Below are 72,089 nucleotides of genomic sequence, written 5' to 3'. Positions count from 1 at the left end.
GATGTCTTAGTATTTTTTTGTTCCTTTCTTTCTGATTTACTGTTTGTCTTCTGTACTTGTTGGATACTTGGCTTGTAGATAGACATTTTTAGTTCTCTTCATTGTTGGCATTATAATTTTACTAGTGGGTTTTGATTTTTCTTGAGTTTTTGTGGCAATGGTAGTTATTTTTCATGTACCAAACCCAGTTCTCCCTTGAGAATTTCTTGTAAGGGTGGTTGTGTAGTAGTGAAATCCCACAGTTTTTGTTTATCTGAAAAATGTATTATTTGCCCTTTATTTTAGTAGGATAGCCTTGTGGGGTAGAGTATTCTTGGGTGGCAATCTCTGTCTTTTAGTATTTTGAATATACCATCCCATTCCTTTCTGGCTTTTAGATTTTGTGATGAAAAGTCTGATGTTAGTCTGGTTGGGCTCCCGTATAGGTGACTGGATGCTTCTCTCTTTCAGCTTTTAAGATTCCCTGTTTGTGTTTGAGTTTTGCTAATTTGGCTGTGACATGTCTTGGAGAAGACCTTTTTGGGTTTAATACTTTTGGGGATCTTTGACTTTCCTGAATCTGAAGATCTGTGTCTTATTCCATACCTGGGAGGTTTTCTGCCACTATTTTTTTGAATATGTTTTCAATGCAATCTCCTTTTTCCTCTCCTTTTGGAATACCCACGACTCAGATATTTGATCACTTAAGGTTGTATGTTATCTCCCTTAGATTTTCTTCAATTTTTTAAATTCTTTTTTCCTTTCTTTTCTTTTCTTTTTTCTTTTTTTTTTTTTTTTTTTTTTTTTTTTTTTTGTCTGTCCGTGTTATTTCAAACAGCCCATCTTCATGGTCAGAAGTTATCTCTTCTGCTTTGGCAAGCCTGCTGGTTAAACTCTGTGTTGTGTTTTTTTATTTCCTTGAATGAATTCTTCAGCTCGGCAAACTCTGCTACATTCTTTTTCAGGGCATTTATTTCCTTGTACATTTCTTCTTTCAGATCCTGTATACTTTTCCTCATTTTATCATGTTGTCTAGCTGAGTTTTCTTGTATCTGGTTTTGTTCCCTTGGAATTATCACTCAAAATTCCTTGTCAGACATTTCAAGGGCTTCTTGTTCTTTAGGACCTAGAGCTTGAAATTTATTACTTTTTGGTGGTGTACTTTCTTGATTTTTCATATTTCTGGTATCTTTCCTTTGATGTTTAGTCATTGTGGCAAGGGATTTCATGGTCCACTGTTTTGACAATATTGTCTGGCTAGGATCCTGCCAGGGCTGCCAATTTGGCATGGCTGCCTCAGTACCTTCTTGGTTGCTTGATGGTGCCATGGGGCGTGTAGTTGCTGAGTGTCTTGGGCCTCTCTAGGATGTGCCTTTCTGGTCAGTGTGCACTTGACCAGCTTGGGATGAGGTCCAGTTGCAGCCAGGCCTATCTGCTCAGTCACACGCTGGTGCCTGTGGGCACCCAGTCTCCGTGGGTCTGAGGCCTCTCCAAGGGGACATCTCTCTGCTCAGTTTGCACTCCGCCAGGCTGGGGATGGGGTTTAGCAGTGGCGAGGCCTACCTGCCTCATTGAATATGTTTTTCAATGCCATTTATTTTTTCCTCCTCTTCAGGAATACCCATGATTCAGATATTTGAGCTCTTAAGGTTGTCCGATATCTCTCTCAGATTTTCTTCAATGCCTTTGATGAGTTATTTTTTATATAGCCTTCGGTAGTTTCCTCACATGCATGTGCTGGTTAATACTTCAAAGACTTCCTGTTATATAGTATCTAGAACTTGAGAGTTATTATTTTCCTTTTTGATGGTGTACTTTCTTGGTTTTTCATATTTCTGGTATCCTTCCTTTGGTGTTTAGTCATTGTGGCAGGGACTTTCACTGTCCACTCCTTCCATCCTGGTGCCTGGTCTGGATCATGCAGGGACTGGCAATTTGGCATGGCCGCCTCAGGGCTTGTGGGTCTGGTGGCTCTCAGGCCTCTCTGTGCAGCAGAGATTCACCTGGGCTGAGGGTACTGTGGTGCAGTCATATGTAAGTCTTTTACAATTAATTATTCATCAGAAATATTTTGGCATATTTCATAAGCCTGAAGTTGTTTTTTCCTACAGCAGCTTTCAAATTTGCCCAACCAGTGGGCACCATACACGTCAACTCCAGATCATTTATTTCATAGAGGGAGTATTTAAAAACATATGCAAAATTTTAGGTTTTTAAAATGAATATAAAAACTTCAAACTAAAATTTTTGTAAAATCAGTTTGCATGTCTTTCCTATTCTTTTACTCCTGTCTCCTAAACACTTTCTATATATTTACTTATTTTATGCTTCCTTTTATTTCACAATATTGCACATGTGCTTCCATAGCCTCTCCAATTAAGTCAACTTCAAAGGAAAGAAAGGATTTTGCCATTGTTTTCAGCCAATATGTATTAAAAAGAGCATGTTTACTTAAATATAATGGTTTATACAATCTTTGTTTTTTTCTTCTCAGTGATTGGTCTATTCTTTATTTCTTTATTCTTGTTAGGATATTTGGAGTCTGTGGCAATTGTGAACTCCTGTGGTTTTTTTTTAATTAGGACATAGTTAATTGTACATATCTGTGGAGTACAGTATTAAATATCAATACCTATGTGCAATAATGTGATTTTCAAATCAAGATAGTTAGTAATCTTCAAAATTCTTAAGAAAGTCCAACCTTCATTTTACTGAAGACTGAGCTTTTTATTTGCAGGAGTGAACCTAGCATAATTCATAAATTGAAAAAATCCTCTGCCCAGAAGCAGGCAAGAGAGTATACCTGGGGTCCTAAGCAAGGATTCAAGGGCTGCAGCCCCCTCTGCCTGGAAGCAGGAAAGACAGCACTCCCAGGGTCCTAGGCAAGTGGTTGAGTGCAGTACCTCCCAACCAAAAGCAGACAAGAGAGCATGTCAAAAACACCACTTCTGCATGGGTTGCCCACAACAGGCACTGCCACAGCCATGGATGCTGGAAAGGAAGCTCAATGACACAGCAGCAGCCACAGCCACCGTGCAGGTGTCCCACCAGACACTTGACTGCATTGACACAAAGAGAATCACCAGCGGAGTCCAGAAAAAGAAAAAGACATCTTTCTCCTCAAAGCCCACCCCAGAATAATAGAAGAACTAACTGACCTGCCAGATGATCAGACATCAATGTAGAGATAATGGGAATACAAAAATCCAAGAAAACATAACACCACCAAAAGAATGCAGTAATTCTGAAATACCAGACTCTATAAAGCAGGAAACCCTTGAAATGACTGAAAGGAATTATGAGCAAAGATCTCAAGGAAAATCACTGAGATGTGAGAAGACACAGGTAGACAACATAATGAAATGAGAATAAAATCCAGGTTATGAAGTAGAAAATTTACAAAAAGATTAATATCTTAGGAATGTAGCAGAATTCATCAAACTGAAAGATTCACTCAATGAAATAAAAAACACAACTGATGGCTTAAGCAGCAGGCTAGAAAAAGCAGATGAGGGAATTTCTGATCTTGAAGATAGTTATTTTGAAATAACCCAGATGGACAAAAAAAAAAAGGAAAAAAGAATTTTTAAAAAAGAAGAAAATCTAAGAGAGCTGGCAGACAACCTTAGGAGTGCAAACATTCAAATCATGGGTGTTCCAGAAGGGGAGGAGAAAGGGAAAGCCATTGAAAACTATTCAATGAAACAATAAAGGAAAACTTCCCATGTATAGGGACAAAAACCTTCAGATCCAGGAGGCTTGAAGATCCCCAGATTCAACCCACAAAGATCCTCTCCAAGACACATTATAGTCAAATTGGCAAAGCTCAAAGACAAAAAGAAAAATCTTTTAAAAAGCAAGAAAAAAGTGGCAAGTTACCTATAAGGGAGCCCCTATAATCCTAACAGCAGACTTCTCAACAGAGACCCTACAGGCCAGAAAAAATGGGATGATATATTCAAAATTCTAAAAAAAAAAAAAAAAAAAAAAAAAAACCAATAAACTGCCAGCAAGGCTATCCTTTAAAGATGAATGAGAAATAGTGTATTTTCTAGACAAAAAAAAAAAAGCTGTGGGAGTTCACCACCACACAACTAACCCTACAAGAAATCCTCAAGGATGACCTACGTCTGAAATCCAAAAATGATAATCACTACCATGAATACAAAAGAAAGGATAAAACCCACTGGTAGAACAAAAATGCAAATGAGAAAGAGAAAAAAACTAAATCTTAACACCACAAAAAGCCATAGTGACAATGTAATGATCCCCCTAATTAATTTTTTTTTCATTTTTTTTTTGAAGCATAATTGATTATACATATTTCTGGGGTATAACATTGACTATCATCACCACTCTGCAGCATAAGTTGATCAAATCAACATTATTAGTATATTCATTATTACAAATCATAGTTATTTTTTATGCTCCTTATCCAATCTCTCCCCTTCTCCCTCTCCCTCTCTCTTCACTTCTAATAACCATAGATTTGTTCTCTCCTGCTGAAAGATTATGAATTATTGTACACACTCTCTCTCTCTCTCTCTCTCTCTCTTCCTGTCCCTCTCTTTTAGCCCCACTTATGAGCAAGGACATGTAGTATTTCTCTTCGTCTGGCTTATTTCACTTAATGCAATTTTCTCCAAGCTCATCCATGTTGCTGCAAATGGCAGAATTTCATTCTTTTTTATGGCTAAGTAGTATTCCATTCTGTATACATGCCACAATTTTCTTATCCAGTCATCTGTTGATGGACATGTAGGTTGGTTCCATATTATGCCTATTGTAAATGAAGCTGCAATGAACATGGGAGTGCAGGTATCCCTTCGGCATGATGATTTCCATTCCTTTGGGTATATATCCAGAAGTGGGATTGCTGGATCACATGGTAGTTACATGTGTAGTTGTTTGAGGAACCTCCATACTATTTTCCCTAATAGCAGTACTATTTGGCAGTCCCACCAACACTGTAAAAGATTTCTCCTTTCTCCAAATCCTTGCCAACATTTGTTATTTTTTTGTTTTTTTTAATAATGGTCAGTCTAACTGGAGTGAGATATTTCAATTTGGTTTTGATTTGCATTTTCCTGATGATTAGTGATGTTGAGCATTTTTTTTATGAACCTTTTGGCCATTTGTATGTATTCCTTTGAAAAATGTCTGTTCATCTACTTTGGCAGGTTTTTAATTGGATTATTTGATTTTTTATTATGAAGTTGTTTGGGTTCCTTATAATATTCTAGATATCAATCCCTTTCAGATGTATAGTTTGTGAATATTTTCTTCCGTTTGTGTAGACTGCCTTTCTTTCTTTTTTTTTTTTTTTTTTTTTTTTTGTCTTTTTCGTGACCAGCACTCAGCCAGTGAGTGCACCCACCATTCCTATATAGGATCCGAACCCGTGGCGGAAGCGTCGCTGCGCTCCCAGCACCGCACTCTCCCGAGTGCGCCACTGGCTCAGCCCTAGACTGTCTTTCTGCTCTGTTGATTATTTCCTTTGCTGTGCAGAAGCTTTTTAGTTTGATATAATCTCATTCGTTTATATTTGTTTATATTTTCTTTTGTTACCCGTGCTTTTGGGGTCTTATTAGTGAAGTCTGTGCCCAGTCCTACTTCCTGAAGTGTTTCCCCTATGTGTTCTTTTAGTAACTTTATAGCTTCAGGTCTTATACGTAAGTCTTTAATCCATTTACAGTTGATTTTGGTGTATGGCTAGAGGTACAGATTTGGTTCATTCTTCTGCATATAGATGTCCAATTTTTCCAGCACTATTTATTTCTGATTATATTAATTTTGGTCTTTTCTCTTTTTTCTTGGTCAGTCTAAATAAAGGTTTGTAAATTTTGTTGACCTTTTTAAAGAATCAACTATTGGTTTTGTTAATTTTCTCTATTGTTTTTCAATTCAAAATTTCATATATTTCTGTTGTAATCTTTGTTATTTCCCACTTATATTTGCTGTTGGTTTAGTTTGATCTTCTTTTTCTATTTTATGAATTTAGAAGTTTACATTACTGATTTGAAATGGTTCTTATTTTAATATAGGTGCTTGCAATTATAAATTTTCCTCTAAGCACTGCATGAGCCCTACATCCTATAAATTTTGATATGTTGTGCTTTAATGTTTATCTAAAGTCCCCTCTAATATTTCTGTGATTTTTCTGTTTACCAATTGTTTATTTAGAAGACTGTTGTTTAATTTCCACACATTTGTGGTTTTTCTAAATTTCCTTCTGTTATTGTGGTCAGAGAACCTATTTTCTATGATCTTAGTCTTCTTTAAACAAAAAGGAAAAATATAAACAAAACAAAAAGTTCATGGAAAGATTTCCATTATCTTTCAGTTCTATATTTCCATGAAATTTTTAAAGTGCCCTTGTGTTTATATTGTTTTATTGACTTTTTATGCAACTTACTTTGCCAAATTTAGATATTTAATTTCTGATCTTATTTCTTTTTAATAAGTGGACATGCTGACATGCTGAGAAATTATTTTTATTTTATTCATTATGAATATTCATGGTGCATAATGCTGGCCATCACCACTTATGCCCAAGATGTGATGGCTTGATCAATACTATCAGCATGAACATTACCATAAATTGTGATTATTCCCTGTGTCCCCCTCCCAGTTAATCCCCAACCTCTCTTCCTCTCCCTCCTTCCCACCCCATTCCACAAACCCAGGTAAATTCTCTCCCTCTGAAAGTCCAACACACCACTGTGGTCTTTCTTTCTTTCCTTCTATCTCTCTTAGCTCCCACATATAAGTGAAGGCATGTGGTATTTTTCCCTCTGTGCCTGGCTTATTTCACTCAACATAATTTTCTCCAAGCTCATCCATGTTGCTGTGAATGGCAGAATTTCATTCTTTTTTATGGCTGAATAGTATTCCATTGCATATGTATACCACATTTTCCTCATCCATTCATCTATCAATGGACATTTGTGTTGGTTCCATATCTTGGCTATTGTAAATAGAGCTGTGATGAACATGGGAGTGCAGGTATCCCTTCAACATGATGATTTCCATTCCTTTGGGTATATATCTAGAAGTGGGATTGCTGGATTTTATGGTACATCTATCTGTAGTTGTCTAAGAAACCTCCATACTGTTTTCCATAGTGGTCGTACTAATTTACAGTAGCACCAACAATGTAGGAGCATTTCCTTCTCTCCACATCCTCACCAGCATTTGTTATTCTCTGTCTTCTTGATTGTAGCCAGTCTAACTGGAGTGAGGTGATATCTCAGTGTGGTTTTAATGTGCATTTCTCTGATGATTAGTAATGTTGAGCATTTTTTAAAAGTCCCTGTTGGTCATTTGTATGTCTTCCTTAGAAAAATATCTGTTCAGCTCCTTTGCCCATTTTTTAATTGAGTTATTTGTTTTTTTACTGTGCAATTGCTTGAGTTCCTTTTATATTCCGGATATTAATCCCCCATTGCATATTTGCTTTGCTAATATTTTCTCCCACTCTGTAGATTGTTGTTTCACTCTATTGATTGTTTCTTTTGCTGTGCAGAATCTTTCTAATTTGATATAGTCCCATTTGTTTGTTTTTTCTTTTGTTGCTTGTGCTTTTGGTCTCTTGTTCATAAAGTTTGTGCCCAGTCCTACTTCCTGAAGATTTCTCCCTTTATTTTCCATTAGTAGTTTTACAGTTTCAGTTCTTGTACTTAAATTTTCTATCCATTTTGAGTTTATTTTGGTATATGGTGAGAGGTGCACGTCTAATTTCATTCATCTGCATATGGACATCCGATTTTCCAATCACCACTTATTGGAGTGGCAGTCTTTTTCCCAATGTATGTTGTTGTTGCTTTTCTCAAGTATCAATTTGGCTGTAAGTCTGTGGGTTGATCTCTGGGTTCTCCATTCTGTTCCACTAGGCCGAGTGTCTGTTTTTATGCCACTAACATGCTATTTTAGTCACTGTAGATTTGTAGTATAATTTGAAGTCAGATAGTGCTCTTCCTCTGGCTTTATTTTTATTTATTTATTTATTTATTTGCCCAGGATACTTTGGTAATTTGGGGTCTTTTGTTATTCCATATGAATGTTGGGATTGTTTTTTCTATTTCTGTGAAGATTGTCATTGTTATTTTGATAGGGAATGCATGGAATCTGTAGATTGCTTTGGGTAGTATGGACATTTTCACAATGTTAATTCTTCCAATCCAAGAGTATGGAATGTCTTTCCATCTTTTTTTGTCCTCTTTAATTTATTTCAGTAGTGATTTGTAGTTCCCCTTGTAGAGATTTTTCACCTCCTTGTTTAAATTGACTCCTAGGTTTTTAATTTTATTTTATTTTTTGGTGACTATTGTAAATGGGGTGTTGGGAAAATAGAATAGTTTGGTCAGGTTCCCTCACCATGGGGCAGGTTGGGGGTGGTACAGTGCATTCTTTGCAAATTGTGTGTGTATGGGTGGAGTTAGTGTGCATGTGCAGCACTGTGGCTTTGCTAGTGACTGCCTCAGGTGTCTGCTCTGGGTGGCCATGCTCTCCAACCTACAGGTTCCAAGGACTTGTTTACCAATTATATAGCTTATAGACCTGCGTGTGAGGAATCTGGGGACCCAGCCTGACATGTGAGTGGTCTGGGGACCCAGCCTGGCATGTGAAGGGTTTGTGACTGAGTCTGTGAATGGGTTTGAGGGGTCTGTGAGCTCCAGACCAAGCCCTAGCTCCACAATTAGCCCAGTTGGTGCAGGATTACAGGCAGGTAAAAAAACACAACATGGGGTGACTTTCTTGAAGTCTCTTACTGTTAGCTCATTATTGGAGAATATAAATGCAACTGATTTGGGGGCATTTATTTTGTATCCTGCAACATTAGTAAAATTATTAATCAGTTCTACGATTTTTTTGATAGAGTCTTTAAGTTTTTCTACATATAAGATCATGTCATCTACATATAGGGACAGTTTGACTTCGTGTCTTCCAATCGGGATGCCCTTTATTTCTTTCTCTTGCCTGATTGCTCTGGCTAGTATCTCCAGTACTATGTTAAATAGGAGTTGTGAGAGTGGACATCCTTGTCTTGTTCCTGTTGTTAAGGCAAATGCCTTCTCTTTTTCCCTGTTCAGGATGATATTGGCAGTGGACTTGTTGTAGATAGCTTTTATTGTGTTGAGATACTTTCCTTCTATACTCCATTTGCCTTGAAAAGTTTATTCATCTTCTTATGTTGAAATTAATTTGATATTTGCATGCTTGTGAAAGACATTAGAGAGCTACCTCAAGTAATTGTACAGAGCATAAAATGAAATATGTAACTTTTAATGTTTTACATCTCCAGTATTAGGGCAATCTGAAGCCCTACTTTCTACAATGTATTTTGTTATTCATCTGTTATTCCATGTATGTATTTGTTATTTGAACAAACAAATGTACATATCCTTGTTAAAAAATATATATGTAAACTACATGTAAATAAATAAATAAATAAATAAATAAATAAATTTCTTTATGAACAAAAAACAATAAATTGAAAAAAGTGTTCTCATTATAATGTTGCTCCATGTGATGCATAATGCTAATGATGAATTTAGCTTGCACTGCATTGTGTCATCATCTTTGGGGTAGACTGGGCCCTATGATGACAAGGAACAAAGCGTCTAGATTGCATATGCCTGTAGATATGAGACTGTGTAAAACACATGTATATAAGAATTTGTGCTTGACCCATTTTTTCTGCTTCAAAAAAAATCTCCTAGACTGAGTGCCTTCTGGTTGTATGGTTTTATATGCCAGGTAAAAATATCACAGAGCTATATATATCCTATAGCAGCATGAGCAAAAGTGAGTTGGATTAATAGGTGCTTCTATGATAACAAGAGAAGTAGACTTCAAGCTTAGTCCTTAGAGGCTTTTGAGTTTTAAAAAAAACAACAGAGAGAGAACTAGAGGCGGGTGAGTTAGGCAAAGTAAAGCAGTATCTCCAAGTCCATAATTCAGGAGTTTATATTTTAATCTGATAAGAGGAAATAACCAAGAATATCTGAGGAGTAAGGTGAAATGAGATTGGCATGATGTATGAATAATGTGGCTATATTTTGGATAGTTTTAAGAATCAAACATTGTTAAGTCTACCATGTGTGTTCTGTTTTCCCAGGGCCCACAGCCAATACTAAATAGGTAATAATAGTCAGCATACTTTGCTACTATCTTCAAGCAAAAGATCAAATGACTGAAGTCTTAATGTTTACCAGGTGAATATTGAACCCAAGCTGTTCTTTGTTTTGGCAAGCGTGGTTTTTTTTTTTTTTTCCCTAAACTTACAGTGCATTGCTTTGGATAGCCTATAAAAGAAAAAGAATCGCTGTGTTCAGTGGTATGACCACCAAAAAGTAATCTGGGTAAATTGTCCTGGTGCCAGATCACTAAGTTCCAAGAATGTACGTCTTGCTTCTCTTCTCCCCTGAAGAGTCATGGTCCCTTCTTCCAAGCCAGGCAAGTACCTAACTGCTTTCATAGACATTCTTGTCAGAGCGAATGTCTGAGAAAGGGTAAAATGTTCCACTGGATAAAAACTCCTTTATGTAGAGAACTGTAACATCCCCCAAATAAGAAACATGATATGTGTTCTGAAACATAAAATGAAATATTTTGCTATTAACTTAGTTTCTTAATGAAGACTTAGAAGCTACTAACAACTGCCCCTAGTATTTGAAATTATGAAAGGGTTTGTCTTACAAAACGGAAAGCTTTCAAACAAATGCCTTAGTTCCTTTTACTTTCCTCTGCTCAGGGAATTGTCCTTTAGAAATGAGTACTGGTAGACATGATTTTAGAACAATGGAGGAAAATCTTGCTTCCCTTTCCTCAAATGCCTTTTCAAGACACAAGATCTTTAGGCAAAGATAAGACTTTGTTGACTGCTTAACTGTTGTGATATTGCCAAAGACAGAATAGAATGAACAAAGTAGTAAAACTCATCAATTAAAAAAGTGATAAATCACTATCCATTTTTCTGTTGCTCTGAGTCCTTTTATTTAACAAATATTTATGGAGTGCAGGGCTGACCCCGTGGCGCACTCGGGAGAGTGCTGGGAGGGCAGTGACGCTCCCGCTGTGGGTTCGGATCCTATACAGAACTTGCCAGTGTGCTCACTGGCTGAGTCCCGGTCACGAAAAGGACAAAAAAAAAAAAAATTTATGGAGTGCCTATTCTGTGCTTAGAACTGGAGATAGAGTAGTTAACAAAACAGAGTCCCAGCCCTCATTGATCTTAGTCTCTTAGGAGAGTCATATTAATCACAAAAAAAGATAATGGTGTTAAGTGCAGGAAGAAAAGTGGCAACAGAGATTTATTTTATTTACTTGTTTATTGTTGAGTAGAGGGAGCCATTTTACCGTGATTGTATGAAAATACAAGATCTTGGGAAAAAGAATTGCCTCCACATCCAATGAAATTTGTGAGGGGGATGCTCAGTTTAGATCATTTCACTTAGAATCAAGAAATACCCTGAGGCAAGTGCTTGAAATAAAGCAAGAAGCCATTCCACTTCTTCTGGAGAGCCTGAACCTATCTCATTTTATTTTGGACGCCATCCGTAAACTGGGCAAGACAGTCTACCTTTGTTTTTGTGACTGAAATTCCATTAACCATTGCATGTTATTTCTTTTTTCTTCCTTTCAATATTCATTTATTTCTTTAAATACGTATTCATACGTATTCATATTTCTCCCACATGATGACCTTCAAATTAGAACTTAACCTGAATATTTCCGGAAGTTTCCTATTCGGATGATTTTTTTACTTAGCCTGATAGTTATTGCTTGTTTTATGACATATACATTTCAACAAAGTTGACTAGAAAATGAATTTCTTAAAATAAAATTTTAAGTAACATTGATTTCCTTTAAATAAATAAATTACAGAAGGAAATCATAGTGTGGAAACTTCCCAAAGAATCAATTAATGTGGTAGTATTCCTTTGCATACTATGTATGACGTAATAGTGATACTTGGGCTTGCCAGGGTGGGAGGGCATTTGGTATCTGTTATCTAATTCTAGGATTTTCCTTTATGCTTTATCCCATTTAGGCACTTACCCAATCCATAGGAATTCTTCCCATGCCTGGTGAGCCCCTGACTCTACATTTTGATCACATACTCACTAAGCGTAGTACCATCATGCACCATATAACAACATCAGTCAACGACAGACTGCATGGTTGATGGCGGTCAGAGCAATAGGCTATAGCCTAGGTATGTAGTAGGCTATACCATCTAGGTTTGTGTAAGTACACTATGATATTCGCACAATGACAAAATCGCCTAAATGTGCATTTCACAGAATGTATCCCCACCATTAAGTGACACACGACTGGTACTTAGTTTGATTTCCTGGGTTAGTATTTCTTATGCATGCTCATGCCAAAAAGGGGAAGGAGAAATAATAATCTTTGGAAATATTGCTAGTTTTATTTGTCATCACAGTAACTCAAATGACATTTAGATTTACACAGTGATTAATGTAGTTGTCCTCAACTTTGACTGTACATTATAATCAGCTAGGGAGCTTTACAAAGTACTGATGTCTGGGACCTATTCCTGAAGTCTTCAATTTAATTTATCTGAGATAATATCTATATATTGGAACTTTTAAAAGTTATCCAGATGATTTCAAAGTGTAGCCAAGACTGAAAGACACTGCTTTATATCTTTGATTAATTTGATACCACTTAGCAGAGTTGATAATAGTGACCATTTGGATCCATAAAGAAAAGAACCCACCCTATAGTGGCTGGAACCAACCTAATCCTTGAAGCTCCTTCAAACAGCAACAACATGGATATGTGCCCCAAGATAGCAGGAAAAGCACAAATTCCTTCCTGGTTACCTGACAAATATAAAGTGTTTATCAAGCCTCTGGGAAAAAAAGTACTCTTGAAAATGCCATTTACTTATTTATTTATTTACATTTCACTTTGAGAGATTATGGCAATCAAAGAGAGACAGCAGATAGAAGTATCATTAACTGTAAGGCTTTGAAAAGATTTTTCCTTGCAACAGATTCCAAAGTGGAGATGGGCAGAAGTCCTTTCTGAGTTGTTCCATGATCCATGAATATTGAAAAATCAGCATCTATTGTTGGACAATTTGCACCTCCTCACATGGCTCAGAATTGATAAAGTTTCATTGAGCCAGTTTTGCCATAGGTAGTAGAGCCTTTAGATCTATTTGTTCATGCCTCATTCTCAGAAGTGCTAGCCAAAAATAATCTTACAAAGCAGCATAGTAATAAATTTAAGATCACCAATCTTCATCTAGATGACAGTGAGTGCCAAGCCAATCATGGAAGTGCACATGATGGTGACCTCTTGCAACTCTGGGCATTCTGGTGATTCTTTTTAAAAAGGCTATGTGGATTGTTTTTTTCCACCTGCCCTCTCTGTCCCCCAATTTCACCCTGTTGCCTCTCAACCCTAGTTGTCCCATGCTCCGTGGGAGTGGAGGGCAGATTTCACTATTAGGCCATCAAGGGCATTTCTCCATCTCAGTCAGCACAGTCTCTTGGAGTGCGTGAATTTCCCAACTCCCCAGTCATGGGGTTGACCATCACAACTTATTAGAATAGTCTTTAGGAGGAAAACCTATTAAGTACTCTCAAAAAGTGCTCAAAGCCATGAGACCATAACTTGTGAAGCATTGCTAATGGAACTGGGATTATATATTATACAGAAGGAAAGACTGGATGAGGGGGTGTTAAGAAAGGCGGGGGTGCATCTTTGCTAACAGTCTATAAATCTTTAGAAGCTATGCTAAACAGCACCTAACTATTCGCTGCTAAAACTTTAATTGGCTTAAGCTTCTACAGGAAAGACATCCTATTCTGGGATATTTTTTTCTGATCACAGAATTGAAGGCACTCTCTCTCCTTTCTTTTCCAGGGCCATCTAGTGTATATTACAATGGCACTGATTATATGCAGCCAAAAGTCTAGTTAGTTGCTATATATCTATGTCCCACTCTGGATTCTGGCTTTCCTGAGAGCAAGAATATTTTGTACTCATCTTTGTATTTCTGCAACTGCCTCAGGGTCAGGCACGTAAACACTCAGCAACTGAATGAATGAGAACATGAACAAAAGAACACACTTTCTAGCTGTGAGTAGTTTTAGAAACTGGAAAGGATTTTCAAGAAAATTATAGAGTCTTATTCCCTGAAATAAGTTTTAAGCTTTAAAGGGTAGGTTTGACTTCTATTTGAGCACTATACAGGAAGAAAATGAACTACAAGATCTTTGAATGTTCATTTATTCACCTATTCAATAAATATTTGTTGAACTCCCAATTGGTTCCAAGCATGATTACAAGGCACATGTGACAGATCAGTAAACAAAATACACAAAATTCCTCTCTCACAGAGCTTGCATTCTAGCAGACAATCAATATTAGAAATAAATTATATTTGTGTTCCCCACTCCTATCTGCCCCCCTACTAGAATGCCTAGGATGATTAAGGCCTTAGATAATAAAGCCAGATGAAGAGAAAGAATTGGTTAAAGATTTTGAGGACTGAGAATAGGTGATAAAAATAGTGTTTGGAATAAATTTAAATGCAAATTTGAGATATCTAGATCCAGGAGAAACACCTGTAGTAGTCCAGCTGTGAACTACACAGAACCTCAATAAGAAGTTTGACTATGATGATGAAGAGGAGAGAGAAACACAATAAAGCAACCGAAAAGGGATAAAAGAGAGGGGAAGATATTAGGTATAAGGTAACAGAAAGTGTAAGCATAGGAGCGGTAGTAAGTTTAGAACATTTATATTGGTCACATTCATAAGGGCATGTTATTTATGTCCATTTCAACATCCCTGCTTCAGCTGGGCTTTGTCAGCTTTTGCCACTTCTTTATTCCCCAGCCAGTGAGATAGAAGAATTTGGTTTGCTCAAGGGTTCTCAACATCTGTGGTGAGTGAAAGCCCATGACCTAGCAAGACACACAGCTACTCTTGGCTCAGCCCGGAAATGTCTCAGGGCAGAACATCGGAGTTCCACTTCCACTTTCCAGTCCCTAAAGCAGAGAAACAGTGTGGGTATGTGAAAGGCAATGGCTGTGCAAGAAACTAAGGGATTGTACCAGGGAACATTCACTCTCCACTTGAATTAACCTGGAGTGTTGTGCAATATGAAATAGTACAAAGTTGGAGTCACACAGAAGAGGGCAAGATTCTTGGTTTCACTATGTGTGATCTTAGGCAAGTTAGTTAATTTCAGAGCCTTTCTCTCATCTATAAAGTATAGTAATAATGACAACTTACAGGTTTGAGATAATGCATATTAAAATGCTTCAGTTTTTAATAACTATTAAGAACAGAGATCTAAAGCTTTCCCCATCCAAGAAGTTCCTTAGCAGACTACCAGATATTCTGCTCCCCACAGGGAGGTTTTAGAAAATTCCTGCTGACCTTGACGGCTACCCAGACAAAGTCACTAAACCTTACCTAAACGGGGATTGTCATTTTTTTTTCTTTTGATTTCTGAAACACCACGTTGATGGATCTTGGATGTGACTGGCACCATTTTACACACACTGAGCACAAAATGGCTGCCAGCCTTTCCCTTGCAAGACACCTCGTGGTTTCTGAGAAATAGAAACTCCTCTACTTCTGCATGGGTGCAACCTTCCACCTGATTGCATCAGCCAGCCTTATCTTCCACACCAGCACCAAACCCCACCCTGATTACATCAGCCTTCCTTATAGCCTATATAAGCCCTCCCACCCCAATGCCAGCTGCTGCTCTCCATTTTGAGTGCAACCCAGCAGATTCTTTTCCTTTAATAAAGCTTGATCGGTACCCAGTGTTTCGGCTCACTTTCTTTCACACATGAAAAATTATTAAAAATTAGAACAATACAAAGAACCAAAGCTGATAATTATTGAGTACTTACATGCATTTTCCATCTTATCTTCAAGCCAATTTTATGAAATATGAACTAATTTTAGCACCCTGTTACATATGAGAAAACTGAGGCTAACTTAGGTAAGGTCTCATACCTTAGTAAATAGCAGATCTGTGATTAAAACAACTCCTATGTAGAAAGTGAATGTCCCCCATAATTCCACTCCATAGATAGCAGTTCATCATATGCCCTTCACAGAATTTTCCTGTGCAATATTAACCTATATTTTTAAACAAAAATTAACTCAAATTACACATTTTTAAAAAATTTACTTTCTGCACCTAAAATTTTGTAGACATCTTCCTATATATGTACATAGAGATTTACTCCCATTCTTTTAAATAGCTTCTTAGTATTCTTCAGTGTATTGGTGAACTAAAATTTATTTAAACAATTCCTTTTTTATTGATGGACATTTAAGTTGCTTCTAATTTTTCCTTATTACAGTGATGAAATAAACATCCTAGTATTTCATCATACACTTACTTAAATGTTTCAGTTTAATAACATCCTAAAACTTCAATTGCTCAGTAAATATGTTTTCTATCTTTATTTTTTTTTGTGGGGGGGGACTGGTAAGGGGATCGCAACCCTTGGCTTGGTGTTGCCCGCACCACGCTCAGCAAGTGAGCGCACCGGCCGTCCCTATATAGGATCTGAACCAGCAGTGGGAGCGCCGCTGTGCTTCCAGTGCTCCACTCTCCCCAGTGAGCCATAGGGTCGGCCCATATGTTTTCTATCTTGATAGATATCACCAAATTGCTTTCCAAAGTGGCAGCACCAGTCTACACTCTGGCCGTCTCTGGCTAACCCTGTGGGAAAGTATCTTTTTCTCTATACCTTTACCAATAATAGGCAGTATTAAGTGTTTTAGTCTTTAGGCTAAGTAAGATTTAACATACTTCCATGTGTTTACTAGTCAAATATATTACTTTTTGCAGAAGTTGTCTCCTGATGATTGCTCATTTTTATTAGTTCTCTTAAATTATTCCTATTTATTTGTAGATTCTATAATATATAATGGATATTTTATGGTACTTTCAAATGCTTTAGTTTTGTTTGATTATTATAATAATATATTTCAGTTGTAGAAAAATTTTAAAATGGAAAAAGTAACAAGTACAAAAGAAAAATTACCTTATCAATAAAAAACAAGTATTTACATTTGATGCATATATGAAGAAAATTATAAAAAGAAATTATTAAAGGTTGAACAACAATGTGAATGTACTTAACACTACTGAACTGCACACTCCAAAATGGGTAATATGGCAAATTTTATGTTATGTGTATTTTATCACAATTAAAAATAAATTTCAAAAAAAGAAAATTCAGTAATCTTACTACTGGGTATTTATCCAAAGGAAAGGAAATTAGTATACTGAACAAATATCTGCACACGTATGTTTATTGCAGCGCTATATACAATAGCTAAGATATGGAATCAACCTAAGTGTTGACCAACAGATGTATGGGTAAAAAATTGTGGTATATACATACACACAATAGAATACAACTTAACCATAAAAAAGAATTAAATCCTGTCATTTGCAGCAACGTGGATGGAATGAGACCATTATGTTAAATAAAGTAAGTCAGGCATGGAAAGATAAATTCTGCATGTTCTTGCTCATACGTGAGAGCTAAAAAAGTTGAGCTCATAGAAGTAGAGTAGAATGGTGGTTAGTAGAGGCTGGGAAGGGGAGGGAGAGTGAAGAATGGGGAAAGGTTGGTCAAAGGATACAAACTTGCAGCTAGACAGGCAGAGTAAGTTCTAGTGTTCTATAGTTGTGATAGTATCTGTAATTAAAATTTGTTGTATATTTTCAAATGGCTAGAAGAGAGGAGTTCATTTGTTCTCAACACAAAGAAATGATAAATGTTTGCAATGATGGATATACTAAATTACCCTGATTTGTACATCACATGTTGTACATATGTACTGAAATATCATTTTGTACCTCATAAATATGTAAAATAAATAAATGTAATCCTGAAAAAAATATATGATTATCAGAAAAAATTGGAATGTACAGAAAACTTAAAAGAAAAAAATTAAATACTGTCTGCGAGTCATCATATTTTTAACCTAATTAGGAATTATGGCTTATGTACAGTTTCATATTATGCTTTATTACTTAACATTATACTGTAAACTTTTCTCCAGGCCATTCATAATTCTTCCAACACTGTAATGAGTTTTTAACAGCTTTACTGAGATATGATTTACAGACCATAAAGTTGACCTTTTTCAAATGTACAATTCAATGGTTTTTAGCATATTCACAGAGCTGTGAGGAACCATCACCATAACCAAGTTTAGAGTATTTTTACAACCTCAGAAAGAAACCTTGTACCCATTAGCAGTTTCTCCCATTTCCCCCCATTTCCCGGCCCTAAGTAACAACTAATCTACTTTCTGACCCTATAGTAATTTGACTATTTTTTTAAGAACTTTTAATGTTGGCTTGTTTCTACCTACCAATATGAGCACAGGCACCCTCTTGAAATCGTCCAGATGGTATGTGTTCAGGGCATGCAAACTTATGCTTAATACAATATAAATTGTATTACATGGTTTGCAGTTACATGGATTTGGGTATAGCAAAGGTAAAATCCAGTCCTGAGGCAAAAGAACTGCTCATATCTAGGGTCTTGAGGTCTAGGAGATTAGTCAAGACTAGAGATGCCGAAGAAGAAGTCATTGATCCACACAAAAGTTGCCTTGTTTCACCCTGAACTTCGCCTCAGAGTAACCCCCTCATTTGCCATTAATTCTTTCTATAAAAGATCGATCCAGTCCTCACAATGTATTTCAGGTGCCACTACTGCCTCCTCAAAGCCTTTCCTGATTCCCCTGTGGTTTTATAGTACAGTACTTTAAACTTCTAGTTTAACACCTTCCACATTCAATTTGGTTAAACTGAACAGACACTAAGTACCTGATACATACCAGGCCCTTGGCTAGGCCTAGAAATACAGAAATGAAACTCAAAGTACAAGAAGCAGTATTGGATAGTGGTAGCCAGAACATGGACTCTAACTTACAGACTACCTAAATTCAATTTCCAGCTCTGCTTCTATCTAGCTATGGAGGCTCAGGAAAGTTATCTACAGTACAGCCTTAAACTCTTTGTCTGTAAAATGTGAAAAAATTAGCACCTTTTCCATACAGTTGTTATGAAGGAATAGAGTACATAATTCCTGTAAGGAATCTAACATAAGCCTGGCACATACGGTAAGTACTCAAGCCTTTTAGTAAAATTAATTGGAAACAAATTGAAAGTCCATTCAGAAGGAACAAGGTGAGTGGCCTGCCAGGGATCTTCCTAGGCTTTAGGATATCAGTGTCCCTTGTTCAACTCTCTAAGTCAGTGGGCAGAGTGAGAGTGAGTAGGAAATTTATGAAATTTGGGCAGAGTTTATATTACATCCACCCACTCATGGTTACCACAACTGCCTCACTTCCTTTTTTCTGTCACCTTAAGAACCAGAACTCAAGAAACATTGTTATTTATTTTTCAGCCAAAAAGAAGAGCTGTGACATACACTTGTTTCATCTTTTGTTTGTTTCCCATTCTGTGTACATGCATGTAACCAATGGATCCAGTCTTGATTTTCAAGCATATTCTTGGTTGTTCTAGTAAACTGATCAATTCTATTAGCTTTACGCCTCAGGGAGAAAAACTGGGGTCCAGTAAGGACAAAGCAGCTTTACTCTGTCCAGTCTAGAAGTGGTGTCTCCCAAATACATTTCTGAGGATTATTGAGTAGAACCTGCAGAATTAGGGGATATAGCGACATTAGTGGCAGTGTGATGTAGTTACAGGTAGTTTGGGTTCCAGTCCTGCCTCTGCCATTCACTATGTATCCTTGAACAAATTCAATTCTCTCCCTAGGCTTCAGTTTTTCCCTCCTGTACAATTGAGGCAAACTAGGACCTATTGTATATCAAAGGATTCTCTAGGCTCTGACTTTCTGTGATTCTAAGTATGGATCTGGAATTTATGGCAAAGGCGGTGGTTGGGTGCCCCATAGGAACTCTTCATTCTCCACCCTTGGCTCTCTGCTCCATTCTGCACTCTTCTCTACTTAGGAATATAACAAGTTCTCATGACTTCACCATCACCTCTCTCTGAAGGATTGTCAAAGCTCTCCCTCTAGGAATGACCTCTCTTCTGAGCTCTAGCCCTACCATCTTCCACCTAGAAGACATCTCAATGCAGGAGTCCTGCCACCTATTTCCACATAGCTAGTCCAAAATTGTCTTCTGCTAAAAATAGACCCTTTCCTTCAGCACTTTCTGCACTCTGTTTATGGACTTATTACTGCCCAGGCCACCATATCTATAACATGAGCAGTATGTGCACTTTTCACTTAGCCATTATTCATTCACCCTGACACATAGCCAAGTCCTAGCCACTTTTCTTTCCCCAGTCTCTGGCATCCACCCCTTCTACTCTGATTTCACTGCCACTAACCTGCATTTGCTCATTTGTTGCAAAAGTATCTAGACTGGTCTTTCTGCTTCCACCCTTTCCTTCCTATAAATTACAATAGAGAAGCCAGGGCAATTCTTTTAAAACACAAATAAGATCATGCCAACCCCCTATTCAGATCCCTCCAGTTATTTCTTATCTCAGAGTAAAAACTAAAATTCTTTAAATGGCCTACAAGACTCTACATAATATACTCCCCTTCACCCTTCCTCTTTTCCATCTCATCTTCTACCAATTTTTCCTTTCAGTCACTCTGCTCCAACCACATCTCCTTGAACATGTCAGGCATGCTCCGTCCTCAGAGCCTTTGCACTTTCAATTCTCCACGCCTAGAATTATCTTTACGCACATATCTGCCAAGCCTTCTCTCTTATTTCATTCAGGTGACTGTTCAAATATCACTTCCACCTTATCACTGTCATAACAGATTAGCACAAACTTAATGGATTTGAACAAATTTATCATCTCACAATTCTGGATGTCAGAAATCAGCCATAAATCTTACTGAGCTAAAATCAAGATATCAGCAGGGATACATTCCTTTCTGGAGCCTCTAAGGAAGAATCAGTTTCCCTGCCTTTCCCAGCTTCTAGAGGTCACCCACATTCCTTTGTGCATGTTACCCTTCCTCCATCTTCAAAGCCAGCAGTGTTGCCCCTGTATGTACCTTTCTTTGATAATCACATCTTCCTCTGACTCTTCTGCATCCCTCTTCCACTTTTAATGACCCTCGTTATTACACTGACCCACTTGGATAATCCAAGATAATCTCCTTATGTTAAGGTCAGCTGACTAACAAACTTAATTACATCTGCAAATTTAATTACTTTTTGTCATGTAACCTAGCACATTCACAGGTTCTGAGGATTAGCATGTGGACATCTTTGGAGGTCCAGTATTCTGTTTACCACACTCTCTGTACCATAGTTCTGCTTTACGTTACTGCATGTACTCATCATCACTTGACATATAATATACAATACATATATTTGCTAGTTAGACATGCATATAATCAAGAAAATCAAATGGTTCTGTGAAGATTGTTTAAACATTTCCCTTCCCCCAGAGATAATCATCTTCAACTCTTTTAGCTTATTTGTTTGGGTAGTGTGTGGATGGCTTTATAAATAACATGCTTATATTGTTATTCCATCTATAGAAGATGAGAATCTAGCTCTCACTCCCCCACCCCTACCTCTGTTTACCCCAGTCATGCACAGACACTCAGGCATATTTCCTATCTTCTCATTCTCTCAGTTTATTATTCATGAATAAGTTATTCATATATAATTTTGGTGGTGAGAGCAAAATACAGTCTTTTAGTTACTATTACTACATGGCTGAGCCATACAGTATATAATTATATACTTTTTCTTTCCATATTTTGGCTGTGTGTTTAATAGCTATCTCTTTCCACTAGAATGTAAGCTCCATGTCTGTTTTGTTGATTACTAAATCCCTAGCACCTAGAACAGTGTCAGAAAAATTAAATGTACATAATATGCATTTATTTGATACCTGCTGGGTGCTTAGTCTCATGTCTGGGCCCTTGTGCTAGAACCCTGCAAAACCAGACCTAGCAAGGTCTTTAAAGGTGAGCTCTATGATTTTCAAGCCATTCAAATCATACACCCCTTTTAGGCAAATGACATGTTAGAATCCAAATAATTCTAGCACAGAAAATCAGATATGTTCCAGTGAAAGTGGGTTTAGAGAGTTAAAATCAGTAGCAAGCTAGTAAATATTAGTCAGCTGTCTGAAAAAAACAAAAAAAAAGAAGTCCTAGCTTGTGACACTTGTGGATTTTCATAGTGTAAATATTCTCATCATGGCTGATTTCAAGCTACAAACATGATGTCACTGAACATGGAGTTGGGAAGAAATTCACACAATCAACACTCACACTTCAAATTAGCCCCAGCACACCATTAGTTGAAATCCAGTTATCTATACCTCCTCTCTTTGTTCCCTCTTCCCCCCTACAGGACTCCTAGGGATCCCTAGAACATAGATTGGAGATCCTTGAGTAAATCTGACACCTTTAAGGTACAGATGGGAACACTGAGGACTAGAGAGGGGGATGAACCCCAGCCTCCTAATGCCCATATGAATTAGTCTGTGTTTGTTGCTTATAACAAATTACTTGAAACTGGGTGATTTATAAAGGAAATGAAATTTATTGGTTGCATTTCCTGAGGCTGGGAAGTCCAAGGTCCAGCCGGTGATGGTGACAGGAACCCAAGGGTCTCACATTGCAAGATGGTGGAAGCAGAGAGAGCAGAGACAGACTGTCCTCTTCTTTTAAAGCCCTCAGAACCACGCCCTGACCACCATTTTTAATCCATTCACAACTGCATGGTCCTACAATCCAATCACCTCTTCAAAGCCCCACCTTTCAATTACCATGATAGGATTTCCCACTCTCTTAATAGTCACAGTGGGGGCTAAGTTTCTAATACATAAAACTTGGGAAACACAATTCAGTTCACCATCAGCTAGAGCATGTAATTATTTAGCTTCTTTTCCATTACAGTCTATTAGCACTGGATCATCTAAGATTGCAAAGGACCTTAAAGGGTAATGCTGTTTGAGCCCCAAACAAAGCTCAGAACTTCTCCAGACAGCTTAGTCCATCCACAGACAACACTGGTTAATTGCAAAATTTATTTTTAAGGCAAACCAAAATCTGTCCCTGCCGTGTTCCCGTTCATGGGCCTGAATTTTGCTCCCTGCCAAGTCTAGAGCTCTCCAGGAAGTACGTGGTGGATCTAGCAATGTGAACTTATGTTTATTTGTTCTTTTCTACTCAAGGCCTTTATCTTGGCCAAATATGCTGTTTATGTTCTAAGAGTCCCTGGTGAGGGCACAGGCCAGAGGCTTAACTTTAGTATTTCCATTTATAGAAGCCCTGGTGCTTGACAATACATACTGGGAGCTAGAAAGTGCACCCTCACCCCATACAAAAGGTGCTATCTTCCATCTGCTTGACTGGAGCCTGATAATCCTGGGCTAAAGAAAGGGCTTTTATTAAATAATAGCTCACACTTTGTAACCATCTCTTCTAGGAAAGACATAAAGACATTACCTAAATACAAATCCCACTCCTGGCCCCAGTTAAATAAAACACAAGTCCTTAAAATATGAGCCTGTGGGTGGCAAATTCTGATGGGGGGCAATGGCTATTTCAAATACCCACCTTTTTCCACCAGTGTCCCTCCCTTTGCTCATACCACCATCCCTACCACAGCCAGCTCCAGGATTTTACTCAGAGCCTTTTCCTCTCCACACCAGGCATGGACAAAATTTTTCCCCCACAGGATGGAATTTTCCAATGGATCTTTCCTGAGAACTAAGAGAAACCGAAAGGGAAATAAACAAAGAAAAGAAAGAAATAAAGGGGAAAAATCAGACTTAAAAATTACAGGTTTCAATCCTGACAATAACTAATGATCTTGTTAAATAGGAATGCACACCCAGGCCTGTTTCTCACACTGGATTCCACCCTCAGAATTGCCTTTTGCTTGCCCTCTTCCTCCCTTTCAGAGAAGAGCTTAGAGTTGGAACCCCAATCACTGAGCCCTTCTGAGGGAGTAAGGGTGGATAACAGGACAGAGGGCTTGTTACCACATTTCCTCAGGTGCATATTTTTACAAAACGAAATAGCTCAGACCCAACTGCTCAGCACTTTTGATCCCATACCTCTTTTGGAAAATGTCAAAAGAAAAATTTTTTTCACGAACTTGCAGAACATCAAAGTTGGTATAGTCCCTAGAGACCACTCCATCCCCAAACTCTCCACATTATATATGAAGAAAATAGGCCCTCCATGGTGGTATGTGACTTACCTGGGGTCACCTCATAGCAAGGCAGTGACATGAAAAGGACATGGAACTCAAAAGAGCTAAACAATATTAAGGGTTTTCCTTCTGAGGACTGGTTCTGATTAATGGGAAGGCTGGCAGAGAAGAAAAGGGCACAGAGAACATGAAAGTGTGATGAAAGAAAGTTGAGGGATGTTTCTCAGAAACCTCTTGAAGACTGCCACTGTCACTCTAGCTCTCAGGTGGGTATGCCATCTATGTTCCTTACTCTGTTCTCCTTCTTTAGGCCATCCCATACTGCAAGCACCAGAGTGTGACGGGGCCCTGGAAAGGGGATGTAAATATTCCCTGCACCTATGGTCCCCTGCAAGGTTACACCCAAGTCTTGGTGAAATGGCTGGTACAACGTGGCTCAGACCCAGTCAACATTTTCCTACGTGACTCCTCTGGAGACCATATCCAGCAGGCAAAGTACTGACATCACTTACACGTGAACTATGAGGTTCCAGGAGATGTGTCCCTCCAACTGAGTACCCTGGAGATGGATGACCAGAGCCACTACACATGTGAAGTCATCTGGAAGACCCCTAATGGCAACCAAGTGGTGAGAGATAAGATCACTGAGCTCCGTGTTGAGAAACATGAGTTACTGTGGGGGTAGGAAAGCATTGATAGGCAAAGTCTGAATAGAGGACTGTAATCCTAGAAACCCCTGAGAAACCCAGAGACCTTTGATTATCTGTACATAGGCTCTCTTCAGTTATATATGCTAATCAGAGGACTGGCAAATGATCCTCAGGGTCATCAACCCCATGGCAGAATTTAAGTGTTGGGAAGGGTTCCTGGCCTTCAAATTTCTATCTCTTCAAGTGTCCCAGAAATTTCAGCATTTATGGCCTGGATTCCCTCCTTGGGTTATGAACCTTAAAACTCATAAAAATTGGCATATCTGATCAGAATATTGGAGAATAGATAGATACTGACAGAGAATCTCTAGGGAAAGGGAGGTAGGGGTTAATCAAAATAAGCTTTGCTGGCTTGACAATTTTACAAAGGTCTGGCCATGGTAGTCCAAAACTGCAGATGATCTAAAACCTCTACCTGAACCTAAAAAAACTACATTATTTTTTTCAAGTCCATTGATTGTTAACTCCAGATAATCCAAAACCCCAGATAATGTGAAAAAGACCTCATCCTCCAAAGGAGGCTATTTTTATTTGTATTGCCCTTTTCCTTTCTTCACTCCGAAGTCAGGATCACCCTTTAGGTACAGTTGCATATATATACATGTCTTTATGCCCAGCAGGGATGAGTCAGCCTTGTATCCCCACATCCTTATGACTTTTCAGAGCCTTCTCTCTTGTCTTTCTTGTGCAGTCTCCGTTTCCAAGCCCACGGTGACAACTGGCAACAGTTATGGCTTCACAGTGCCCCAAGAAATGAGTATTAGCCTTCTGTATTAGCCAGGCTCAGGGTTCTCCCCCCACCAGTTATGTTTGGTACAAGGAACAAACTAATAACCAAGAACCCATCAAAGTAGTAGCCTTGAGTACCTTACTTTTCAAGCCTGCAGTGGTAACCAACTCAGGATCCTATTTCTGTACTGTCAAAGGCTGGGTTGGCTCCAAGCAGTGCAGTGACACTGTGAAGTTTGTGATCAAAGGTGAGCCTGGTAAGCATCATAACAGACCATCTTGAACAAGATATACCTCAGAATAGTTCTCTTATGCCAGAGAAGGGTTGGGGGATTGGGGTGGTTAGTAGGCAATGGTTGTACAATCACACACACACACACACACACACACACACACACACACACACACACACACAATCAGGACTGGAGACAACAGAGCTAGAGGCAATGCCTGACATGTTATAGGTTAAGTAGATAAAGATGGTAAAGGAAAAAGTGATATTTACTAGGTACCTCATATTCGCCAGGTACAAAGCACAAGAAATTGACACATTTTCTCATTGAATCTCTCACAACTGTCCCATGAGATTGCTATAATTACTCATTTTACAGAAGAGGAAATGGAGAGTCAGAAAGGGGAATCTTCTTGTTTATGGGTTCACTGCAGGGAAGTGCAAATCTGGATTTGCATTTAGATTCTCTTTCCACTATGTCCAATTGTCTCTCATGGTGTTAACTATATCAGATCCTTGGAACCTTTTGGAAGCTATTGTGTTTTATTTGTTTGTTCATTTTATTTGTTTATTCATTTGTTGGTTGGTTGTGGATTTTTGTTTGTTTCTTTGATAAGGTTCGCTTTATGAAACTAAAGCCCAGATCTCTACATATTTTCTTTTGCTTTCCCCGCATTCTTCCTAAAGACAAATGCAAATTCTGGCTGAGTTTTCCATGGAGGTGGGCTCTGGTTAATCTATTTCTTATAGAACTGTCATGGGAGTACTACAAACTATGCATATAAAGACTATAGGCTGGGATTTAAATGAAGAGCCCGGCAGGGATATGTCCAGATGATTTTTCTTGCTTTCCAAGATACCTCTTTGGAAGGGAAGACATTTTCTCCATCAAGGCTGTCAGGAACTAACTGCTTTTAGAGAATTTCTCTGAGTCACATGAAAATTAATATCCTTTGAGAATGGCTCTGTATAAGGAGATTGAGAAAATTGTCTATCACCACTTTGATGAGACTGAGGTTGGTTTGAGACTTCCATGTTTGCCTGGAGGGATTTGTTTCCCAAAGTTGGATTGTAGTACAACAGATATGTGTTCTGTAGATCCTGATCTGTTAGTTTTGGGAAAAACAAGGATGGTCCACTCTAAGAGAGTTACATAGACAGTGCCCCAGTTCTCTGAGAACTGACAGTCTGCTCAAGCAGCAAGGACAGGGCATGACCAGAAATCCCAAGAACATGTACTTTATAAAGAAACAAACTGAACATCCTTGCCTTTCTGTGAGTTAGCTCCTAGACCATTTGGACAGGAACTTGCTCACAGCTAAGCAGCCTCTATTCTTTATCATGGCTGATGCTTGATGGAGTTTTCTTTTTTTTTTTTTTTCTTAATTTTATTTTGTCGATATACACTGTGGTTGATTATTGTGGCCCTTTACCAAAACCCACCTCCCTCCTCCATCTCCCCCCTCCCACCCAACAACGTCCTTTCTGTTTCCTTGTTGCATCAACTTCAAGGAATTGAGGTTGTTAAGTCTTCTCCCCCCAACCCCCCCGGTTTTTGTGTGTGTGTGTGTGAATTTATTTATTTATTTTTAGCTCCCACAAATAAGTGAGAACATGTGGTATTTCTTTTTCTGTGCCTGACTTGTTTCACTTAATATAAATCTCTCAAGGTCCATCCATGTTGTTGCAAATGGCAGTATTTCGTTCGTTTTTATAGCTGAGTAGTATTTCATTATGTAGACATACCACATTTTCCGTATCCACTCATCCGATGATGGACATTTGTGCTGGTTCCAACTCTTGGCTATTGTAAAGAGTGCTGCGATGAACATTGGGGAACAGGTATACCTTCGACTTGATGATTTCCATTCCTCTGGGTATATTCTCAGCAGTGGGATAGCTGGGTCGTATGGTAGATCTATCTGCAATTGTTTGAGGAACCTCCATACCATTTTCCATAGAGGCTGCACCATTTTGCAGTCCCACCAACAATGTATGAGAGTTCCTTTTTCTCCGCAACCTCGCCAGCATTTATCGTTCAGAGTCTTTTGGATTTTAGCCATCCTAACTGGGGTTAGATGGTATCTCAGTGTAGTTTTGATTTGCATTTCCCGGATGCTGAGTGATGTTGAGCATTTTTTCATATGTCTGTTGGCCATTTGTATATCTTCCTTAGAGAAATGCCTACTTAGCTCTTTTGTCCATTTTTTAATTGGGTTGCTTGTTTTTTTCTTTTAAAGTTGTTTGAGTTCCTTGTATATTCTGGATATTAATACTTTGTCAGATGTATATTTTGCAAATACTTTCTCCCACTCTGTTGGTTGTCTTTTAACTCTGTTAATTGTTTCTTTTGCTGTGCAGAAGCTCTTTAGTTTGGAATAATCCCATTTGTTTATTTTTCCTTTGGTTGCCCGTGCTTTTGAGGTCATATTCATGAAGTCTGTGTCCAGTCCTATTTCCTTAAGTGTCTCTCTCAAGTTTTCTTTAAGAAGTTTTATTGTTTCATGGTGTATATTGAATTCTTTAATCCATTTTGAGTTGAGTTTAGTGTATGGTGAAATGTATAGGTCTAGTTTCATTCTCCTGCATATTGATATCCAGTTCTCCCAGCACCATTTGCTAAAGAGGCAGTCTCTTCCCCAGTGTATAGGCTTGGTGCCTTGTCAAAGACCAGATGGCTGTAGGTGGATGGGTTGATTTCTGGATTCTCTATTCTATTCCATTGATCAATGTGAATGTTTTTATGCCAGTACCATATTGTTTTGGTTATTATAGCTTTGCAGTACAGTTTAAAGTCAGGTAGTGTTATGCCTCCAGCTTTATATTTTTTTTGCTCAGCGCTGCTATGGCTATGCGTGGTTTTTGTTATTCCATTTAAATGTCTGGATAGTTCTTTCCAGTTCTGAGAAAAATGTCATTGGAATTTTGATGGGGATTGCACTGAATTTGTAGATCACTTTGGGTAGTATGGACATTTTCACTATGTTGATTCTTCCAATCCAAGAGCATGGGATATCTTTCCATCTTCTTGTATCCTCTTTAATTTCTCTCAGCAGTGGTTTGTAGTTCACATTATAGAGATTTTTCACATCCTTGGTTAACTCAACTCCTACCTATTTTTTTTTTTTTTTTTTGGTGACTATTGTAAATGGGCAGGCTTTCTTGATTTCTCTTTCTGCATGTTCACTATTGGAGAATAGAAATGCTACTGATTTTTGTGTGTTGATTTTGTATCCTGCTACTGTGCTGAAATCATTTATCACTTCCAAGAGTTTTTTTGTAGAAGTTTTAGGCTGTTCGATATATAGGATCATGTCATCTGCAAACAGGGACAGTTTGACTTCATCTTTTCCAATCTGGATGCCCTTTATTTCCTTCTCTTCTCTGATTGCTCTGGCTAGTACTTCCAACACTATGTTGAATTGGAGTGGTGAGAGTGGGCATCCTTGTCTAGTTCCTATTCTTAAAGGAAAAGCTTTCAGCTTTTCCCCATTCAGGATGATATTGGCAGTGGGTTGATCATATATGGCTTTGATTATGTTGAGATACTTTCCGTCTATACCTAACTTATAGAGAGTCTTTTTCATGAATGAGTGTTGAATTTTATCAAATGCTTTTTCAGCATCTATAGAGATGCTCATATGGTCCTTGTGTTTGATTTTATTAATATGGTGTATCAAATTTATTGATTTGCGTATGTTGAACCAACCTTGCATCCCTGGGATGAATCCCACCTGATCGTGGTGAATAATTTTACGTATGTGTTGCTGTATTCTGTTTGCTAGTATTTTACTGAGGATTTTTGCATCTATATTCATCAAGGATATCGGCCTGTAGTTTTCTCTTTTGGTTATATCTTTACCTGGTTTTGGTATCAGGATGATGTTTGATTCATAGAATGAGTTTCGGAGGTTTCCATCTGTTTCAATCTTCTGGAATAGTGTGTAAAGAATCGGTGTCAATTCCTCTTTGAATGTTTGATAAATTCTGCTGTGAATCCATCAGGTCCGGGGCTTTTCTTTGTTGGGAGCCTTCTGATAACAGCTTCAGTCTCATTTATTGTTATTGGTCTGTTCAAATTTTCTACGTCTTCACGGTTCAGTTTTGGGAGCTTGTGTGTGTACAGAAATTTATCCATTTCCTCCAGATTTTCAAATTTGTTGGTGTATAGTTGTTTATAGTAGTCTCGAATGATTCCTTGTATTTCAGATGAGTCAGTTGTAATATCCCCTTTTTCATTTCTAATTTTTTTTATTTGAATCTTCTCTCTTCTTTTTTTTGTTAGCCATGCTAATGGTTTGTCAATTTTATTTATCTTTTCAAAAAACCAACTTTTTGATTCATTGATCTTTTGTATTGTTTTTTGGGTTTCAATTTCAGTAATTTCTGCTCTGATCTTAATGATTTCTTTCCGTCTGCTAACTTTAGGTTTGGATTGTTCTTGTTTTTCTAGTTCTTTAAGGTGAAGTGTTAGGTTGTTCACTTGCCATCTTTCCATTCTTCTGAGGTGAGCATTTAATGCAATAAATTTTCCCCTTAATACTGCTTTTGCAGTATCCCACAGGTTTTGGTATGATGTATCATTATTTTCATTAGTTTCAATAAGTTTTTTGATTTCCTGCTTGATTTCTTCTTGGACCCATATCTCATTAAGTAGAATGCTGTTTAATTTCCATGTGTTTGTATAGTTTCCAGAGTTTCATTTGTTATTAATTTCCAGTTTCAATCCATTGTGGTCTGAGAAAATACATGGGACAATTCCATTTTTTTTTAATTTATTGAGACTTGATTTGTGACCTAATATGTGATCTATCCTGGAGAATGATCCATGTGCTGATGAGAAGAATGAATATTTTGAGGTTGTTGGATGGATTGTTCTGTAGATATCTGCCATGTCCAATTGGTATAGAGTATTGTTTAGATCTTATGTTTCTCTGCCGATTCTTTGCCTAGTTGATCTGTCCAATATTGACAGTGGGATGTTCAGGTCCCCTGCTATTATGGTATTAGTGTCTATTTCCTTCTTTAGGTCTAATAGAGTTTGTTTTATAAATCTGGCTGCTCCAACATTGGGTGCATACATCTTTATGATTGTTATGTCTTCTTGATGGATTAGTCCTTTTATCATTAAGTAGTGTCCCTCATTGTCTCTTTTTATGGTTTTTAGTTTAAAGTCTACTTTGTCAGATATAAGAATAGCTACTCCAGCTCATTTTTCTTTTCTGATTCATGGTAAATCTTTTTCCATCCTTTCACTCTTAGTCTATGTGAGTCTTTATGGGTGAGGTGGGTCTCTTGAAGGCAGCATATAGTTGGGTCTCCTTTTTAAGCCAGTCAGCCAGTCTGTGTCTTTTGATTGGGGAATTTAAGCCTTTTACATTAAGAGTTGTTATTGAAAAGTGTTGATTTATTCCTAGCATTTTATTGATTGTTGTTTGGTTGTCTTAGGTGTTTTTTGTTCCTTTCTTTCTGATTTACTGTTTGTTTTCTGTGTTTGTTGGTTCCTTAGGTTGTAGATAGCGTTTTTGTTTGTTTTTTTATTTTTTTCTTCGTGAATGCCATCTTTATTATACTAGTGGGTTTAGATTTTTCTTGGGTTTTTATGGCAGTGGTAGTTATTTTTCAGGAACCAAACCCAGTACTCCCTTGAGAATTTCTTGTAAGGTTGGTTGTGTGGTGGTAAACTCCCACAGTTTTTGTTTGTCTGAGAAATATACTATTTGCCCTTCATTTCGGAAGGATAGCCTTGCAGGGTAGAATATTCTTGGCTGACAATCTCTGCCTTTTAGTATTTTGAATATATCAACCCATTCCTTTCTGGCTTTTAGAGTTTGTGATGAAAAGTCTGATGTTAGCCTGATTGGGGCTCCCTTATAGGTGATTTGACACTTCTCTCTTGCAGCTTTTAAGATTCTCTCTTTGTCTTTGAGTTTTGCCAATTTGACTATAACATGTCTTGGAGAAGACCTTTTTGGGTTGAATACGTTTGGAGATCGTTGAGCTTCCTGGATCTGAAGATCTGTGATTTTTCCTATACCTGGGAAGTTTTCTGCCATTATTTTGTTGAATATGTTTTCAATGCAATCTCCTTTTTCCTCCCCTTCTGGAATACCCATGACTCGGATATTTGAGCGCTTCAGGTTGTCTGATATTTCTCTCAGATTTTTTTCAATGCCTTTGATTCTTTTTTCTTTTTCTTTTTTCTTTTTTTTCTTTTTTTTTTTTTTGTCTGCTTGTGTTATTTCAAACAGCCCATCTTCATGTTCAGAGGTTCTGTCTTCAACTTCCACAAGCCTGCTGGTTAAACTCTCCATTGTGTTTTTTATTTCCCTGAATAACATCCACAGTTCGGCAAGTTCTGCTACATTTTTTTTCAGGGCATTGATTTCCTTGTACATTTCCTCTTTCAGGTTCTGTATACTTTTCCTTGTTTCATCATGATGTCTAGCTGAGTTTTCTTGTGTCTCATTCAGTTTCTTTAGAATTATCACTCGAAATTCCTTGTCAGTCATTTCAAGGGCTTCTTGTTCTATAGGATCTAGAGCTTGAGATTTATTATCTTTGTGTGGTGTACTTTCTTGACTTTTCGTATTTCTGGTATCTTTTCTTGGATGTTTATTCATTGTGGCAGGGGGTTTCACAATCCACAGGTTTGACACTATTGACTGACTAAGATGTTGCTGTGGTTGCCAATTTGGTATGGCTACCTCAGTGACTACTCAGTTGTCCACTAGTGCCTTGCGTGTGTGGTTGCCTCGGGTCTTGGACCTCTCCGGGGAGCCACCTCTCTGGTCAGCTTGGACTCTGCCGGGCTGCTGGGTGACGGGGCGATACTGCAGGGTGTCGCTCCTGCCACTGCCGCTTCCCCCGCTGCCGCCGCTTAGCCTGCTCCCGCTGGTGCAGCTTCCCCCGCTGCCACCACTGGCACCGCTGCTGCCACTACCACTGCTGCTGCTTATGCTGCTGCTGCTGCTACCACTGCCACTGGCTCTTCCACTGCTGGCACTGCCACTGCTTCCACCATTGCCACTGCTGTCGCTGCTGCCGCTCCCACCAGGTCCTCCACTGCTGCCGAGTTTCTAAGGCTGGGAAGACCATCTCCAATTTTTTCTGATATTTTTCATATTCCAATTGACACTGTTTGAGATTTCTTGTAGTTTCTTCTTGTAGAATTTGAATATGCTCACTTTCAAAAGCTTTTAATTTACTTTGATTGAGAAATTCTGTTACTTTGCTTTCTGTACTTAGTTGCAGTTCCCTGTATAGTTTCTGAGGCTGGGAAGTCCAAAGTGCATCTGGTGGTGGCAACAGTGAACCAGGGGTCTCACATTGCAAGATGGCAGAAGCAGAGCTGCTTGATGGAGTTTGGATGTGTTGTCTCCTCCAAAACTCATGTGGAAATTTGATCTCCAATGTGACAGTGCTGGAAACTGATTGAGTCATGGGGGCAGATCCCTCACGATTGGATTAATGCTCTCCCTGGGGGAGGGGAGAGTAATGAGTGAGTTCTCACTCGATTAGTTCCTGCAAGAGCTTCTTATTTATAGGACCCTGGCAACTCCTCTCTCTCTCTCTCTTGCTTCCTCTCTTGCCATGTGATCTGCTTGTACCCGCTGGCTGCCTGCCACTTTCCACCATGACTAGAAGCAGCCTGAGGCCCTTGCCAGATGCAGCTGTCCCAGAATCATAAGCCTAATAAACCTCTCTTCTTTATAAATTACCCAGTTTCAGGTATTCTGTTATAGCAACACAAAATGGACAAAAACAGAAAATTGGTACCGAGGAGTGGGGTGTTGCTATACAGATACCTGAAAATGTGGATGTAGCTTTGGAACTGCGTAATGGGCAAAGGTTGGAGGAGTTTGGAGGACTTAGAAGAAGAGAAAAAGATGAGGGAAAGTTTGGAATGTCTTAGAGACTTATGCTGATAGAAATGTGGACAGTAAAGGCCATGCAGATGATGAGGTCTCAGATAGAAATGAGGAACTTATTGGGAATTGGACAAAAGATAACCCTTGTTACACCATAGCAAGGAACCTAGCTGCATTGTGTCCATGCCCTTGAACTTTGTGGAAGTTGGAACTTAAGAGTTGTGAACCAGAGCATTTGGCCAAAGAAATTTCTAAGCAACGAAGCATTAAGAATGCTGCATAGCTACTCCTAACAGCCTACTCTGAGTTATGGCAGCAAAGGCATGATGTAAAGCCAGAATTTAAAATGGAAGCAGAGTGTAAAGATTTGGAATATTTGCAGCCTTGCCATGTCATAGAGAAGCAGAGAGCAGGAGAAAAATGTAAGGGTGAAACAGATAAACTGTTTGCTAAAGACATTATCATGGTGATGAGGCAGCCAGATGCTAAGAACCAGGACAATGGGGAAAATGCCCTAAAGGCATTTGAGAAGTCTGGAAGGGTGCCCCACCCATCACAGGCCCTGAGGCCTAGAAGGACAGAGTTGTCCCAGAGGACAGACCTGGGGCACAGCTGCCCTTGTGATCCTGCTCCTTCCATCCCAGCTGCTCCAGCTGGAGCAGCCCCAAGTGTAGTTTGTGCAGCAGCCCTGGAGAGTAGAGGCCCAAAAACTCGGTGGCGTCCACATTGTGTTAAGTCTGCAGGCCAGCAGAATGTGAGAGCAGTGGAGGTGTGGAAGCCTCCACCCAGATTCCAGAGGATGTATGGAAAAGCCTGGGGCCCAGGCAGAGAACTGCTGCAGGGGTGGAGCCACTGCAGAGGCCATCTACTAGAGCAATGAAGAGCAGAAATGTGAGGTCAGAGTTGCAGCAGAGAAACCCCAATAGCACCATGCCTAGTGGAGCCATGAGAGCGGGACCACCATGGAGACACCAGACCTGTGGAGCTACAAGAGTGGAACACCAGCCTGGGAGAGGTGAAGTGTGGCCTGAGACCAGGAAAGCCATAGGACTGGAGCTGTCCAAGGACTTGGGGACCCAACCACCACACCAGTGTGCAGAGGCAGTTGAACATGGAAACAAGGTACGTGATTTGCCAGCATTGAGATTTAATGCCTGCCCTGCTGGGTTTTGGACCTGTTTGGGACCTGTTTTTTTTTTTTTTTTTTTCCTTTCTTTTGGCCTATTCCTCCCTTTTGGAATGGGAATGTATACCCAATGCCTGTTCCACCATTGTATCTTGGTAGTAGATAAATTTGGTTTTGACTTTTACAGGTTCAAAGCTGGAAGGACTTTTGCTTTTGGTCTCAGATGAGACTTTGGACTTTGGACTTTAAGTTGGTGCTGGAGCAAGCTAAGACTTTTGGGACTGTTGGGATAGAATAATTGTATTTTGTATGTGAGAGTGACATGAGTTTTGGGGGGCCAGGGGCAGAATGATGGAGTTTGGATGTGTTGTCCCCTCCAAAACTCATGTGGAAATTTGATCTCCAATGTGGCAGTGCTGGAAACTGATTGAGTCATGGAGGCAGATCCCTCATGAATGAATTAATGCTCTCCCTAGGGGAGGGGAGAGTAATGAGTGAGTTCTTACTCTATTAGTTCCTGCAAGAGCTTCTTATTTATAGGACCCTGGCACCTCCTCTCTCTCTCTCTTGCTTTCTCTCTCGCCATGTGATCTGCTTGTACCCGCCGGCTGCCTGCCACTTTCCACCATGAGTAGAAGCAGCCTGAGGCCCATGCCAGATGCAGCTGTCCCAGAATCATAAGCCTAATAAACCTCTCTTCTTTATAAATTACCCAGTTTCAGGTACTCTGTTATAGCAACACAAAACGGACTAAAACAATATTTATCACAACAATGCTGTTAGGCAGTGTTTGCCATTGCCCCCTACTGACAGATAAGGAAACTGAGACTCTGAGAAGTTACTCTCAGCCTTCCACCCTTCCCTGCTCTCTGAGCCAAGCTACTCTCTCTTGGCTTCCTCTGCCTATCTCTCCACCCCAACCTGGTCCCATAAGTCTGGCCCCTGTTTTACCTCTACCCTACAGAGCTCTCAACCCTTAACCCTTCCACCTCACCCTCTGTGCTGTTCATCAGTTCTGGAATGGCCCTGTAGGCCAGGCCTTTGCTCATGCTCTTGGACTGCTATGCTCTGCTGACAAAACAAAACATAGATATGCATTGGCCCCACCTTGGTTTCACACTCTGAGATATCCACTGCCTGTCTCCACGCTGTTTTTAAATCCATTTGTTTATCTTTGTCTAATTCCTTATAGCACCTATTCAGAATATTTCCACCTATTTTGGTGCCCTTGCTCCCAGAAGATGAGATCACCTCCTTCTTCTCTGAGAATACCAGGGTCTCTTCAGGTGTGAATTCTATTAACTACCCTCCTGTCCACCTTGACATTTCCCTACCCACTTCTTCTAGGCCTAGAGTAATGAATGCTTTGTTCCTCTCCACAGCAAACCCTTTCTCCTGAACTCTTAGCCTCAGCTACTCTAACGCCCTGCTCTACCCACTGTATGTGCATATATATAAGCCAAATATATATACACATGTATAATGTATATGTATATATGCAAGCTTAGTATATATGTTATTTTTTTAAAAAATCTTTCCATCTCCATGCCATTTCTCCTATGGTTACTACCAACCTTCCAAAGAAGGTATCTCCCACCAGCTGTACCTCCCAGTTCACCACAGCATAACTTTGTAAACTGAGCTCATCATTGACCTCCAAATCACCAAAGCCCAAGACCTTTACATTTGTACCCATCCTTTCCAACATCTCTGTAGCAGCTGACTCTGTTGGCCATTCCTTTCTCCTCGAAACTCTTTCAACCACGGCTATCAATCACACCACTTTCTTTTAGTCCTCCTAAAACCTCTCTGACTGATCCTTCTCAGACTCCCTGCTGCCTCTTCTTTCATTCTCCTTAATTGTTAAGTGTTATGAAAGACTTAGCACATATTCTCCTCTTTGTATATCTCTATAGTATCAATGGATTTTGCCTCCTTCTGTGGCTTCAAACATCACCTCTATGTTGATGATTGTCAAACCATATTTTATTCCTAATTTCTCTTCTGAGTGCTAGATCCCAATGTCTAGCAATCTTCTGGACACTAATCTCAGCTTTTCCAAAACTGAACTTACCATTTACCCACCAAAACTGGTCCTCAAACCTGTTAGAAGACACAGCAATATCTTTGACCCCTTCTCCTTTACCTCTCATGGTCAAATAATTACAAAGATCACCACGTGCTGAAAATTCAACTGCTGAATCAGATCTTTTATTAAGCTCCTCTTTTTTCTTTCCACATCCTCATGGTTTTATCTTCTTTTTTTTTTTTTTCTGAACAGTTTCAATAGTCTTCTAAATGGTCTTCCCACGGCCATCCATTCTCACCAAACCATCAATTTATTCAGCATTTATTGACAATCTATTTTATGTCACTAGATTATAAAATCCAAGAGTGCAGAATTCTACCTATCTACCTCATAGCTATTTTCTGGAGCCCAGAAAAGTATTTGGTGCAAAGGACAAGCTAAATGAGTACAGTATTTGTTAATGAATAGACAAAATATGCCTCTCTCTCTCACCTTCAAAAATTCCACCACACTGTTGTCAGAATTATTTTCCTAAAACTTAGACTGAGCAATGCTTACTTCCTTCCTCAAAAACTCTTTGTTACTTTCTGTGGATCCTTCCACCCAAAGAACAAAGCCCAAATTCTTTTAGTCTGTCCCAGTCTTCATATCCAGCCTTATCTTCTAATATTTCTACATCTGAAACAGCATGCTGTTCCCTCTACCTACAATGTTCTTCCTCCTTCTCACCCTAAAGAAATTCCATTGACCTTTCAGTGACATCTTATTTTTGTATTGAGATATATTTCACATAATAAAAAAATTCACATTTTAGAGTATACAATTCAGTGGTTCATATGGTTGTACAACAGTCACCATTATCAAATTCCAGAACATTTCAATCACCCCAAAAGGAAATCCCATGCCTATTAAGCATCACTTCCATTCCCTCACACTCCTAAACCCTAGAATACACTAATATTCTTGCAGTCTCTATGGATTTTCCTATTCTGGATATTTCACATAAATTGAATCATACCATATGTGATCTTTTGTGCCTGTTTTCTTTCACTTAGCACAATGTTTTTGAGATTCACCCATGTCATAGCATGTATCGGTACTTCATTTATTTTTATTGCCAAGTAATATTTCATTGCTAGGATATATATCTTTATTTATCTTTTCATCAGTTATAGGACATTTGGGCTGTATCTACATTTTGGCCACCGTGAATAATGCTGCTATGAACAATCATGTAAAAGTTTTTTGTATGGATGTACATTGCTTTAGGTATATGACTAAGAGTGAAATGACTAGGTCATATAGTAACTCTATATTTAACATTTTGAGGAAGTACCAAACTGTTTCCAAATGTAGCCACACAATTTTACCTTCCCACCAGCAATATATGAGAGTTGCAATTTCTCCACATCCTCACTAATACTTGTTATTTTCTGTTTTGTTGATGTTGTTTGTTTTGTTTTGTTTTAATTATAGCCATCCTAGTGGGTGTGAAATGGAAGCTCACTGTGGTTATGGGTCTGGAAGAACGTATTTAGACATGGAATTTCTAGACTTTCTGAAGTCTTTCTCATGGACCTGGAGTTTTGTTTGTCTCTCTGGCTAGCTGAGAAGGTTAGGAGAAGATGGGAAATAAAAACGAAAGAAGCTTGGACTAGTCTGAGCTGATCTTGCTTTGCCTCCTAAGAAAGGGCCGGCCTGTGTTTGCCATCCTCCTTTTCATCTCCTTGTGCTGTACAGTGGTTTTCACCATGGCTTATATCATGCTGTGCCGGAAGATGTCCCAACAGGGTGAGTGATGAGTATGGCTGGGTGGCATTTGCTCATTCATTATTTCTGGCAGTATATTTGAGTCTACACTCTGTGTCAGGTACTGTGTTAAGACCTTCCAGAAGCTCCCAGCCTAGTTTGGGAGTGAGAGTAGGGGTACAGGGAGACAGACATTTAAGTCAACAATGACATAAGACTTCTGGAAGTAAATGCACAAATATTTGGTATCCAGCCAAGTGCAGCCACTTTTGTAAAGAGTCACCACATAGTATGCAAGAGAAGGAGAAGTCACAACTTTTGCCCTCAAGTTGCTTACAATTTATTCAGGAGATTCGATGTAGAAGCATGGAGTTTATCAATAACCATACATACCAATAAAGGCTATGAATTCAAAACCTGAAGAGGACAATCAATGCTAAAGGAATCCAGTAGAGAAGAGAGTAAGTTTGGGCTGGAGTAATTGGCTAGGGCTTTTAGAAGAAGGTGAAACTTAGATCAGGCTTTGGAAGATGAAAATAATTTGTTATGGAACAGTATTCCAAGCAGGAAGAATTATATGAGCAAAGGTGCAAAGGCCTAAAAGACAATTGAGAGGGAGGTCATCAATAAGGAAAATTTATGTAGATAAGCAATAGAGAAATACAGGGGAAAAGAAAGTTTATTATTGATTATAGAAAGCCTTGAATGCCAAGCTAAAGAATTTGGACTTTCTTCACTAGGCCTTGAAAAGGCACTAAAAGTCACCCAAATTTTTTGAACAGGGAAGTGGAAATAAAGGTGCTCTTCTCAGAGCAATTTAACAGCTATAAACCAACAGAGATTTAAAAAAAGAGAGAGAGAGAGAGAGAGGGAAAGAAAATTGGGATGTTTGTTTCAAAAAAAACTCCCACAAACCTAGCTACACTTCAACACCCACCGCAGTAGTCATTTTGCCTAGACTTTTCTTTTCTCTTTCTCTGTACTATCTCCTACTCCCAAATAACCTGGATTCCACCAGGGGTCTCTCCAACCAAAGAGAAGATAGCCTTGAGTATCAATAACAATATGTGACCCATAAGGCTATGCCCCATGCAGCTATAATCCATGAGGCTGAACTTGGGAGTGGAGATACCTCAAATGGCTACAGACCCCAGGAACACTAAAAGGAAAGCATTTACCATAGTCTTGATGAGGCAGGGCAAAAACAGTAACCACATTAGATTGTTTCCCTCTCAAAAACTTTCCATGCCTCTTCATGGCCCAGGGGATAGAGGGCAAAAATGTAGCATTCCATGCAAGGCTTTCTGTGATGTGGCTCTAGCCTTTCTCAAATCCCACTACTCCATTATACCTAATCCCATTTCCAATCTTTGGTGTCAAACAAACAAATAGGCCTTCCCAGAACTCCTGGTTTCTACCCCTCCATAAGGGAGACAGCCTCAGGGCATCAATTCAATTTAACATGTAGTTACTGAGGGACTATTGTGTGTCAAGATGTGGGCATATAAAGACGAAAAAGACATGGCCCCTGCAGTATAGGAGTTCCCAGGCCAATAGGAGAGGTAAGACACAGAAATGCAGGGGTCTACCACAAGGCAGAAGGCCTGTGGCTTGCACTGTTTACTTTGCTGTGGTTTAATGCATGCATTCTCAGTTGTATCCCTGAATGATTATAAGCACCTAGAAGGCAGTACCAAGAGATAACCATTTTTGTACTAAGCTATCCCTTTGAGCCTGTATGGAATATAGGACACTTCTTCTCCACAGACACTAGGGGGCAATGGTAACCTATTATAGGGGCTTCTCTGGGTATGGGGTTGGGGTGAGTACATTTGGGAGTGGCTTGAGCCATGGTCCCTGGCATCAGACTAATTCAGCTCCTTCTCCCTGTGCTCTGGCCTGACAATCAAGTTTCCCACAAGAACTTTCTGGGGATCTTTAATAAGATTCCTGGTGGAGAACAGGTCCAGTTTCAGTACCTTCCTCCACCCACACCAAGCAGCTGCTCCAGCCCAACATCCTGTGTCAGAAATGCCAAAGAGGACAGCAACCAAGTGTGCTTCCCTTTCCTTTCCCTGGTAAATCTGCATCCGTGTGTTTCAACTCATCTCCCCAATACCTCCTGGTGTTTGGAAAGCTTAAACATTGAAATACCCCTCTCTGTCTTCTTCCCTTATCTTTTGAACTGGTATCCAGGGTCCATGCTTGACCCTTGCCCACTCCCCATGGAAACTTCTGACCTGATTCTTCCTTCTTTTCTAGAGCATGTATATGAGGTGACCAGGTAAGATAGCCTCTCCTCTTCCATCTTCTGACCCCTTCCCTGCCCTTAATTCTGTTGGTCACTGGCAGGAAACATGGAGGAATGGGGTATGGCACAGACCCAATCCTAAGGCCACAGGTCCAGGATTAGAACACAGCTCTCTTTCCTCCCTGAGGTACCTCCTGAGATTCTGTCCTGGCCTACCAACAGACAGGATAATTTAGGTCTACCAGTCCCCCTGTTCCCAGAATCCCTGGGGTGGCAGGAGCCTGAGGGTCAGATGGCAAGAATTGAGGCAGAAGGGTGGGAAACCAGGGTCCCAGCCCTAAGCCCCTTCTCATGGGTGGTGGACTCTTGGGTCATAGGGTGCATGCCAGGGAGGCCAGCGACTCTGGAGAAACCATGAGGGTGGCCATCTTCACAAGTGGCTGCTCCAGCGATGAACCAGCTTCCCAGGCTATGGGCAGTAACTACTCCGATGAGTCCTGCCTGGGCCAGGAATATCAGATCATCGACCAGATCAACAGTGACTACACCTGCCTTCTGCACACAATTCCCCTGGATTATCAGCTTCTTGCCACTTAGGGAAAAAGTGTCTGCTAAAAATGCCACACTAGGCCAGGGTTTGCTGCCATAGTTGCCTGTTCAGTCCTCGCCTTCTACATGACCCTCTTCCCTGCTATGTTTTATCCTGTATAGCACAAAGTGTTTGCCTTGCCAACATCAGGACCTCTAGGAGAGACTGGCTTTGCCTAAAAATTTGCTATTTGCACCTCAAGCAATCCAGCTGCTCGGTTTGGCCCTGGGCTTTTCCAGTATCCCTGCCTGGGGCTTCTGCTGCTTCTCTCCAAACACCAGAAGGAAGTGCCCATAGCTCTTGAACTTGGTCATTGTACCTCCAGGCACCACTCAACTTTCTTCTCTTGCCATACGAAGACCAGAGGTAGGTTCAGCTAGATCAGCTCAGGGGACCAGCTATTTCCAGGATCACTTCTCTTTCTCCAAAGCCAGACACCTTTTAGTTAAGATTGTCTTGTCACAGGCCAGGGTTCAATTCTGTTCCTGCACTGTGAGTCTAGTGCTCTGGTATTCTTTTGGTGCTCAATAAATATCTAATCATGATAGCTACCTCAATTGTGTTGGTTTTCTTTCAAGGCATGTTGTGGCCTACCAAGAATGATTACAGTGAGACTAATAAAGATAGTTGGAGCCCCTGGGAGTATGGCACATTTGCTTTTTTGATCTTTCCCTTCTCCTTCCATGCCACCCCAATCTCACTCCACAGGTATGCCCAGCTGGAACACAATAAATCTTTTGCTAAAAAGTGCTTCTCTAGCTTCCATTCCCCTTCCTATTGTCCTACCAACTCTTCCTGGATGACTGTTCTCAGGTCAACTAGACGCCTGAAAAAGAAGCAGCTCTTCATTTGTCTCAGGAGAATATGGGTGCAGAGATGAAGGGTTTCCCTTCTTTCCAAAGTATGGATGCATCAACACCAAGTATTTCTAGTTGTTTGAATCCTAAAATCTTTGAAGTAGTTGAATTATTCATAGATCATCTTTTCAAGCTCCTGGCCACATTTTAAAATGTGGGGTTGGGGTAAGAGCAAGGAAGTCTTCTCCTCAAGCAGGAATGTGGCTAGGAATGCGCGTGCGTGTGTGTGTGTGTGTGTGTGTGTGTGTGTGTGTGCGTGCGCGCACGCTTATTCACACACTTTTAAATCAGGCTACCCTGTGAAGACCTGTTCTGAGCCAGGTCTACACTGCTTCCTTTCCCCCATGTAATTCATGTCAAACAAACTTCCTTACTCTTCGTGGAAGCTGCCGTGTTGCCACTTCTGGTTCCAATGCGGCCCAAAGCTCTGCTCAGTTTTCACCAGGAGCTGCTCCCCTTTTGCAATGAATACAGAAGTCAAAATGCACACAAAAGTAAACAACAAGGAGCCCTCCACTTTACCACCACCCAACCTGCCAAGTCCATGGTCCAAACCTCAGCATTTTCCTCATCCCCAGGAGCTAGCTTTACCCAGTTGGTGAAAGGAGCAACTTCTTTTTCCTTACTGTGCTTACAAACCTCTGAAACAGAGCCTCCACTCAGTGGAAACCCTGAGGTTTCTTTTCTTCATGAAACAGCTCTGTGTCCAAATCTCACAACCTTTGAACACTTTCATTATTTTTTCTACTACCCTTAGAAAAAGGAATTCCTGAGGTAGGGGAGAGAATCCTAGTTGCATTTCCACTAGTAAAAGGAGCCACAAATACAGGGGCTGCTCTCCTCCATAGGAGCTGTAGATATCCAAGGATATCTCAGAGTTTTTCATCTTAAAGAGCTTAGAGATTATTGATTCTAACACTCCCATATTGCATATGAGAAAATGAAGCTCAGAGGGAAACAGTGTGACTTGTCTAAAGTCATATATATCAAGTCAGTGGTAGAACAGAGACCAAAAGTCAGTCCTGTGAACTCATAAGAGCATGTATTCTTTGCAGAAGGAACCTTTTAGAGATCTTCTTTGCCCCCAAATTGAACATCTTTCTTTCCATACAGGGCAAGCCAGTAAAGGATTACTAAGGTACAGAGGTAGCCAAAAGCTGCAGGATAGGCTAAGCAAAAATGGAGTGATAACATGAGACTTGTCAGGTAGGTGGCTCGTCAGGGAAAAGAAAAGGAGTGAAAAGAGGGGAAGATCTCTAGAAGAGAGGGAAGGTAAGAAGTTTCTCTAGATCACTTTCCCAAATTATGTTCCTTGGAACATTAGACCTAAGAGATGACTCACAGAGAAAAAAACATTCATAATTAGATAGGCATGGGAAATGTTTCATTCTATAGTTCCCTCTTGGAGATTCCCAGTGCAACATTAGAATATTAAAGGCTCTAAAAGATCCTGCAATAAAGGATCTGTATAACCAAGGAATTCCAAAACTTATTTGTCCTCTTTCTCCAGGCTTTGGCCTTATTTCTCAGGAAGGATAAAACCATGTTGACTCCTACCTCATAAACCCTAAAGCATTGTGCTGTCCACAGTTTGATTTTTTTTTTTTTTACTACAGCCTGGGTAGCACTTGGCTCAAAGACCCAAAGCTAATGGACTAGTGGAAAGTCAATCAATCAATAAACATTTATTGAGTATTTTCTGTAACCAAAATACTGGGCTGTTGTACAGGAGGCAGCAATCAAGGAAACATTGTTTTATCTTCTAGAAGTTCACAATCTAATGGGAAATTCAGGAATATCCCCTGAAAAAGTTTACCAACAATTCAAGAAGTACTATTGGGTGGTAGAAGATAAAGGGGCACATATCAGGATGCAAGCAAGGAGTGCTTTGAGAATGAAGAAGAAAAAGATCTAGGTTGATTTTCAAAAGTTTATGAGGAGGCTGGACTTTGGATAGGCCAGAAAATATGGAGAAGAATTCAATAGGCAGAGAGAAATAGAAAAGGCATTCCCAGAAGAAAAGGCATGAGGAAAAGGGAAGAGGAAGTTAAGGTCAAGGAGCGCTTAGAAGATGAAATCGAGTGCAAGGAAAGTGGGTTTCTGAGCTCTTCTTTCTCATGTAAGCCATGATGCTTGTGTGAGAATCCTGGTGTCTTGGCTGGAAGACCCTGGAAGGGGAATGTGAAAGAAAAGAATAATGAATTAAAGAACATTTTCATAAGGACCCCTTATACCTTTTCAAGATTATTGTGGCCCTCTCAGTACTCTCACAATTTGTGTAGTCACAACCTAGGGCTGAAGTTCCCACAGCTGCCTCACTTTTCCCCTGGCACCCTCTGAAGCAATGCCTCAGTTCCCTTAAAGTCACAGGAAATCACTTGTGAAGGCTGGTGTTTGGCGAGTGTTCTTCTATCCAGCTGGTAATCTATTTGTTACATCACATTTGCCCTGGCCCAGAGCTGCTAGGCATGTGCCGCACTTGGGGTATTTGACAAACTGACACTCTACCACATGGAGTGTCCAACTCAGCTTATCAAATACACGGAGCGTGGCACTGCAGGAGGCTAGGCCAGGGGCTCCCGTGGAAAGGTGAGATCTCTCTGGGAGATGTGGCACTGTAGAAAAAGAGAGAGAAAGAAGAACAAGTAAATGTTAAAATATTTTTAATTTTTTTTAAAAAATAACTAATTTTTAAAAAAAAGGAGCTATGAAGTCACACCCTGAGCCTCAGGGACACTGAAAATGTTGAAGGGACCAGCAGAAGCACCAAAATAAGGAAGTGAACAAAATAGGCATAAGGCTCCTGACCAGAAGAGGGATCCTGAAGGTAAGTGGGGAAGAGCCAGTTGAGACTCAGATGAGGCACAGTGCTCAGCTGGAAGCTCCTCAGGCCTGGGTCCTGTATCTATGGCATTTCTAGGGGTCACAAGCCTTAGTAGACTTCTTTATGCCTTGCTCCCTCTTTTTCCCAACTCCCCTAAGCTGTGTTCTCATAGTGCTGTGGTTATGCACATAGGCTTTAATGGTTAAATATGGACTTGAATCCTAGATCTGTCGTTAACTAGCTGGACAACCTTAAATAAATAATTTCACCTCTCTGAGCTCCAGCTTTACACATCCACAAAATGCTTTTAAGTATAGTACCTACCTCATAAGATCATTGTGAGAATGACATTAGACAATGAATGTAAAGCCCTTAGCTCAGTATTTGATACGTAAAGATGCTCAAAAAAAAAAAAAAAAAAAAGATGGCTGTGCTATAAAAAGGAAAGCAAGAGCTACAGGCAATTGATTTTGCAGAGCTAGGAGAGAAGTGACGGTGATTTCTCATGGGCTCTGCCTTTCCTAACATAATCCATTTGTCCCATAAGTACTCAAGAATAGTAGCTGTAAAAGTGCCCTTAGGGATCATCTACACTCAACCACTCAGGTTATAAATGAGGAAACAAAGGCTCATATTGGGGAAGAGACTTGCTGTAGATCATACAACAAGTTGTTCACAGTTCAGTGTTATGCCCTATACCAACCCATTTTGCCCTCCAGCTTTCCTTATTTGCCCTTTTACCTCCGTGATCTGTATATCCCTCTAGAAAAGGGAGTACACACCAACAAAGAGGGCAAAAAACAAGCAGTGGACCTTTGAAGTGCAGCATTTTAGACCCTTGAACCCATAGCCACCAAGGCAATAAGGAAACTTCCAGGAGCAGGGTCAGAGATGGAACTCCCAGGAGAATTTTCTTAGCAACACCCAGATCCTGTTGTTAAAATTGTCAGGTTGCCAGTGTCAAATTCTTGCCCTTCCCAACTATGGAAATTGATCTGTGAAGAGGTAGCCAGTCTCTATTAATACTGGCATGAAAAGTGGTAAACATCCTAAGTTTACCAGTAATGGAAAACTGCCCTATGAGGCCGGAAGGCCCTGTCCCAGTCAAAGCAAGGCAGAGGGATTCAGTTTTGTCTTTCAGCGTAAAAATACTCAGAGTGTTTTTTTTCCTCAACTCTTTTAGTTAAATGTTAGGGGGTGACATGACCCTACAAGTTGAGATGTGGGAGTGACCTCAAAGCTAAGATACAAACTGTTTTTTCCATCCCTTCACTGTCCTCTTTACCTAAGCCACTCAAAAATATAGCTCGCAGTCAAAACATCAGTCATGATCACCAGACATGATATAGTGGAAATAATCAGTCAAACTTGTGTTCTAACGCTGTCTTGGGCACCAACTAGCCAATCATGTCTTGGGTAAGTCTTTCTTTGAGCTTCAGTTGTCTTCTCTATAAATGGGGACAAGAAGACTTACCTGGCAGGGTTGTTGTAAAGTGATTGGTGGTCTTTCCAGAGCCTCTCATATAGTGACTCAAGGGCACCTTGGCTCAGCCCCTGGAGCTGTGGGCAGAGACCAGCAAAGGAAGCAGATTAACAGAATTTGAGTTGAGGGTGGCGGGGGAGAAAGAAATGAACTGTGGTTTCTTTCTATCATCATCCCCACTGGCTACCAGGTCCAGTAAGAAGACGTGGATAAGCTGAAGTTGTCTGACTTCATCCACCCCAGGAAGCCTTAGAGAGAGGTATAAACAGGGCTAAAGATTCCTAGTACACTGGAAGTTGAAGAGCAGTATAGACTGTGTTGCCCCATTATCAAAGGAAGGAGTCAGTGGCTGAGCTGAAACCAGACTGATTTCATTTATACTCTTGATGTGCTAGTCCATGCCTCTTCAGTGGAGTGTAAATAAGAAAAGCAGATTCAGTTGGGAAAAGTTGGCCACACCCATAGGAAGAAGAGATGGGTACCTATGTGGGGTGATATTGGGGGATTCTGAAAGCTCTACTCTTGGTCTGTTATACTACCTGAAAAATCATCATTTATCCCCATCTGATATGCAAATTTCTCTATTGGAAATCTTTACAAAGCCAGTATTATTGATGCAAAGATGAGTCAGTTTTGATGGAGGAAATTGGAGAGATAGGCCTGGAGAAGGAGTTATAAGTAGGCATCTGGGGATCTCTGCATATCCAGAGTAAACCAAGTTCTGAAAGAAGAGTAGAGGAAAATAAAAATTCCTCAGGACTATGCCTATAAAGTCCAGACTATTCACAGCATGAGGAAGCCCAACTGGGTCAGTTACAGGGCAGGTCCTACTGTTTGGAGTCTCAGGTCTCATAGGGTAGAGCAGAAAGAGCACTGACCTGGGAGTCCAGACCCAGCTCTGCCACCAATTCTCTGTGTGATCTTGGGTTAGACCCTTTCTTCTTCTCTCTGGACCTCAGTTTCTTCCATATATATGTGGTCTCTAAGGGTCTTTCCAATTCTGAAATGCTAAAAGTCAAAGATGGAACTAGAGAATAAAGAAGCTGTCATCTTTGAGTCATACCTCTCAGAGAATGCTGTATAGATCACCACCAGCCAGAGACATATATTCAAACATTACTTTCATCCTTTTTTTCAACAGAAGGCTTACAACCGTCAGAATAAAGAATATGAAAACTAAAAGTTTCTAGACAGCATCCATCTAATTCTTCTCTTCCTATTCTTTGCAAAAGAGGCCAAAAACTTGAGTTCTGGATTGGAGAAAAGACTTGCCCAAAGGTACACATTGGGTAAATGATAAAACCAGGACTGCTACTCAGATTCCCTGACTCTAGGTCCAGAGAACATTCCACTTCCATGTGACTGTCTCCTAAACATCCTGCTTGGGTAAGAGATATTATCCCACCTTCTCCCAACCACTAGAAGCTCCAGGATAGAAGACCAATGGGAACCTTCTTTTGTCTCACCCTTGAACCAGGATCTCTGAGGAGGGTCTGAGGAGAATGGGATGGGCTTCAAGCCACTCTTGGCTGCCATGGACACTGCCCCAGTTTCGGAATCCAAGAAGAGAGGGCATATGACTACCATACCTGTCACTGGAGTAATGTCTTGGTCTTGAAGGGGATTTAGATTCTCGGGTGCTGAGCCAGCCTGCAGAGGCCATAGGGAGCTGGGCTTTATGCTGTGAGCAGGGAAGTCATGTGTTTTGAAGGGCCCTTTGTGTCTTCAAGAGGAAACAGAAATGAGGAAGATAAGGCTGAGGTTAGCCAACGGAAATCTGGGTGCAAAATGACAAAACAGTGCTGTTGTGAAAGGGTCTGCTACTGCAGCAATAGTCCCCACTGTTATGCCCCAACCATTCACAGCTGACCTCCAACAGACACTTGTTTCTCCATGTTGTAAAGAGTGGAAGCAGAAAACCCTTGGCTGCCCTAGGCTCTGCCCATGCGCCAGGAAGGTTTCCCAGAGTAACTGAGGGAATTCTGGAACGTCAGAGCTTGAGACATTATCTAATGAAAATCTCCATTGTCAAAATTGAGAAACTGAGCCTCTGAGAGATGAAAGGAAATGCCTAATATTACAAAGAAAGTTAGTAGCAAAGATGCAAATTGAATCCATTTCTATTAACTCCAAATGATGTGTTTTCTCACTGTGAGAATGCCTCCTGGTCCTTGAATACGCATTTTACCTCCAACTTCTCTCCTTGGCACACAAAACAGCTACATAATTTGCAGGGCCCAGTGCAAAAAGTTGGGCACCTTGGATTAAAAAAAAAAAAAAAAAACCTCAGAATTTCAAGATGGTGACAACAGAATATTAAACCAAGTATAGGGTACTTTTAAGCAGGGGCCCTGTAATACTGCACAGGTCACATGCCTATGAAGCTGGCCCTGGGACACAGTTATGACCATAAGTCACTTTCTGGCATCCAAGGGGCTTACAGCAAAAAATTATCATTTATTAGAGTACTTATTATGTGCTTTACATGTATTAACTTATTTACCCAGCAACTCCTAGATATGGTATTATTATCTTTATTTATAGGTGAGAAAACTGAGGCACATAGAAATAAAGTGACCAGCTAGGAAAGAATAGAGAAGGCAGAGTTTGCACTCAGGTCGACTCCAAATGTTAGGCTTTTTCTACTCTCCCACATTGGCTACAAGGAAGAGAGAGGAAAATAGCTGACTTTGAGAAATAGAAGATAGTGCCTGACCCCTAAGTTCAACTGTGACCTTCAGGCTGAATGGGGGACCTGAAAGGTGCAAGAGGAAAGTGAGTTGTTTCCTAGCGCCTCATGTTTATAATTCCTGGGAAGTTCCCATTTACAGCCAGGAAGTTGATGGATTCCCATCATGCAGTGCCCTCCGTTATAAATTCTGTTGAAAGGGGCAATTCCTGAAGTGCTGTCAGAGTATACTTGGTATAGCCTGCAATGATTGCTGTGCCCAAGTCTCAGCCCTCAGCCTATACTAGCAAAAGTAGGGTGCTGGCAGTACTCAAGCCCTGGTTAATAATTTATTCAAGCTGCATATAACCTTATGAATTGAAGTTCAAGAAGAAAACCACATTTGGGGAGCCAGGAGCCCTAGGCCCAGCTCAGTTTCTACGTGAGCCTTGGTTTCCCATTTAACCAACAGTTTGGACTAGATGGTCTTGGCCTCTCACAACACAAACATCCCCTGTTTTCTTTATGACTCCCTCCATCACTGCTCCTTCTTACTCACTGTGGGCTTCCTTGTGGTTGCAGGGTCTGAGACTCTGGGGACAGCCTGGGATAGGGATTAACTTGCACTCAGAAACTCTGCAGAAAACTTCCTTCTACCAGAATAATTTATCGGTTTAGGCTTCAAGGCCAGTTTCTTCAGATCTGACTTCTAGAAAGATTCAGTTCCTGTTTCTTTTTGGTTTCTTGTCTAAAACTTGGAACTGAAGCTGGGTGGTCCCCTGGGCACTTTGCTAGGAATGGACCCCTCCTCCCTCCTCACATCATAGAGGTTAAGTTCAGCCACCCACTCCTTCTTTTTTCTCCTCTATCAGTGAGGGTACTGTACTGGCTTTTTAATAGGGGTCTTCTGGAAACAGTGTCCTCACCTAAAGGAGTAATTAACGGTGTCTATTTTGAGTCCCACAGCAAGTCCATGAAAGAGGGCATTAGGAACCAGAAGGATTCACAAATCAAACCACCTACGCAGAGGGCCTAAATGAGGGCAAAGGGCACTGGACTCCTTGGAGCTCCTCTTTACCTCAGAAACACAATGCATGCTGGGAAGGGCCAAGTTTACAACAACAGTACAAAGGGTCCTCTTCTTTTAGGTCTGCTGTCCAAGCTGTTGCTAAGAACAACCAAAAGTCAGAGTCCTCCCATTTTGGATGCTCTCTGCCTTGGCTGTGCTTGTGGAGAGAGATGAGGGAGAAGGAAAGAGAGTTGACAGAGGGAGAAAGCAGGCAGTGTTGGGGTCCTACACTGTAGACTCATTTACTCAGTCAACAGTGGAGTGGAAAGAACACTAAGTCAGAACCCCTGGTCTTAGACCCTAGGTCATGGCCCCTGGGTTATAGACCTAGCTCTGTAACTCATTAACTATGTGACCTTGAACAATCATGCATAGCCTGTATAGGCCTTAATCATCGCAGCATATTGAAGGATTCTCAGGCTAGAGGGGAGAGGGAGATATGCATGCGCCTAATGAACTACGTCGTTCTATAGTATGTGACAAGTGATTTAACAAAGATATAATGTCTTAGAGGAGTAGGTAAGAAAGACATGATTCTTCCAGGATGCGGGGCAAGGGAGTGATGGTAATTAGAAAGGTTCTTAGAAGAGTAGGATTTTAGCTGAATGTTAAAAGATTAAAAAAAAAAAAAAAATGCTCACTGTCTTTGGAAAGCATTCTCTGACCACCACCAGCAAAATTAGTTGTCCCCTTCCTTGCCATCCTCTAGTCTCAAAAGTCTGTCCACACTGCACTTATGTGTTTGTCTTTCCCAGTAAACCAAGAACTGCCCAAACTAAGGACTGTGCCTAGTCCTGTCTTCCCAGGACCAGGAATAAAATAGCTATCCCAGAACTGTGTGTTGAATAAATGAAGGAGTCAGTGAATAAGCAAAGGAAGGAGACTTCACGGCCCAAGTTCCGCACATTCCTTAGCTTACCTTACCTCCATGAAGGAACTGAGAAGCCCCCCTTTACTTTGAGTTAATCTTCCAGCTAACTCACCCCCACCTCCTTTTGGAAGCCCTTCAATAAGAGGACCCAGGGACAATTGCAAAGTTAAGGCCAATTTCCTGTGCAAGAGGCCAGTGTCCACACACTCCACCTCAACCCTGGTGATTACTGTGCATAGGATTGCACTGGAGCTTCCTCTGAGAGGAAACCAAAAGGCTGATGCAATGTGTAGGGGACCATCAAGCCAGGATTGAAGAACTTCTTGTACACCTGGGCCTGGGGACAGAAGTTTCACTGCTAGGCTCCCCACAAAGCCAGTGAAATTGACAAGATAAGTGGAAGCAATTAACCCACCAACTATAGCTCAACATTATCCAATAAGAGTGTGTTGAGCACTAAATGGCTGCAAAGCTCTATTCTCAGCACCAAGGGAAAAAAAGTAAATATTCAACAGAGCAGAAGTATGCTACAAACTAATAGAAATATAATTTGAGTCACAAATAATCTAATAGCCACATTTTAAAATTTTAATAAATAAATAAAAGTAATTTAATAATTTATTTAGCCCAGTGTATCCAAAATGTTATTTCAACCTGCAAACCGTGTAAACATTTATTAATAAGATATTTACAGTCTTTGAAATGTAGTGTGTATCTTACACTTAGAGTACATCTCAATTTAGACTAGCCATGTTTCCAGTATTCAATTGCCATGTGTGGCTAGTGGCTACCACATTGGACAGAACAGGTATAAGATGTGGTTCCTAACCTCAGGAAATTCACAGCCTACTCCAGGAGCCAGACTCTACACAGGCATATAAAAGGAATGAGTATGACAGTGGAGGTGCATGGATGAAAAAGAGCTGAGCACCACAAGTCAGGAAACCTGAGCTACAGTCTTTTCTCTGCCATTGATTCTCTGTGTGACTGAACAAATTCCTCTCCCTCTCTAGCCTCCATATTTCCATCTCTACAATTAGTCTGGGTTAGATACATTCACTGAGCAAATATATATCAAGTGTTTTTCTAAGTGTCAGGCATGGTAGGGGGCACTCAGGGTACAGAATTGAATAAGACACATAAAATGCCTGCCTTCTTGGAATTTACAGTGTGGTGGAAAATAGCTATTAAACAAATACTGACAAGTAAATATGACAATAAGGGGGAAGCCCGGAGGGCTTAGAGAACACATAACAAGGGAACCTAATCCACAAGGCTTAGATAGGTCGAGGAAACTTCTCAGAGGAAATAGCTTTTGAAGTGAGAATGAAAAATGAAAAGGAGTGAACCAAGTGAATAATGAGTGAAAGGCAGTTCCAGGCAGAAGAAACAGCATATGTAAAGGCTCTGAGATAGTAAATAATGTGGCATAGTCCAAGAAGATGAGCAGACTACTGTGGCTTGGAATAGAGTGAACAAAGGAAAGAATAGCACAGAGCAAGGTAGCAAAGTTAAGCAAGGGGCCAAACTGAGGAAGGCCGTGTATGCTATGTTGAGGGTTTGGGACTTGGCCAATGAGACATGAGAAGCCAGAGAAGGTATAGGTGATGCAGTGCCCTCTATATCCAAGCCTAGGATTTTTAGAGTCCGGGATGGAGTTGGATTAAGAACTTCACAGAAGAGGCAGCATTTTAAAAGATTCTTGGAGGATAATAGGATCAATAGTCATAGAAAGGCATTCCATGCAAATGGAAGAACATGAGTAAAAGTGCAGAGGTAGGAAAGAACATGGTGAGCTTGCGTGAATAGAGGGACTACTAATGCAACAAGGCAAATATAAACCTAAGATTATTTTTGAATATATATACATGTAGTAGAATAATAGTATCCCAAAGGCCTAACCAACACATCAAACATGTACTGGGAGAAACCAGGAAAAGACCTTGGACTTATGAATAGATACATTTTGTGCTGTAATAACAATAATGAACAAGTGTTGTGAGCTTACTAAGTGCCAGACACTGTTTCAAGCCCTTTATATATATATATTAGCTTATGTAATCCTCACAATACCCTTATGAGATATACTGTAATTATCCCCATTTGATAGATGAGGAGCTGAGGTTAAGAGAAGTTATGTCATTCACCTAAAGTTAAACAGCCAGTAAAAGGCAGAGGCAGAATTTAAATGTCATGCAACAATTTATGAATGGTAGAAATTTTGCAACAATCTTCAAAAGTATATAATATGACTCTGGCTAAAACATGTCAAATCAACTGTCATCATCTCAGTCTACAAGGGCAGTTTTATCCAGGAAAGACTCATTAACTTCCAATTTATGATCATTAGACAGGGGCTGAGCTGAAGTTGACCTTTGCTTAGCTTCTTAGAAAGATAAAATAAATGAAGTAAATATGATGGGAGTTCCAGGAAGTTGTTTAAAGACAGAAAAGCAAACTGGTTCCATTCCTTCCTCCCGATACCTTATTCCCAGTCAGAGTCCTTCGGAAGCTTTCGTCTGTGACAAAAATAACTGAAGTGACACCAACCAACCATTTTTATCTATTTCCTACAATGGTCCACCTACCGGTTTTTACTATGCGACAGTTTTACATAGATAAGAAGGAAATGAGAAACCAACTTGCAATAGCCCATTGCAAATATCTGGAAGGAATAAAACTGCATTTCCTTAAAATATATATTCCCACTATTCATCCTTTAAAAAGAAAAAAATTCTGTCATTTTCAACAACATGGATGTAACTGGAGAACATTATGCTAAGTGAAATAAACCAGGCACAGAAAGACAAATACTGCATGATCTCACTTATATGTGGAATCTAAAACAATCAAATTAATAGGAGAGAGTAGAATGGTGGTTACAGAGGCTGTAGGGTGGGAGGAATGGTGGGATGAAGGTCACATAGTCTTAGTTAGACAGGAGGAATAAGGTGGATTTTCTATTGAGATCTATTGTACAGCATGGTGAATATAGTTAATAATATTGTATTGTATGTTCCAAAATTGCTGAGAGTGAATTTCAAATTATTAAAAAAAAAAATAAGTATTTGAGGTGATGGATATGTTAATTAGCTTGATTTAATTATTTCACATTGTATACATAAATCATAACATCACTTTGTGCACCATAAATATGTATATGCAATTATAAATTTATGATTAAAAGACTAATATATATATATATATATATATATATATATTCTAATTCAGACTGGAATGGGCGCCCCCTGGTATCATTTACTTGGCACTCACAGATCAATCTCATCTTCTTTGTGTTTGTTCTGAATAAAGAAAGAGTAAGGATGGTGTCTTTTGGAGAACAGAAAGAAAATTTAGATCAAACTCTTGACTTTACAGTACAGCTAAATGTTTGCTAGAATTGGGTCTGGAACTGATTTAGGAGGCAGTTAATTCCTGATAAATAGGAACCTCATGGGATATCAAAAAAGTGGAATACCTGAGAGCTCCTGTCAAGATCAGATAATACAAGGTAAGAAGCAGAAAAGCTACACATTGGCACATGAAGGGGCACTGACCTCAGTTCTCATTGTAGGCAAAGTAAGAAGTGGGAAATGGAAGAAAAAGACATTTGCTGAATGCTTACTACGTATCACCTACTCTAACATCTATTATATCACTTACTCCTCTCAACAACCTTATAAAATAAGAAATATTCCCATTTCACAAACAAGACCGCTGATGCTTAAAGCAATTAAGAGACTTTCTTCAAAGTCAAATATTTAGTAAGCACAAGAACTGAGATTAAGACTTTTATTAGCTGTGTCCTAAGATGGCATGAGAGGGGCTCCCCAAGGACTCACCATCTTCGTTGGCCCTCTCAAATCCTGCAGCCCAGTTACTCCCCCTAGCCTTGGGGGAAAAGGGGTTCTTCCACTAGGTTGCAAACTCCATGAAAGCAGCAATCATGGCTGTTATGCCCAGTTTTCAATTGAGTTGCTGATTTTTTTTTTCTTAATTGATTTTTGCAGGTATTAATATATTAGATTTTCCCTTTATATGTAATAAGAATGGCAAACATTTTCACCACTTTGTCATTTGCCTTTTGACTTTGTTTCTATACTTTTGTTTATTGTCTATGCCCCCTATAGAGGCAGTGATTTTATCTCATTCATAACTATATCCCTAATGCGTAGAACTACCTTGCTTATAGTAGAAACTCAATAAATATTTCTTTATGAAAAATAATTCTGCCTGTTGTTCAGGCCACAAAATGAGGTGACATCCAAACACTGAGAGGCTTGACCTTCCATTGACCACAGTTCCTGAAGATATGGGACCCAGAATCAATCAGGGTTGAAGATTTATCAAGAACAGCCCTAGACAGAGAATCAGGAGACCTGAGTTCCAGGGTCAGCTATGCCACTGCTTCTAGTATGACCTTGGTAAGTTGACCTTCTTTGCTCTGGCTACCAGTCACCCCACTTATAAATAGGCTTAGTCCTATTACACTGTTGATAGGATGGCCTTTAAGAGTTCCAGACAGGCTATAATAAAAAAGACAATGAATAACAAATGCTGGTGAGGGTGTGGAGAGAAGGGAACACTCCTACACTGTTGGTGGGACTGTAAATTAGTACAACCACTATGGAAAACAGTATGGAGGTTTCTCAAACAACTACAGATAGATCTTCCACGCGATCTAGCAATCCCTCTTCTGGGTATATACCCAGAGGAATGGAAATCATCATGTCAAAGGGATACCTGCACTCCCATGTTCATCGGAGCTCTGTTCACAATAGCCAAGATATGGAACCAACCTAAATGTCCATTGATGGATGACTGGATAAGGAAAGTGCGGTATATATATACCATGCAATATTACTGTGCCATAACAAAGAATGAAATACTCCCATTTGCAACAAGATGGATGAACCTTGAGAAACTCATGTTCAGTGAAATAAGCAAAACACAGAGGGATAAATACCACATGTGAGAGCTAAGAGAGAAAGTAAGGAAGGAAAGAAAGATTACAATAGTGTGGTGCTCTTAACAGAGGGAGGGAACATTCCTAGGGCTGTAAAGTGGAGTGGGAGGGAGAGTGGGAGGGGGAGGGTGGTTAGGGGACAATTGGGTGGGGACATGGGGTTTAAAAGCAATTTCTGGTCATTTGTATCTCATGAATATTCATTAAAAAAGAGCTCCCTTCTCCCATTCATGGATTTGTCAAATGGTCTGGGTGACATGGATTCAAATGATACAATTAACAAGCCTAACCAAGACCCTGCCTTCCTGAAATTCATGCTCAAATGAAGAAAACAGGCATTCTCCAAACAATCCCACAGTAAAAAAATTGTGTTAAGTAAGATAAATTAAGGGTGTTATGAGAGCAAATAATAGTAAATCTAATCTGGATAAGAGTTTAAGGAAGTCTTTCTTCAAAAAATGCTTAAAAGTGAGGCCTAAAGCATGATCCAGACTAAGCAAAGTTCTCTGGGATTTGAATATGTGTGCGTGTGTGTGTATAATATAAGTTATATTTGTTTATATTATTTACTATCTATTTTTATTACAGTAAATAATATTGATTATTTGTTATATATAATTTATAATTTTAAACATTATTTATATTGTATTAAATATACATATAAATTGTGATCTAACATGTGAAAAAAAGCTTTCTAAACTGTAAAGTGATAATATCAATGTGAGAGATGATTTTTCTCATGTGGTCAGGTTATTTTTCTCATGTGGATTTCTCTGGACCTGTTTGGAGCTTTCATGGGTGGCCCTTATTGAAGGTTCCTTTGAGGCTGGACCTGAGCCTGAACCTGAGTCTCCATGTGATTTTTAGGGGTACCTGCTGATGTTCTTAGCAGTAGAAAGTAAATATCACTCACCTGACAGGGAAAAATATTTTTCAAAGCCTAGGAGTTCCTCTAACCATGTATTAGGCCTGCTTCTCTGACCCAGTGATGTTATCAGACATTTTTGAAGCTGCCTGATTCATCTGCAAGGCTTGGCAATGGAGGCGGAGAGGGAAAGGAAGTAAGTTCTGTGGGCCTCTCTGGCCATCTTGACTCTGTCTAGGAGATGGTCAGCTCTTGGACACTGTGGCATGGATTCCCAACATCCACAGAATTTCCTATCTTCTCATTGTCTATTGACAATAAAGAGGGAAAAGAAAAGTGGCAGGGGATGCACACTGTTGATAGGACTACAGAAACAGAGGAAGTGAATTAAGGGAGCCAACTGTTGAAGAATGGCTACTATGTCCTAGGCTCTGTGCTGGATGCTCTATGCACATCTGCTTATGTAATCTTCATAACCACTCGGAGGTGGGAGTTGCTGTCCTCTTCTTACAGATGAGGAAACTGAACTCCAGAGTGCTCAAATGATTTACTTCAAGTCATTCAGTAATTGGCTGAGCTAGAGTCCAAATCAACTTTCCTATTGTCTTTCATACGACATGCTACTTGGAAGAGCCATCTTAGTCCCTTCCACTGCTTCCAGGCTGGACCATACCAATATTTATTTCAAAGCAGGAAAATTGCTTCTAAGTTTTGGGGGAGTACCAGTAAGGAGATTCTCACTTCTCTTGCCATGAGCTATGCTCCTCTGGCAGGAAGTCGATCCTCCCCTCTCATCTGAGCCATGCTTTTTGTGGTTTAAGTCAACTTCCTCTCCCTTTATCCTACTTCTCCAAACACTTTTCACTGAGTTTCAAGCTGCAGCCTTCAACCTCTGGTACCTCTTATGAACCTCTCACTTTGACCCCTAAATCAAGCAAAAGGGTTTCAGAACGGGAATCCACCACTCCCACCTCACCAGCTACCACCACTCCACTGGCCCTGTTCTCACAAAGTTCATCAACTCAGTGGCCTCTTCTCAGGCATCATCTTATTTGGTCCCTCATCTGTTGATCTCTCAGCCTATAGACATACTCAACTCATAACCAGTTTCTTAAAAAAACTCTTCCTAGTGTCCACCACATCATTCTTCAGATTACTCAATATCATCTTCTTAGAAAAGTAGTTTCCATAGATTGCCTCACTGTTTAACCTTCTAACCTACCGTAACTTAACTTTTTATTTGTTCTCTATCCCCATTTCTGCACTGAATCTGATATCTGGTGTCACCAAATTACCATGAACTCCTAATCAACAAAGCCAGAAGCCTCTCTACTAGCCCCCAGTCTCCTCAATGTCTCTGCTGCAGATGACTCTTTTAGCCATTCCTTTTTTCTTAAAGCTTGTCATCAACTGGTTTAGAGGATATTCTCCCTCTTCAGACTAAATTCCATCATCAGAAGCCACACAAACATGGTTCAAATGAGATATAAGTATCAACTTTATGCCAAAGAATGATAGCTCATTACAGGGACTATCTTCTTCATTTGTGTCCCTAGTATCTAGCAGAGCACCTAATCCAAAATATTGCTCAGTGAGAACTGTTGACTTTGTTTACCTACACTCCTCTGATTCCCTCTCTTTCTAACCATTCTCCTTAGTTTTCTAATGGAGACTTTTTTTCCTGCTCTTTATTATGTTAGTGTTTCCCAGAACTCTGTACTTTTGTCTTTTTTTCCCATGTGTCTCTGCAGTTTGGCTTACTTTCTTTCTATCTCCCCTACTTTCAGTTTACTAAATTCAATTCAATATTGAACATATACCCCTAAATGTCTAAATTATCATATCTCTGATCCTACACCTCAAACAAACCTGCTCATCACCATGCATTCCTTATCTCTATGGAGGGAATTCAAGCTGGAAAGATCAGTCATCTTTGACTACCATTGTATGCTCTTATTAATACTCCAATTATAACACTTACTACCTTGTAGGGTGATATTCTATGACCTTGCCTTTTCTTCATTAGTAACCTGCAGTTCCCTCAAGGATAAGGATCTCTGTCTAAATTGATTTCTGTATCATCAGTGTTTGGCACAGAGCAAGTAACTGTTTAGAAATGTTGGCTGAATGATAGAGAGTGACAGGGTCAGATCCCAGAGTGTCTGTATTAAGGGAAAGGGCAATGTTGTCCCTAATAATAAAGATGAAAATGAAGAAAAGATGAATATGATGATCATTTTCAGTCAAGAATATCTTTCTTTTTAAAGTTTGCTATTTATTGCCAGAATGATCTTTTAACAACACAACTCTGATGGTATTACTGCATTGCTTTAAAAAGATCAGTGGCTCCCCATTTCCTGAAGCTTAAAGTTTGAAATTTGTCAGTCAAGTGATCAGGACCTTTCATAATCTTTCCACAATCTATGTCTTCATCCTTCTCTACCCATCCTATATTCCAACTACAACATCCCCTATACTCTAATACATCTCTGGCCTTTGCACATGCCTCTCTGTGAATGTGGAAAGCTTCCTGGCCCTTTCACATCTATCCTGTCAGGACAATTTGTATTTGATCTTCAGGCCCAGCTCAATTATCATCTCTTCTGGGAAAACTTTCCTGGATTCCCTAGATAAAGTCTCCTGTATTTTGTATGTATGTAAATTACATCCCTATCACACTGCATTTTGGTTATCTTTTTATACAGCTGGAAGGTGCTCTCTACCAGCATTGGCCTTAACTTAATCATTTTTGGATCCCCAGGGCCTAGGGTAAGTCCCAGCATGAAACAGACTTTTTGTAAATGTTGGTTAAATCTGACTAAAATTCCTGTTGAAAGAATAAGTTGTGCCCTGCAGCATGCCCCCATGTTGGCTCATTGATCCTTTCCATACATGCTCGGTCCATAATTCCAATTCCACCTAGTCAAACTCTCTTCAAATGGCAGGAGTGTCTCTTTCCTTAGGCTCCATATCTAGGACACAGTAGGCTTTTAGTGAATGACCCAGGATCAGGTGAAGATAGGCTGGCACAGCAATTGGGTTGATGAACAATGTCTTCCAAACTATCCTTTCCTCCCACGGACATAATGGGACAAAATTTGAAAAGAGACAAACACAGTTTTAACCAGGGTTACATTCCTGTCACCTCAGGCAAGAAGAAAAGGAAACAGAAATCAGAGAGGGGGAAAAGCTAGGTGGGCTGGAGGGAGGAAATATGTTGTCCGAAGTCAAAAAACAAAGCTGTAAATAGACCTCAGCCCCTTGGAGCGTTACTAGAAAAGTTAAATTCAGTTGATTTAAGGACTACTTTTCAAAGAGTTCATAGAACCCCTGATCCTGAATTAGGGGCCAAGAGAGAGATGACAGAATCCAAACATAGAATGATGTTAAGACAAGAGCCTATGTAGGACAAGGCTACGACCTAGGCTTAGATCCTAGCTTTGCCACTGACTCACTGTGGAAACTTGGGCAAGTTTCTTCCCCTTTCTGGGCTTCAATGTCCCCATTCACAAAATAGAAGGTGTGGTTTCTTGACATAACAGAGATAGCGAGACAGAAATGCACTCCAAGGATGGAGCTTACTTCCTAAGTCGAGACTTCTCACCATGGACAATAAGGTTTAGTTTTACACAATCCCCAAAGTCCAGTTTTGAGAAGACACTTAGTTGACCTGACCATACTCCACAAACTGACTCATGTAAGTCAAACTCACAGAAGGAAGATATAATACAGAGAGGTTTGGATTCTTTTTTTTTTTTTTTTTTTATTCCAGAGCAAATATAATCCCAAAACACCTGGGAATGCTCATGTTGACTGAACGGCAATTTATCTCTTGCTCGGAAAAATCCATTTTTGAAAGCCAAATTAATCAGAAATTTGCTTGATGAGAGCATGGACAGGACAAAGGGGATTAGATGAACTTAATGAATTCTTCCCTTCCCCAAACCTCCTCAACTAAAATGGAGTGAAAGGAAGGGCCAGGGTCACCTTTTACTTTTCTCTGTCCCTTAGGCACTGCCATAGACACAATGACTTCTTTCGGTGCTGTGTCAGTGCTGTTGGGTTTTTTTTTTTTTTTTTCCAGGCTTCATACAGAAACACAACCCACCTTTTTGCATTATTTCTTCAGTTGAATTAATCCTGTTCATGAGGCTTCTACAACTTTTTTAACATTCAGTCACACCTCTTGAGATTTCAACTTAATTAGATTTCCGATTTCTATAGGCCCTATTTTTTTTTTCCTGCTTTGATTAGTGAGAGCTTCTGCCCCCTTAAGGATTTCTCCAGATTGCTAATCTATTATATGGTAATTTTACCGGTTGAAATCTCAGGAACTTTTTGCTTTGGAGGAGGGGGGAGGAAGATCTCACTTTACTACTACCCCTATGTGCAAAGAGCTCTGCCCCTCCCCTGGTAGAGATAGCAGTGGGCTTGGGGAACTCTGGAAGATTCAGAGGATTTGCAGATACGAGTGTAATTCAAAAAGTTTATGTAAAGATTTGTATTATCCTTCAATTCTATTTTTTCATGAATTTTTTGAAGTATCCTCAGATACTTTATTTCTGTTGAGGGAATCGATTTGAGTAGCTTGGCAACTAATATGCTGGGTTCTTATCTAGGTCAAATACTATTATGGGAAAAGCTTTGGCCCTAGAGAAATTTCTTCCACTGCGGAGCAGAATTGGTGAGCCTACTAGACAAAGAGGCTCATTCTTCTTCTCATTCTTTTTCCTGTTATCCTTTCCTCTCCTTTCCTTCTTCTTTTATTCTTTACTCTCCCATCTTATCTTCCTTCTTTCTTCTCTGTTTTTCTCTCCTCCTCTCCTTCATCTTCACTTCTTCTTTCCTTCAGTCTGAGATATGTATTAGGACCAGTGCTGGGATGAGCCTGAGACTGGGCCTGGGATTATAACTGGGTCTAGCCATCATGAGCATTCTGAGTTTCAAAAGGAAGAAGGAAGAAGGAAGAAGGAGGAGGAAGAGGATAAAAAGGGGAGGAGGACAAGCAGTAGCAGCAGCAAAAAGGGCTATCAGAAGCAAATGAAAATAGATTTGAGAACCAGGCACCCTCCCTGGAAAGCACATAGATTTTGGATTTTATATCTAACCCCCTTTCAGGGCCTCTTTCTCCACCAGGATAAGCCTTATCCACCCAAAATACTATGCTGCAGTTTCTGCTCTTTCTGGAAATATCTAATCCTAATAAAATGTTTGCTGGCATCCAAAGGTTAACCATACTGTCAAAGGCTTCACAAGATAACTTGCTCCCTCTGCATCCAAGAGGGAGTCTCTCCATCCATACCTTCTCCTTGGGCAGTGCCAAGGGTCTGGCTTACCCACTCAATTTATAGTTCAGATGAGACCATTTCAGCTTTACCCTAGTCAATCAGGCTTAAAGTTAAAGAGGGATGTACATATTCACTGGGCAACCTGAGGCAAAAGCATTTCATCTTCCAGGGCCTCAGCTTTCTAACTGAAGGATGGGATTATAGATTGGACCAGATAATCTCTCCAAGCTATAAAATACCTTAGATACCAAATAGTCTCACCTTCCTGCTATATAGATGAGAATGCCAAAGCTCAAGGAAATAAAAAATCTATGTGGGAAAGGGACTAGCTCATGCCTGGCACAAAAAGACGCACAGCACATGCTAGTTCCCTTCTGCTCCATTTAAAGAACACTTAGAAGGGATAGGTCTAAAAGCAAGGGGATTCCTAAGGTTGCATCCAGTGCCTTTCCTGCATACTGCACTGCCTCCATATGGCTATCAACCCTAGTCAGCTAGGTTATGTATACTATTGGCTCTTTTCTATCTCAGGGCCTTTGAAATTCCCTTCAGCCTATCGCTAACTCTTTCTCATCTTTCATGTTTTAGCTTAAAATATCCTCTCCATGGAATGGCCTCCCTGTTAACCCTAGCTAAAATAGCTCTCCTTACCCCTTTTTCCTTCACACATTTGGGATCCTTCTGATTTCTGTCATAGCACTTCCTACCATTTGGAATAGTTTGCTTTTTGGTCAACTTACATGTTTATTGTTGGTCACCTCCCTGGTTCTAGACACTGCATTTTTGTGATTGGGAGCTCTGTGAGATAAACAGAGACCATATTTTATTAGCTGATGTATTGGATAGTGCTAAGCATAGTAACTGGAACATGGTAGGAGAAATTAAATAACATTTAGTGAGTAAAATGACTGGTGCCCCTGACACAACATAAGTTAGGCTGAGAGGAGTTGACTTCACCGTGGACAATGTTAAGTTGAAGACATGGAAAAGCTAAGGAGCTGTTAAGTTGGATGGAATGAGACTCCAGTCAGAGCAAGGCTCAGGCTCTGGGCATGGATGGGACATGAGTTAAAGGCAGCTGAGCAGTTGAGTGGGGGAAGAGGCTGCCTTATGGCCCATGTCTTTGGGAAACAACACCCTCAAGTATAAAACAAAGGTCATAATCTTTGCTCAGTCTACATTACAGGATTATTGTCAGATCAAATGTAAGAAGAGATGTGAAGAGGGAAAGCAGGATGGGTGGGGCAGGGAACTCATGGGTGGGTGGCTTATCTGCCACCACCCCTAGCCCAGGCTTGCCTGAGGTGGCCTCTGTAACTGCCTCCCCAGCATCTAGACTGCAGAATCATTACAAAAGGGAAGTTCCAGCAGCAAGAGTCCGGACTTCTAGCCCATCCTCCTCAGTTGCTCAAGAACGACAGTTGGTTTTTGCATCAGTATCTGTACCATTCTACCCCCAACCCAACCCCCATACTTCTTCCCAAAAGTCTATGTGTGGCAATTTCCAGGATGGCATTTCCTCATCAGTATGGCAATGTTCTTGTGTCCCAGAGTCTCCTCAGGGACCCCATTGTGGTAATGGAGGTGAGAGGAACCAGGTTCTCTGGGCCCCTCAACATGATACCTGGTCTATTCTGGAACATGCCTGTCAGATCGTCCTGCCCTCCTCCCAATTATTTATACCTTTTGGGGTTTAGGTTAATCTGACAACTTGGATTAGTCTTCTTAGGGTCTAGCATTGGAAATTTGGCTTAGATCAGATAAGGTCCCATAACTTGCAAACAAGCTACAAACCTAAGCTGAGCTATATAAACCTACCTCACTTCCATCTCATCATCTTAATCACAGAAATTGTATTGGTCATCTTAGAAGATGGGAACAGGCAGACATTCATCCTTGGCAATGTCATTTTCCTATTCTTTCTTTCATTCGCTTAACAAACACATGAGTTCTTACTCTGAGTCTAGTGGAGAAGATGGCAAAATAAACAGTGTTCCAATTAGCCCAATTTACTCATCACTATAATATATTCAAGTTTAACTTATAATACAGTATGTATAAGCTATAGTGGCAAAACAGAAGGAGTGATTAACTTTCTATGGATGGCAGGAACAGTTTCACAGAGATCTGAACTGAGAATTGAAGGATAAATAAAAGGATAGCAAGCAGCTTACAGGTGAGGGTAGGAAGAAGGGTATTGTAGGCATTCTAAAAGAGTGCCCTAAAGTAGCATGTGAAAAGATGTAGATATATGAAACAGACAGTGAAGTTTGGGTGACTTAAATTCTGTATTGTTTGTGTTCAATATTAATGTTAAGGAGAGACAGGAGTTAAAGTTGGCTAGATGTACAGTTCTGCATTACTGAGCACTTTGAATGCTATAATGAGTTTAGAATTTGTCCCCAAGTTATTGAAGAGAATAACTCATTTAGTACCTTCCCAAAGTATATTTTCTGAATCCACAATAGAACAACCACTCCAACAAATGTGCATGTAGTTGCAGGAGCAACAGGATCAAATATTTGGACCTGGAGCTATGTTGGGAAATCTGAAATCTATGTCCACCATATTTATGATTGCCATGACTAAAGACAAAATTTTTCATTTCTGGATCAAAGATCTGTAAATATAGACAGAGTTCTCATTTTGCATACTTGTCTCTAGAAAGTCAAAAGCACAAACTTTTCTCAAGGGATCAGATATTGGCCAAAAAGAAGAAAAGTGACAGTCCAGCAGAAAAATCAAGATTCTGCTGGTAAGCAGACAACGGGTGCTTACAAAACAGCCTTGAAACTCTAGACCTGCCTGTAATGAATGAACTGGAACCTGGGAAGAAGTGCAGGTACTAAATTGCAATTAATATCCTGACCCTTTGCAGCCCATATCCTTTATCTCAAAAAATATTTTGTTTATGTGTCTCTTTATCAAACTACACTCTATTTATTTAAGCCTAAAAGGTGGACTAGTTTTAGCCCAAGATCTGAGGAACAAAGGACAGTGTTATGAGCTGAACTGCGTCCACCTATAATTCATATGTCAAAGCTCTAACCCTCAATACCTCAAAATGTGACTGTATTTTAAGAAAGAGCCAATAAGGAGTTTATTAAGTTAAAAATGAGGCTATTGTGGTGGGTTGTAAACCAATCTGACTGGTGTCCTTATAACAAGTAGAAATTTGGATAGAAAAAGAAACATCAGGAATGCATATGCACAGAGAAAAGACCACGTGAAGAGGAAGGCCTCAGGAGAAACCAAACCTGCTGACATCTTTGACTTCTAGCCTCTAGAACTACAAGAAAATAAATTTAAGCCACCCAGTCTGTAGTATTTTGTTATGACAGACCAAACAAACTAAAACAGGCAGAGACCATTTTTTGGTCCACTGTCCACTGATGTCCCTCTCAGAGTGTCATGAGTCCCTGTCAAGGGGAAGTCTTCTGTAGTAGTCTGGTAGGGTCTCTCTCCTCTTTAACCACTATGACCATGTTACGTCATGAGCAGCAGAGCTTAAGCAATGAAGCCAGCTTCCTGTGTCTTCTACCTCATGTTTGAACAAGGTGCCAAGTGATTTTGGAACTGGTATGTTTTTTCACCTCTGTGAGGTCACCAAAAGCAGTCAGAGATAGGACAGCCCTGGCAGGAGTAGCATAGGTGAGAGTTTTTTACCAACCTTTAAGTTAAGACAGATGAAAAGGCAAAGAAGCCCTGGATTTGTAATCAAGAGACCTGGGTTCAGCTCCGCTTGTAATTAGTAGTGTAAGTCTTAAACAAGGTCCTTAGTCTCTCTAAACATTGGTTTTCCCCACCAATAAACAAAGGGACAATGTCTGTCTCACTGGTATCTTATACTGACTAGATGAAATGATATGTAAGAGCTGATTATTATTGGTTCTGGGGGAGCTGAACTTTGAACAGTTACTGTAAAGATGTGCCAAATCCCATAAGGGGCACACTCTCCATCCAACCTAAGCTCCTCTACTTGCTCATGGAGAAGCTCAGTTAGACCAAACTACTCTGGGAAACTGACCCAAACAAATTCAAAAAGGAGAGACTTCCGATCAAGATGGTGGAATAGATGGTCCCCAGTGCTACCCTCTCCCATGATCAACCAATTTACAACTATTAAAAAGCAATGAACTGCCAAGCTCTTAGGGGAAGAGGAGGAGAAACCTATGGAGTTCATGAAGGCAGGAGAAGTCATGATGAGAGAAAGGACTGCTCCGAACATTCTGAGCCCTGGCCATTTCAAGGCTGGTCCTGAAGAACACACAGAGCAAGAGCTGGCAAAAGCCACAGCTGTGCTCTTCTTATGAAGTTGCTTGAAGACTGCAGGGGAGATGAGGGTCTCAGTGGCCCCCAGGCCAGCTAGACCACTAATGGTGTTCCCATGGACCTACGTAGGAATGAGGGGCCACAGGCAACTGATTAAAGGAGCCACTCAGGATGGGCACATGGCCTGTCCCATGGGAAGTGTTTGGAGTGTGGGCAGTGGAAGAAATGGGCCACCAGGGAAACATTGGGGCACAGCATGGACAGCTGATCTGAGCTCTAATCAGCACAGGGCCACTCAGTGGAGAGTAGTCGGAATGTAGAACTGCAGGGGGTGCAGTTTGCTGAAAAGACACAAGCCCAGACAAGAGTTTCCACACAACCCAGGTGTATCAGACATCACGAGACCTGGAAGTACTTACAAGGTCAACAATCAAAATCTGAGCTGCACAAAAAGCCTTCTCCAAAGGATCAGCAGAAAAGCAGCAATTTAGCTCAACCACAGGGCTCAAATGCTGCCCGCCCTCCCCCAGGAAGTTGCTCCATTTTAGAAGTAAGCAAAGGACAACAAATTAGTTCCAGTGCAAATTTTAAGTGGTAGGGGTAGCTAATAATCCAATACAGAACTGAAAGAAAACACAAAAAACCCACAGATCAAAGACAAAGTTCTGATATTAACCAGTAAAGGTCTAACACCACGAAATAACACCTACAAAACCTAGAAGGACCAAAAGCCCCTTGGACTCCCAAGCTGGAGTTGAGGGAGGGCCAAGGGCCTCAGCCACCACCCCCTCCTCTAAGTTCGCATCCAGCCAAGCCATGACCAAGCTGCCGCCAGAAGCCTCCTGGGCTCCCCTGCCAGAATGAGAGGGATGCCATGAGCCTTGAACACCCCTGCTTCTTTGTCCTCCCACTATATCCCTCTCCCCCAACTGCTCCAGAACACCACCTTAGAATGTAAAAAATAATAATTATTATTATTATAAATAAGTAACTTTAAAAAAAATCAACAAGGAATGTATGAGCTCAGCCCTTTGCGGAAAGAGTTGAGCCTAAGAAAGAGTTTGGATACATATTACTGATGTGGTGATAATTGGATGTGTATTAAGTCTCCAGCAAGGGACCAGGTCATGTCCCAAATCCAGTCCTTGGTAAGACATAGCAGGAATGAATGTGGTATACAGAAAACAGTAACCTGCTCAATTATGTTGCAACTTGGCTTAGGTTACTGTTGTGTTGTCATAACAGAGGGGTGGTTGCCGGGTGGTGGTTGATGGGGGGGGGGGGGGTATCTCCATGGAGGTTAGAGAAAGAGGAGACAAAAACAAAAGAATGTGTCAATGTAGCTCTGTCACTATCCAAGGAGAGGGGCCACTGAGTCTATGGCTCAGCCTGCTCTGCAGAGACAGAAATCTCCCAAAAGCTAGAGAATCCAACTCATCCAGCTATCCTGGCTTCAGGAAAATGTCCCAAAACAGCATCCAAGCCATTTTTCCTCAATCATCTTTTCTTCAAACACCCCTTTGCTCTCTAGCCTGCTCTCTGAGCAGACTCACCTTAGGACAGAGCGACTGGATGTGGGTAATTCAACTTATTTTCTGGAAAATGGAAATTAGTGCCCCTTCACATCTCTGGATGAAGTGATAACTGAGTTTCTTGTCTCACCAAGGTGCATTCAGATCCTGAAACCATGGTGATCCCCCTCTGAGGCCCACTCCCTGAAAGTAGTCGTTTCTTGGTAGAAACACTTGATTAATTGACGAGGCCTCTTTTTGAACAAAAATTCTTACTTGGTTCTGAATTCTGCTGGTTTATTTCCTCTTTCCTCTCCAAACTTGCTACAAACACACACACACACACATACACACACACACACACACACACACACACACATTCAAGATGGAGGAGATGTGGCTTAGAAGCAGCAAATGTAATACACCTTAGGGATTTTGTAGAACAGTGAACTCAATATATGTCAGTTGTGAGATGTGGTGGCCAAAAGTTAATAACATATTTAGCTGCATTCATAAAAATATAGTGTCCAGAACCAGGGAAGTGACAGTCCTGCTCTACTTAGCATTGGTCAGACCACAGATAGAATGTTTTCTTTTCTAGGCACCACACTCTGAGAGGAAAATTCACAGAGTGGGACAGCCCCAGCTTCCAAGCTCACCACAGCCCAGCCCTGCTCGAAGCGCAGTCTTGAGCTATATCAGGAAGCTCTCATTAGCCAGAAAGCCATTAGTCCTGGAAAGTTTGGGGTATTATATTCTTCTGCCTCTGAAGCTTTGGAGTCTTAAGATCATCAGTCATTTCAAGTAAAGGCTATGCCAGTTAAAACCACTTTCTGCCTTAGCAGGGCTTTCCTGGGTTCACAGTTTAGGTGGGTCTCTCATAGTTAAGCATGGAAAGGGTGAAAATGTGGGGGTATGGAAAAAATGAAATGGACCACTTCCCCAAATTCTATGCACTTGTCCTTATATAACTATTTAGAGCAGTTCTTGATCAGTGTTTTGGTTTTCCTAATGGTGAGTGGTGTCTCTCCAGTGAATCAAATGGAGTTTGGTGGCTCACACTCTGAGGCTACCTTTAATTCTCCATCCCACACCTCTTGAGGCTGGAGGTGGTTTCTTGCTGTAGAGGACAGAAGTGGCAAGCATACTTGAGTGTGGTATTACTGTCTCCTTGAAAGAGTAGGTACAAAAAGTCTGAAGTGTCTCTATTATTCTCTCGCCTGATACTGCCTGGTGGTGTGGTTGATATTGTTCTTGTTTTGTTGATGTTTTTTGTTGTTCATATTGGCTTTGATATTCTTGCTGTTGCTCTGAGTTTTGATGTTGCTGATATTGTTACTCTTGCTGCTCTTGCTGGTGTTGATAGTGCTCTAATGATGTGCATAGTCCTACTAGATTTCCCCAAATCAGAGATTCCCGAGTTTCTTCAGAAGATGCTTGGTCTGGAGGTGAGCCCACCCATGGCAGCCAGCGGCAGCAGCAGCAGCAGCAGCAGCCAGTGAAACCACATGGCTAGATGTGGACCCTCACCCCACCTTGGACCCAGGGTGGGGTAAGCACCAGACCCTGCCCCTGCGCCCCAAACCGGCTTGCCCAGGTGACCCCACCAGCAGCAGTGGTAGCAGTAGCAGCCAGAGGAACTGTGCAGCTGGATGTGGCCCCTCACCCCACCTCAGACTCACAGGACAGCACCAGCCTATGGGCCCGACCCACCGAGTTTGGCCCAACAGAACTGCATGGGGCTAGGGGCTTATTCTATGACTGCAGAGTCTGGAACAGGAACCAAGATGGTTTAACATAACGACCAGGACACCTACTGTCAAGCAAAGACAATTCACCTGCACAGTAGCAAATAGGGCAAATGGGGTGAGGCCATAGCAAACCTCAGTGTAATAGAAGAAGCAAACCCTCTACCAAATGACCAAGCATCAGCAAAAAAATACCAGAAGTACAAACAATCAAGAAGAAATGACAACAACAAAAGAATACAGTAATGCTCCAAAATCAGACTCCACAGAACAGAGAATCCTTAAAATGTCTGAAAAAGAATTTCAAGCAAAGATCTTAAGATAACTAGAATAAATAAAGGAAGATGCAATTAGAGAACACAATGAAACAAGAAAAAACATCCAGAATATGAAGGAGGAAATCTACAAAGAGATTAATACCTTTAAAAAGAATGTAGCAGAACTTCTAGAAATGAAAGACTCACTCAGTGAAATAAAAAACACAACTGAGAGTTTGAGCAGCAGGGTAGAGCAAGAAGAAGAAAGAATTTCAGAGCTTGAAGATGGTCTTTTTGAAATAATTCAGGCAGACAAAAAAAGGAAAAAAAGAATTAAAAATAATGAAGAAAATCTAAAAGAGATAGCAGACAACCTTAAGTGTTCTAACATTCGAACTGTGGGTATTCCTGAAGGGGAGGAGAAAGGAAAAGATATTGAAAACCTACTCAAGGAAATAGTAACAGAAAAATTCCCAGGTATAGGGTGAGATACAGACCTTCAGATCCAGGAAGATCAAAACAGATTCAACCCAAAAAATCCACCTCAAGACGTATTATAGTTAAATTCCAAAAACTAAAAGAAAAAGAGAGAATTCTACAAGCAACAAGAGAAAAATATCAGGTCACTTATAGGAAACTCCATCAAGCCAACAGCAGACTGCTCAACCAAAACCCTACACACCAAAAGAAAGTGGAATTATATATTCAAGATACTAAAAGAAACAAAATACTTCTAGACAAGAATTCTTTACCCAGCAAGGCTCTCCTTCAGAAATGAGGGAGAAATAGTGTATTTCCAAGACAAACAAAAGTTGTGGGAGTTCACCACCACATGGCCAGCCCTGCAAGAAATTTTCAAGGGAGTCAGTTATCTGGAATCTGAATAATGGTGACCACTATCACAAATACACAAGAAAGAGCAAAACCCACAGTTAAAACACAAATGCCAGCAAGAAAGAGAAAGAAGCTAAATCGTTCCACTTTAAATTCTCAACTATCATTGAAGAAGACAAATAAAAGGGGAAATAATGATCAAATAATATTTAAGCCATCTAAACAAGTCACAATCAAATGACAGGAACTAAGCAACACTTGTCAATAACTGCTCTAAATGTGAATGGACTAAACTCCCCATACAAAAGACACAGACTAACTGACTGGATTAAAAAGCTAGACACAAGTATATGCTGTCTTCAAGAGACCCACCTCACCCGCAGAGACACAAATTGACTAAAAGTGAAGGAACAGAAAAAGATATACCATGCAAATGGAAACCAAAAATGAGCAGGAGTGGAAATTCTTATATCAAACAAAATAGACTTTAAAGCAAAAAACATTAAAAAAGACAAAGTAGGCCACCCTATAATGATAAAGGGAACTATCCATCTAGAAGACATAACAATCATAAACATGTCTGTACCCAATACTAGAGTACCCAGATGTGTTAAGCAAACACTCTTAGACCTAAAGAAAGAAATAGAACCTAACACATTAATAGTGGGTGATCTGAACACCCCTCTCTCAGTATGGGACAGGTTTTCCAGGCAAGAAGTCAACAAAGAGACACAGAATTTCATCTATACTCTAGACCAACTGGACTTGGCAGATATATACAGAACATTTCACCCAACAGCTAAAGAATACACTTTCTTCTCATCAGCTCATGGTACATTCTCCAGGATAGACCACATATTATGTCACAAATCTAGTTTCAGCAAATTTAAAAAAATCTAAATCATTTCAACTATCTTTTCAGACCGTAATGGACTAAAACTGGATAAACAATATGAAAAATGCTGGAAGCTATACAAATACATGGAAAATTAAAAATAGGCTTCTGTATGACCTATGGATCCAAGAAGAAATTTAACGGGAAATCAATAATTCCTAGAAACTAAAGAAAATAAAGATATATCACACCAA

General features: G+C 40.2%; 1 protein-coding gene across 1 annotated transcript; it reads left to right on the top strand.

The window, feature by feature from the left end:
* The first annotated feature begins 18,591 nt into the window (after positions 1-18,591).
* VSIG4 (V-set and immunoglobulin domain containing 4) lies at positions 18,592-41,513 on the top strand. The gene is given in 8 exon segments (XM_063084661.1): positions 18,592-18,657; positions 24,512-24,866; positions 25,603-25,678; positions 25,680-25,897; positions 32,776-32,956; positions 38,586-38,689; positions 40,910-40,931; positions 41,276-41,513. Coding segments are annotated over 8 exon segments (1,260 nt in total).
* The last annotated feature ends 30,576 nt before the right edge of the window (positions 41,514-72,089 follow it).

Source organism: Cynocephalus volans, chromosome X, assembly GCF_027409185.1.
Source record: "Cynocephalus volans isolate mCynVol1 chromosome X, mCynVol1.pri, whole genome shotgun sequence".
NCBI classification, from domain to species: Eukaryota; Metazoa; Chordata; class Mammalia; order Dermoptera; family Cynocephalidae; genus Cynocephalus; species Cynocephalus volans.
This window is presented reverse-complemented; position numbering and strand designations above follow the sequence as displayed.